Below are 60806 nucleotides of genomic sequence, written 5' to 3'. Positions count from 1 at the left end.
TGTTTGTCACTCTTTGTAGCATTGATCCTAAATATAAACATATATCATTCTTGCTGGCCTTTCTCCTTCCTTTATGTGTAGTAGTGCCAAAGTCATATATTGTATATTCAATTTTAGTTATACAGAGTTTAAAACATTTGGATTGTAGAGTTCCTCGTCGCAACTTCACTTTCCTATTTACTCATGTCTGACTTTCATTAGGTAGCATTACATCGTTTGTAAATAGCATGCATCGAGGAATTCCCTCTTGTCCGTATGTCATGACAACATCCATCACTAAATTAAAAAGGTAATAGCTCAAAACTAAACCTTGATGCAATCATATTCTAGTTGAAAAGTCATTTGTGTCCCCATGACTTATTCAAATACTGGTCAAGATATTGTTATACATGTCCTTATTGAGTCCAATATACTTTATTGGAATTTTATATTTGTCCAAAGACCACCACAAAATATTGATTGATATTTTGTCAAGCCTTCTCCAACTCAAGGAAAACTCTGCGTAATCCTTCTCTTATGCTCCATCACTTGTTTATTAAGAAAATGACTTTAATGTTGACCTTTTGAGTATAAAACTAAATTGGTTCATAAAGATTCTTGTTATTTCTCTCAAACACGTTAAATAACTATCTCCCACATATTTATAATATGTCTTATTAGCTTAATACTTCGATAATTAGGGCCTGTTTGATATGGCTCCAAAGTAAAACTCTAAAAAGGAACTGTCCGAGCATGCGAAACACCCTAACTCCAGAGTTGTAACTCTATGGAGTTTTTGGAGCTGCAGTATAATTTTTTGGAGTATCTCTTTTGCTGCTTCGAAAATTCCAAAAAAATACATAGTCATAGAGTTTGGAGTTATTTACCGGCCACTACCACCAGTTATGAGAAACAATCTAAACTCTAGAGCAGAGCTGCTCTATCCAGAGTTTTAGAGTAGAGCTGCTCTAGAGTGGAGCAGAGCCATGTCAAACGTCCTTATTACAACTTTAGATATTTTTTATTGACATCTCTCATTTTATTTTTATCATTAGTTTTCATCACATTTTCTCATAACCTTGACTTATTTATCTCTTCAAACGCGCACCTCCATGGACGACCACTAAAAACTATGCTAAGAGACAACACATTAAATAGTCCAAACATACTCGTTTATAGTCGAAACTGAAAGGGAAATAGGCTCAAACCTTTTCCTAAATGATTTTGGTGGTTGAATTGCCCAACACAAATAATTGGACTAACTAGTTTGCTCTAGATTATATGCTCTACAGGTGCCAAAGGTTCATCTACAACTATACTAAATCGACTGTCCGGAATACCGTAGATTATTCCGGACAGGAGAAGCTTTTTGGAAAATCAGGCCAAGCGCGGACCGTCCGGGTCTTTGCGGCAGACCGTCCGCGACACCTAAATAAACCTCGGACAGAACCAATGCAAAACATGTGTCTCTACTGCGGACCGTCCGATGGAAGAGCAAGCACCGTCCGAGACCACGCGCGGACCGTCCGGGCCCTTGCGGCGGACCGTCCGCGTCACCGCTTTGACTTCGACCAGGAACTATAAATCAGGGACAGTCCGAATAAACCACGGACCGTCCAGCTACAACGCGCGGACCGTCCGGCTATAATTTGCGGACAGTCCGCAGGTGAAGACCTGGTTCAGCCCGAAGGTGACAAGTTGAGCAAAAGGAATTATATAGCTGGCGCGGACCGTCCGGGACCAAGGGCGGACCGTCCGCGTGGTGTCACCGAGGCAGATAGCCGTTGATCTAACCGTTGATCTGTCAGAAGTATCCGTTGAAGATGTCAGAATCGACCGTTGGAGGGTCACGGACCGTCCGGGCCCTAGCCGCGGACCGTCCGCCAGTGCAATTTCTGGCAGATGCGCCCCAACGGCTATATGGGTGGTTGAGGGCTATAAATACCACCCCAACCGGCCACTTCAAAGTGTGGGAGCCCAAGCAACATTCCAAGTCATCTAGTTGACATACTCAAGCCCTCCCATCCACATATATTCATTGATACATCCTATACACAAGATCTAGTCCGCTACAACCAACACAAGTGCCACAAAAGAGAGAGCAAGCAATTGAGAGCTACTCAATTGAGTTTAGCCCTAGCGCCTTGTGAGATTCATAGAGAGATAGTGTGTGCTACATCTTTGTGTTCATTTGCGCGTGGAGTTTTGACTCCCATTCGATCTTCCTCCAAAGTTTTGGAGGCTTGTAAAAGCTAGCAAGAGACACCAAAGAGTGTGGTGGTCCTTGTGGGATCGAGAGTGATCCTTGAGAAGAAGAAGAGCTCGCCGATCCTTGTGTGATCGGGAGAGAGGGAAAGGGTTGAAAAAGACCCGTCCTTAAGTGGACTCCTCAACGGGGACTAGGCCTTCGAGGGCCGAACCTCGGTAAAACAAATCACCCGTGTTAATTGTGCTTTTGCTTGTGATTTGTTTGCTTTCCCTTACTCTAAGTTCTCTTGCACTATTCTTTGCTCATATCATTTGGTGTTGCTTCAAGTTAAACTCTCATTTAAGTGAAGCAACACTCCGCAAGAAAGAACTTGAGTTAGTGCTCTTTTCATCTAAGCTTTCTTGCTTTATTATCATAGACTTATTAGTTGTATTGGTTTATCACTTCCGCATTATTTGAAAGCTATACTCTTTACTAGCAAGAACTTAGTTTTTATACTCCGATAATTGTTCATCTTGTTCTAACCACTAATCAAAGGATCTAGTTGGGGGATAAAGTTTTAATTTTCAGGTTTCGCCTATCCACCCCCCCCTCTAGGCGACTTTCAATTGGTATCGGAGCTAGGCACTTCATCTTGAGTCTAACAACTCGAAGTGATGGCTCGTAGAAGATCCCAAAAGAACAAGAAGACCCAGGAGAACCCAACTCGGAAGGAGGTAACTCTTGAGATATTATGTGATGATTGTTCTAATTATGATTCATGGTCTACTAGTGTGATAAATGCCTTTAGAACCATACATCCTCAATTAGAACAAATTATTAACAAGAGTATTTTTCCCTCTAGTTTTAATGGAAAAATTAATTCCGAGGAGGATCAAAGATGTTATCGCTTAAACTATCTAGCTTTTGACATCTTAACTAATTCTCTTAGCAAAGAAGATTATCATGCCTTCATATCAAACTATAACGAATCCATTCCCGATGCGCATGATATTTGGACTAGAATTAAAATCAAGTTTGATGAGTCCAAACATAATAGTTCATTTGATGCCTCTACTTCCTTTAGTTTTTGTGATACTAACCCTTGCAAGGAAGAAGGAGAAAATGAACGATGGAGACCAAACGATGAATCCACCTCTCCAAAAGGTTTGTCTTCCCATTTCGATTCCCACATGTGTTGTGTGGCCAATGAAAATGATAGCAGAAGCACAAATGAGGATGAGGAGGAAGAAAGAAGTTTTGTGCATCTCTACGCTCGCCTAAGCCAAGAAGATAAGGCGGTCATGCTCAAACTTCTAGAAAGAGCGAGAGAGCAAAGCGAAGCTCGTCAAAGGCTAGAAGATATTCTCTCCATAAAGATGCAACACTTTGACGAGTTGACTAAAGAACATGAGGAGCTAAAGTGCTCTCATGTTGATTTGGTCCAAAGGTATGAAACTATCTCAATTGAGCAAAATAACGCTTCACATTGTATCGCTCAATTAGTAAATAGGAATACCTTGCTTAAGGACCAAGTGGAAAAGCTAAAAATTGAAAATCTAGCTTTTCAAGAAAAATATGATATGCTCCTATGCTCTCATGAAAATCTTAGAGATGATCATATCATATTAAACATTGCTCATGAGGTTGTGATAGAAAATTTAAAATCCCAACAACCTCACTCATGCACATGTATTCAAATTGATACTATATTACCATGTGCTAATGCTTGTTGTTCGTCGACAAGCAAATCTTCTTTTGAGCTAGAATCTACAGGAACAAATGATGATTCATATCAAAAGCTCAAAGAAGAAAATGAGAGGCTAAAGAAGAGCTTGACACAACTTAAAGGGAAATGCATTGCCCAACCTTCTCAAGATAACTGTGATCACATGGTGAAGAAGCTTGAGACGGGAACAACCGTGGCATGCACTACATCCCTTGAAGAAAATGTCAAGGATTTGAGGATTGCCAAGAGGAATAAACAAAAGAAGAAATTCAACACCTCCTCCAAAAGCCTCAACCACGCCTCCACAAAAGGTAACATCCAAGGTAATGATCAAGCCACACTTCACATTAAGAGGTGTAGTGAATGCTTTAAAGAGGGGCACTTGATTAGGTCATGTCCCTACATTAAAAATGGCTTGATTATTAACAAGGATGATAGACTTTGTTTTAAATGCTCCAAGAAGGGACACTTGCTTAGATCTTGTCCCCATTTAAAACAAAAAGGCATAGGGTTAGAAAAGAAGGTTTTTACTAACCATGTAGCAGGCAACAAACAAGGAAAGAAGAAATCTTCAAAATTTGGAAAACGCCTATGCTACACATGCCGAAAGAAGGGACATCAATGCAAAGATTGTCCCATTGGTAAAAATCTCACTCCTAACTTGTCATTTGATTCATATATAACTAGGCAACCCAAGATTGCAACTTGTGCTAGAAAGGTAACAAGTTTACCAAGCGCTAGCACAAAGGACACTTGGGTTCCTAGATCTTTGTTTACTAACCTTAACGGACCCATCAAGCGATGGGTACCAAAATGTGCTTGACAAGATTTGTAGGAGAAGGAGATGGTATGAACCTTTGGGGTGCTTGAGGGAGTTAATTCAATTCTTATCAACTCAAGCTATCAATCTTCAAATGATCTACATATTCAAGATTGACCCAAGGTTACTTCAGTTTATTGTATTCAAAACTCATATCATCTCGGCAAGATATTAATGTTGTAGGAAATAAAGAATCACCATGTGCGGAATATCAAAGCCTGCAACATGGAGGAAAGTCAAGGGATGGTAACATTTATATTCTTAAGTGCAATTATCTTAATTTGTCATGTGTCTTGTGTAGTCACATAGAAATAGAAAGCATTTAAGGATGTTTTAAAATTATGTCATCATTCTTTGAAGAAATTCCTCTCATATGGTAGATTGTGTATTTATCAAATTCTATATTATGACAATCTACATGTCTTTAAATTGTTGCAAGTTCACATGGCATGTCTTTACATTAACTATTCTATTATTGCCATGTTCTAGATATAGAGAGATATTTCATGTTCTTAAAAGAATAAGGTGTCATGTAAGAAATTCAAATACTTAGGACACTTATAAAAGGAAAAATTCTCTCTATAGCTAGAAAAGTGAGACTAATATTTTTATCTAAGTAATTTAAGTAGTCTCACTTGTAGAGAATAAGTTTCTCTATGGAAATGCGTATCTCGTCATGTCTAGGAAATTCTATCCAATAATTCATGTTGTATCTCTTATTGCTTAATTGGATATGATTCTTTCACATTTATCGCTTTCCAAATCATGATTTAGATTTATTCCTATAATCTCAAAGGATTATTTATGCTTGTTTTATGAGTTAAAATTGAGCATAACATCATCTATGAATAATCTAGTTCATGCTATAGAGTTTCCATGTTTTGTTAATCTAACTTCTCATTCCTTACCAAAATGATTACAAAAAGGGAAACTAGTGCTTGTGTTGCTACTAACATTTCTATTGAGCTTACCTATGAAAATCTACAAGAAAGTAAGTGCAAGTTTAAAGCCACAAGCCTCAAAGGGTTGATCTTCACCCTGAGAAAGAAAGGTAAAAGCGAAGGTATGGGAACTCACCTTATTTATCAGATTTAGTTCCCATCAATAGTTATTCACTCTAAATTATCATATCCTATCTTTGTGAAGAAATAGATTCTTTATTGAATTTAGATTGGCTAAGATTTGCATCCAATCTCATTTTCATTAATACACTTATCCATTAGAATCTATTTCATACCTTTGTTATATATGTTCTCATATTGACTTGCCTTTAAGTAATGATCAATAAATTCAATATGAAGAAGTAAATTCCTATGATTAATCAAATGTTTAAATAGTGCATGTTCCTCCTTTTAAATAATGTGCACTAGTGTTAAGGACTTTACTTCATGTATGTATGATCTATGGATGATGAATTGTCTTTATTTTCTATCTAAAGAAATCATCATTCATCTTTTACTCCCTTATGCTATTAACATCTCTCTTAAGTATTTTCATTAAGTTTGGAAGGAAAAAGAGTCAACTATAAAGGGAGGACACTCACATGAAAGACATTAAGTGAAACAACACCTACTTGGACAATAAGTTTGTCAAGAGCATCAATGGTGTGGTTGTGAGTATTCTAAATCTTTTTCATTGTGAGAACACAAGGCTTAAGTTGTTTATTGCAAATCGTATAAGCCTTGATCAAAGATAAATAGTGCTTCTCCCCATTTGCCCTTAAAAATAAGTGCATCCCAATTCTTTCATTTTTGATGCATATCTCTAGGGGGAGCCTATCTCTATATCTTTGTTATATTGAGACGAGCACGCTACCTTAGTAATCTCATATAGTCTCTTGTATGAGAACAAGTTTCTCATAAGGCATGCTACTACATTTCAATTCATCTTGGTAAAATAATGTCACCTTTATCAAGGATTGTAGCTTTCAATGTCAGAGTAGCATATTTATCGGATTCTCCTATTTATAAGCATGTTTGAAAATCTAATGCATATGTTGTTCTTTTGATCGCACCTGTTGTATGATCATTGAATAACTTCAATTATCACTTATGCTTCTTAGTGCTTCATGCAATTTCAATTTGATTTCAATTAGTAATTTCAATCGACATCTATCTTGATATGCACTAAGTTAAAAGGAGAATTCATGATACATTTATGCAATTTGTGATCTACTTGATATATATAATAACATGACTTAGAAAAGGATCACAAGTCGTAGAACTCTCTCTTGTACAAAATATTTCCATATATTATCTTGAGTACAGGTCTTAAAGCAACTAAGACTAAGGACAGAGCACAATGAAGAGAGCATCACCATGTAAAGGTACAAAAAGGTAAAACCATTCAATACTTAATTATACATGTACCTAAATCTTCCTACATTCCTTGCATATCTTGTATAAAAGGAAGAAAAAGCATGTTCATGCATTAACCCTGCTTCATACCTAGTTTAACTTCTCAAACATTCATTTTTACATCTTTGTTTAAACTGGGTGAAGTAATTTTATTGTCAAGGAGCTTAAAGCTTAACCTTGTAACGAGGATAAGCTACCTTTTGTTTCAAAGGTGGATGGTCCTTAAGTCTCCTTGAAATCCTTAAGGGTAAATGCTTGGGATATTTATAACATGCTTTCATAAGTGCATATAATGTCATGAGCATCTCACTTATACTATGACACAATGCACTTTCCACTCTTTATGATATAGACATGGTCTCATTAACCTAATTATGTGCACTTGGCTTTTTAGAACAAAAATTTGTTTTCCTCTCTATGCACATATTTAGGGGGAGCAATCTATATTGTATAGAATTGATTAAGATTAATTGACATATCTTTTTAAATCATGTCTCTTTCCTTTGGTACATTTGCATATTTCTTATCTTTCATTGTGTGCCAAGGCTAAGACTAATATGTTTTCATGAGCATCTCATGTATTAAGTCTTAGATTGAAAGGGAAATGGAGTATTCGGCAAAGACATCGCTTCCACTCAACTCCATTGGTATTATCCACTCTTTGCCGGTATCCCGCCATCTCTCCGTCTTTGGTATAATCTTCACTCATGTTTTATTTGCCAAAGGGGAGAAAGTAGTTGGTTGAGGGCCTACATTTCACTCTGAGTATCCGTTTTTGGCGATTCATGCCAAAGGGGGAGAAAGTATTAGGCCCAAAGCAAAATGACCGCACCACGCACCACCACCTCCTAATTTCAAATTGCCTAATTTCAAATTGGTAAAACTAATGATTTTCAATTGGTAAATTTCAAATTGGTATCTTATTATGTTCAAAAGGGGGAGAAAGTAGTATTTTCAAAATTGATATCTTAAAACCCTCTTGAACACTAAGAGGAGGATTTCATTGAGGGGGAGTTTTGTTTAGTCAAAGGAAAAGCATTTGAAACAGGGGGAGAAAATTTCAAATCTTGAAAATGCTTCTCAAAATCTTATTTATTTATCCTTTGACTATTTTGCAAAACATTTTGAAAAGAATTTCCAAAAGAGTTTGCAAAAACAAAACAATTGGTGCAAGCATGGTCTAAAACATTAAATGTAAATTGGTCTAATTTCAAAGTAACCTTTGCACTTACCTTATGCAAACTAGTTCAATTCTGCACTTATTTATTTGCTTTGGTTTGTGTTGGCATCAATCACCAAAAAGGGGGAGATTGAAAGGGAAATAGGCTCAAACCTTTTCCTAAATGATTTTGGTGGTTGAATTGCCCAACACAAATAATTGGACTAACTAGTTTGCTCTAGATTATATGCTCTACAGGTGCCAAAGGTTCATCTACAACTATACTAAATCGACTGTCTGGAATACCGTAGATTATTCCGGACAGGAGAAGCTTTTTGGAAAATCAGGCCAAGCGCGGACCGTCCGGGTCTTTGCGGCAGACCGTCCGCGACACCTAAATAAACCTCGGACAGAACCAATGCAAAACATGTGTCTCTACTGCGGACCGTCCGATGGAAGAGCAAGCACCGTCCGAGACCACGCGCGGACCGTCCGGGCCCTTGCGGCGGACCGTCCGCGTCACCGCTTTGACTTCGACCAGGAACTATAAATCAGGGACAGTCCGAATAAACCACGGACCGTCCAGCTACAACGCGCGGACCGTCCGGCTATAATTTGCGGACAGTCCGCAGGTGAAGACCTGGTTCAGCCCGAAGGTGACAAGTTGAGCAAAAGGAATTATATAGCTGGCGCGGACCGTCCGGGACCAAGGGCGGACCGTCCGCGTGGTGTCACCGAGGCAGATAGCCGTTGATCTAACCGTTGATCTGTCAGAAGTATCCGTTGAAGATGTCAGAATCGACCGTTGGAGGGTCGCGGACCGTCCGGGCCCTAGCCGCGGACCGTCCGCCAGTGCAATTTCTGGCAGATGCGCCCCAACGGCTATATGGGTGGTTGAGGGCTATAAATACCACCCCAACCGGCCACTTCAAAGTGTGGGAGCCCAAGCAACATTCCAAGTCATCTAGTTGACATACTCAAGCCCTCCCATCCACATATATTCATTGATACATCCTATACACAAGATCTAGTCCGCTACAACCAACACAAGTGCCACAAAAGAGAGAGCAAGCAATTGAGAGCTACTCAATTGAGTTTAGCCCTAGCGCCTTGTGAGATTCATAGAGAGATAGTGTGTGCTACATCTTTGTGTTCATTTGCGCGTGGAGTTTTGACTCCCATTCGATCTTCCTCCAAAGTTTTGGAGGCTTGTAAAAGCTAGCAAGAGACACCAAAGAGTGTGGTGGTCCTTGTGGGATCGAGAGTGATCCTTGAGAAGAAGAAGAGCTCGCCGATCCTTGTGTGATCGGGAGAGAGGGAAAGGGTTGAAAAAGACCCGTCCTTAAGTGGACTCCTCAACGGGGACTAGGCCTTCGAGGGCCGAACCTCGGTAAAACAAATCACCCGTGTTAATTGTGCTTTTGCTTGTGATTTGTTTGCTTTCCCTTACTCTAAGTTCTCTTGCACTATTCTTTGCTCATATCATTTGGTGTTGCTTCAAGTTAAACTCTCATTTAAGTGAAGCAACACTCCGCAAGAAAGAACTTGAGTTAGTGCTCTTTTCATCTAAGCTTTCTTGCTTTATTATCATAGACTTATTAGTTGTATTGGTTTATCACTTCCGCATTATTTGAAAGCTATACTCTTTACTAGCAAGAACTTAGTTTTTATACTCCGATAATTGTTCATCTTGTTCTAACCACTAATCAAAGGATCTAGTTGGGGGATAAAGTTTTAATTTTCAGGTTTCGCCTATCCACCCCCCCCCCTCTAGGCGACTTTCAGAAACGTATTTTAATTTGAAAGGGAGAGAGTATGTATTTTAATTTGAACTAGTGATGTTCGCACGCTTTGCACGCGTAGTAGACATTTGAGAAATGAATTGCTAAAATGAAAGGGAATTAGGCTTACACCTAGTTCCTAAATAATTTTGGTGGTTGAATTGCCCAACACAAATATTGGACTGACTAGTTTGCTCTAGTGTATAAGTTATACAGGTGCAAAAGGTTCACATCTAGCCAATAAAAAGATCAAGTGTTGGATTCAATAAAGGAGCAAAGGGGCAACCGAGGGCACCCCTGGTCTGGCGCACCGGACTGTCCGGTGTGCCACCGGACAGTGAACAGTACCTGTCCGGTGCACCAGGGGACTCAGACTCAAACTCTTCACCCTCGGGATTTCTCGGAAGCCGGCGCGCTATAATTCACCGGACTGTCCGGTGTGCACCGGACATGTCCGGTGCTCCAAGGAAGATCGGCCTCCGGAACTCGCCAGCCTCGGGTTCGCGCGGCAGCCGCTCCGCTAAAATTCACCGGACTGTCCGGTGAACCACGGAGCAACGGCTACTTCCGCGCCAACGGTCACCTGCAAGCGCATTTAATGCGCGCTCTGCGCGCGCAGTCGGCAGGCGCGCCCATACCGACGCACCGGACAATGAACAGTTCATGTCCGGTGTACACCGGACATCCAGGCGGGGCCACATGTCAGAGCTCCAACGGTCAGAATCCAACGGCAACGATGACGTGGCAGGGGGCACCGGACTGTCCGGTGTGCACCGGACTGTCCGGTGCGCCATCGAACAGAGAGCTCCCAGCAACGGCCACATTTGGTGGTTGGGGCTATAAATACCCCAACCACCCCACATTCATTGCCATCCAAGTTTTCCAACTTCTAACCACTTACAAGAGCTAGGCATTCAATTCTAGACACATACAAAGAGATCAAATCCTCTCCAATTCCACTCAAGCCTTTAGTGACTAGCGAGAGAGATTTGCCGTGTTCTTTTGAGCTCTTGCGCTTGGATCGCATTCTTTCTTTCTCTTTTGCTCTTGTGATCAACACTCAATTGTAACCGAGGCAAGAGGCACCGATTGTGTGGTGGCCCTTGTAGGGAAGTTTTGTTCCCGGTTGATTGAGAAGAAGGAAAGCTCGCTCGGTCCGAGGGACCGTTTGAGAGAGGGAAGGGTTGAAAGAGACCCGGCCTTTGTGGCCTCCTCAACGGGGAGTAGGTTTGCAAGAACCGAACCTCGGTAAAACAAATCCACGTGTCACTCTCTTTATTTGCTTGCGATTTGTTTTGCGCCCTCTCTTGCGGACTCATTTATTATTACTAACGCTAACACCGGCTTGTAGTTGTGATTATTTTTGTAAATTTCAGTTTCGCCCTATTCACCCCCCCCCTCTAGGCGACTATCAATTGGTATCAGAGCCCGGTTCTTCATTAGAGCCTAACCGCTCGAAGTGATGTCGGGAGATCACGCCAAGAAGGAGATGGAGACCGGCGAAAAGCCCACTACAAGCTACGGGAGCACTTCATCGGAAGAGTCCCGCACCAAAAGGAGGGAGAAGAAGAAGAGCTCCTCCAACAAAGGGAAGGAGAAGAAATCTTCTTCTCACCACAAAGAGAAGAAGGAAAAATCTTCTTCCCACAAGCCGCATCGGAAAGGCGATAAGCACAAGAGGATGAGGAAGGTGGTCTACTACGAGACCGACACTTCATCAACTTCTACCTCCGACTCCGATGCGCCCTCCGTCACTTCTAAGCGCCAAGAGCGCAAGAAGTATAGTAAGATCCCCCTACGCTACCCTCGCATTCCTAAACATACACCTTTACTTTCCGTCCCATTAGGCAAACCACCAACTTTTAATGGTGAAGATTATGCTATGTGGAGTAATTTGATGCGATTTCATCTAACCTCTCTCCACAAAAGAATATGGGATGTTGTTGAGTATGGTGTACAGGTACCATCAATAGGGGATGAGGACTATGACACGGACGAAGTGGCCCAAATCGAGCACTTCAACTCCCAAGCCGCAACTATCCTCCTTGCCTCCCTAAGCAAGGAGGAATACAACAAAGTACAAGGATTGAAGAACGCCAAGGAGATTTGGGACCTACTCAAGACGGCGCACGAGGGTGATGAACTCACCAAGATCACCAAGCGGGAAACGATCGAGGGGGAGCTCGGTCGCTTCCGTCTTCGCCAAGGGGAGGAGCCACAAGACATGTACAACCGGCTCAAGACCTTGGTGAACCAAGTGCGCAACCTCGGGAGCACAAAATGGGATGACCACGAAGTGGTTAAGGTTATTCTAAGAGCTCTTATTTTCCTTAACCCCACTCAAGTACAATTAATTCGTGGGAATCCTAGATATCCACTAATGACCCCCGAGGAAGTTATCGGGAATTTTGTGAGTTTTGAATGCATGATTAAGGGCTCCAAGAAGATCAACGAGCTTGACGAGCCTTCCACCTCCGAGGCACAACCGGTGGCCTTCAAGGCAACGGAGGAGAAGAAGGAGGAGTCTACAAGTAGACAACCAATTGACGCCTCCAAGCTCGACAACGAGGAGATGGCCCTAATCATCAAAAGCTTTCGGCAAATTCTCAAGCAACGGAAGGGGAAGGACTACAAACCCCGTTCCAAGAAGGTTTGCTACAAGTGTGGTAAGCCCGGTCACTTCATTGCAAAATGTCCTATGTCTAGTGACAGTGACAGGGGCGACGACAAGAAGGGAAGAAGAAAGGAGAAGAAGAAATACTACAAGAAGAAGGGCGGCGATGCCCATGTTTGTCGGGAGTGGGACTCCGACGAAAGCTCAAGCGACTCCTCCGACGACGAGGACGCCGCCAACATCGCCGTCACCAAGGGCCTTCTCTTCCCCAACGTCGGCCACAAGTGTCTCATGGCCAAGGACGGCAAAAAGAAGGTAAAATCAAGGTCCTCCACCAAATATGAAACATCTAGTGATGAGGATGATGATAAAAATGAGGAGGATAACTTGCGCATTCTTTTTGCTAACCTTAACATGGAACAAAAGGAAAAATTAAATGAACTAATTAGTGCCATCCATGAAAAGGATGATCTCTTGGACTCCCAAGAGGACTTCCTAATCAAGGAGAATAAGAAACATGTTAAGGTTAAAAATGCTTACGCTCTACAAGTTGAAAAATGTGAAAAACTGTCTAGTGAGCTAAGCACTTGCCGTGAGATGATTGACAACCTTAGAAATGAAAATGCTACTTTAAATGCTAAGGTTGATTCACATGTTTGTAATGTTTCAATTACCAATCTTAGAGATGATAACGTTGACTTGCTTGCTAAGATTGATGAATTGAATGCATCTCTTGCTAGCCTTAGATTAGAGAATGAAAATTTAATTGCTAAGGCTAAAGATTTTAATGTTTGCAATGCTATTATTTCCGACCTTAGAACTAAGAATGAAATGTTGCATGCTAAGGTTGTAGAACTTAAATCTTGCAAACCCTCTACATCTAATGTTGAGCATGTTTCTATTTGCACTAGATGTAGAGATATTAATGTTGATGCTATCCATGATCACCTAGCCTTAATTAAAAAACAAAATGATCATATAGCTAAACTAGATGCTAAAATTGCCGAGCACAACTTAGAAAATGAGAAATTTAAATTTGCTCGTAGCATGCTTTATAATGGGAGACGCCCTGGCATCAAGGATGGCATTGGCTTCCAAAGGGGAGACAATGTCAAACTTAATGCCCCTCCTAAGAACTTGTCTAACTTTGTTAAGGGCAAAGCTCCCATGCCTCAGGATAACGAGGGTTACATTTTATACCCTGCAGGCTATCCTGAGAGCAAAATTAGGAAGATTCATTCTAGGAAGTCTCACTCTGGCCCTAACCATGCTTTTATGTATAAGGGTGAGACATCTAGCTCTAGGCAACCAACCCGTGCCAAGTTGCCTAGAAAGAAAACTCCTAATGCATCAAATGATCATGCCATTTCATTTAAAACTTTTGATGCATCTTATGTGCTTACTAGCAAATCCGGCAAGGTAGTTGCCAAATTTGTTGGGGGCAAGCACAAGGGTTCCAAGACTTGTGTTTGGGTACCCAAAGTTCTTGTATCTAATGCCAAAGGACCCAAAACAGTTTGGGTACCTAAAGTCAAGAACTAAATTTGTTTTGTAGGTTTATGCATCCGGAGGCTCAAGTTGGATACTCGACAGCGGGTGCACAAACCACATGACCGGGGAGAAAAGGATGTTCTCCTCATATGAGAAAAACAAAGATCCCCAACGAGCTATCACATTTGGGGATGGAAATCAAGGGTTGGTCAAAGGTTTGGGTAAAATTGCTATTTCACCTGACCATTCCATTTCCAATGTTTTTCTTGTTGATTCATTAGATTACAACTTGCTTTCTGTTTCCCAATTATGTCAAATGGGCTACAACTATCTTTTTACTGATATAGGTGTCACTGTCTTTAGAAGAAGTGATGATTCAATAGCATTTAAGGGTGTGTTAGAGGGTCAGCTATACTTAGTAGATTTTGATAGAGCTGAGCTCGACACATGTTTAATTGCTAAGACTAACATGGGTTGGCTCTGGCATCGCCGACTAGCCCATGTTGGGATGAAGAATCTTCATAAGCTTCTAAAGGGAGAGCACATTTTAGGACTAACCAATGTTCATTTTGAGAAAGACAGGATTTGTAGCGCATGCCAAGCAGGGAAGCAAGTTGGCACTCATCATCCACACAAGAACATAATGACGACTGACAGGCCACTGGAGCTCCTACACATGGATCTATTCGGCCCGATCGCTTACATAAGCATCGGCGGGAGTAAGTACTGTCTAGTTATTGTGGATGATTATTCTCGCTTCACTTGGGTATTCTTTTTACAGGAAAAATCTCAAACCCAAGAGACCTTAAAGGGATTCTTGAGACGAGCTCAAAATGAGTTCGGCTTAAGGATCAAGAAAATAAGAAGCGACAATGGGACGGAGTTCAAGAACTCTCAAATTGAAAGCTTCCTTGAGGAGGAGGGCATCAAGCATGAGTTCTCTTCTCCCTACACGCCACAACAAAACGGTGTAGTGGAGAGGAAGAATCGAACTCTATTGGACATGGCAAGAACCATGCTTGATGAGTACAAGACACCGGACCGGTTTTGGGCCGAAGCGGTCAATACCGCCTGCTACGCCATCAACCGGTTATATCTTCACCGAATCCTCAAGAAGACATCATATGAACTCCTAACCGGTAAAAAGCCCAATATTTCATATTTTAGAGTTTTTGGTAGCAAATGCTTCATTCTTATTAAAAGAGGTAGAAAATCTAAATTTGCTCCTAAAACTGTAGAAGGCTTTTTACTTGGTTATGACTCAAACACAAGGGCATATAGGGTCTTTAACAAGTCCACTGGACTAGTTGAAGTCTCTTGTGACGTTGTGTTTGATGAAACTAACGGCTCTCAAGTAGAGCAAGTTGATCTTGATGAGATAGGTGAAGAACAGGCTCCATGCATCGCGCTAAGGAACATGTCCATCGGGGATGTGTGTCCTAAGGAATCCGAAGAGCCTCCAAGTACACAAGATCAACCATCCTCCTCCATGCAAGCATCTCCACCAACTCAAAATGAGGATGAGGCTCAAAATGATGAAGAGCAAAATCAAGAAGACGAGCCACCTCAAGATGATAGCAATGATCAAGGGGGAGATACAAATGATCAAGAAAAGGAGGATGAGGAAGAACCAAGACCGCCACACCCAAGAGTCCACCAAGCAATCCAACGAGATCACCCCGTCGACACCATCCTCGGCGACATTCATAAGGGGGTAACTACTCGATCTCGGGTTGCTCATTTCTGTGAACATTACTCTTTTGTTTCCTCTATTGAGCCTCACAGAGTAGAGGAAGCTCTCCAAGATTCGGATTGGGTGGTGGCAATGCAAGAGGAGCTCAACAATTTCACGAGGAACGAGGTATGGCATTTAGTTCCACGTCCTAACCAAAATGTTGTAGGAACCAAATGGGTCTTCCGCAACAAGCAAGATGAGCATGGTGTGGTGACAAGGAACAAAGCTCGACTCGTGGCCAAAGGGTATTCACAAGTCGAAGGTTTGGATTTTGGTGAAACCTATGCACCCGTAGCTAGGCTTGAGTCAATTCGCATATTATTGGCCTATGCTACTTACCATGGCTTTAAGCTCTATCAAATGGACGTGAAAAGTGCCTTCCTCAATGGACCAATCAAGGAAGAGGTCTATGTTGAGCAACCTCCCGGCTTTGAAGACAGTGAGTATTCTAATCATGTCTATAGGCTCTCTAAGGCGCTTTATGGGCTCAAGCAAGCCCCAAGAGCATGGTATGAATGCCTTAGAGATTTCCTTATTGCTAATGGCTTCAAAGTTGGCAAGGCCGATCCTACACTCTTTACTAAAACTCTTGAAAATGACTTGTTTGTATGCCAAATTTATGTTGATGATATTATATTTGGGTCTACTAACGAGTCTACATGTGAAGAGTTTAGTAGGATCATGACACAGAAATTCGAGATGTCGATGATGGGGGAGTTGAAGTATTTTCTAGGATTCCAAGTCAAGCAACTCCAAGAGGGCACCTTCATTAGCCAAACGAAGTACACTCAAGACATTCTTGCTAAGTTTGGGATGAAGGATGCCAAACCCATCAAGACACCCATGGGAACTAATGGGCATCTCGACCTCGACACGGGAGGTAAGTCCGTGGATCAAAAGGTATACCGGTCGATGATTGGTTCATTGCTTTATTTATGTGCATCTCGACCGGACATTATGCTTTCCGTTTGCATGTGTGCAAGATTCCAATCCGACCCTAAGGAATCACACCTTACGGCCGTAAAACGAATCTTGAGATATTTGGCTTATACCCCTAAGTTTGGGCTTTGGTACCCTCGGGGATCCACATTTGATTTACTTGGTTATTCGGATGCCGATTGGGCGGGGTGCAAAATCAATAGGAAGAGCACATCGGGGACTTGCCAGTTCTTGGGAAGATCCTTGGTGTCTTGGGCTTCAAAGAAGCAAAATTCGGTCGCTCTTTCCACCGCCGAAGCCGAGTACATTGCCGCAGGACATTGTTGCGCGCAATTGCTTTGGATGAGGCAAACCCTGCGGGACTACGGTTACAAATTAACCAAAGTCCCTTTGCTATGTGATAATGAGAGTGCAATCAAAATGGCCGACAATCCCGTAGAGCATAGCCGCACTAAGCACATAGCCATTCGGTATCATTTTCTTAGGGATCACCAACAAAAGGGGGATATCGAGATTTCTTACATTAATACTAAAGATCAATTAGCCGATATCTTTACCAAGCCACTTGATGAACAATCTTTTACCAGACTTAGGCATGAGCTCAATATTCTTGATTCTAGAAATTTCTTTTGCTAAGCTTGCACACATAGCTCTTTTGAATACCTTTGATCATATCTCTTTTATATGCTATGACTAATGTGTTTTCAAGTTTATTTCAAACCAAGTCATAGGTATATTGAAAGGGAATTGGAGTCTTCGGCGAAAACAAAGGCTTCCACTCCGTAACTCATACTTCGCCACCACTCCGAGCAACTCTCTCTTCTTCAGGGGAGAAATGAGCATCAAGGAAAAGGACTTCATCCTTGGGGGAAAGAGTAAAAGCTCAAACGCAAAAGGACTTCGTCTTTGGTATAATCTTAACTCACTTATTTATGTCCAAAGGGGAAGATTGCACTTTGAGGGCTCTAATGATTCCGTTTTTGGCGATTCATGCCAAAAAGGGGGAGAAATGAGCCCAAAGCAAAAGGACCGCACCACCACCACCAAATTCAAAAACTTTATCATTTGGTATCCTATTGTGTTCAAAAGGGGGAGAAAGTAGTATTTCAAAAATGGTATATCAAAACCCTCTTGAACACTAAGAGGTGGATCTCTTTTAGGGGGAGTTTTGTTTAGTCAAAGGAAAAGCATTTAAAATAGGGGGAGACAATTTCAAATCTTGAAAATGCTTTGCAAACTCTTATTCATGTACCTTTGACTATTTGCAAAAGATCTTTGAAATGGATTTACAAAAAGAATTTGCAAAAACAAAACATGTGGTGCAAACGTGGTCCAAAATGTTATATAAGAAAGAAACATTCCTTGCATATCTTGTAAGTAGTTATATTGGCTCAATTCCAAGTAACCTTTTCACTTACATTATGCAAACTAGTTCAATTATGCACTTCTACATTTGCTTTGGTTTGTGTTGGCATCAATCACCAAAAAGGGGGAGATTGAAAGGGAATTAGGCTTACACCTAGTTCCTAAATAATTTTGGTGGTTGAATTGCCCAACACAAATATTGGACTGACTAGTTTGCTCTAGTGTATAAGTTATACAGGTGCAAAAGGTTCACATCTAGCCAATAAAAAGATCAAGTGTTGGATTCAATAAAGGAGCAAAGGGGCAACCGAGGGCACCCCTGGTCTGGCGCACCGGACTGTCCGGTGTGCCACCGGACAGTGAACAGTACCTGTCCGGTGCACCAGGGGACTCAGACTCAAACTCTTCACCCTCGGGATTTCTCGGAAGCCGGCGCGCTATAATTCACCGGACTGTCCGGTGTGCACCGGACATGTCCGGTGCTCCAAGGAAGATCGGCCTCCGGAACTCGCCAGCCTCGGGTTCGCGCGGCAGCCGCTCCGCTAAAATTCACCGGACTGTCCGGTGTGCACCGGACTGTCCGGTGAACCACGGAGCAACGGCTACTTCCGCGCCAACGGTCACCTGCAAGCGCATTTAATGCGCGCTCTGCGCGCGCAGTCGGCAGGCGCGCCCATACCGACGCACCGGACAATGAACAGTTCATGTCCGGTGTACACCGGACATCCAGGCGGGGCCACATGTCAGAGCTCCAACGGTCAGAATCCAACGGCAACGATGACGTGGCAGGGGGCACCGGACTGTCCGGTGTGCACCGGACTGTCCGGTGCGCCATCGAACAGAGAGCTCCCAGCAACGGCCACATTTGGTGGTTGGGGCTATAAATACCCCAACCACCCCACATTCATTGCCATCCAAGTTTTCCAACTTCTAACCACTTACAAGAGCTAGGCATTCAATTCTAGACACATACAAAGAGATCAAATCCTCTCCAATTCCACTCAAGCCTTTAGTGACTAGCGAGAGAGATTTGCCGTGTTCTTTTGAGCTCTTGCGCTTGGATCGCATTCTTTCTTTCTCTTTTGCTCTTGTGATCAACACTCAATTGTAACCGAGGCAAGAGGCACCGATTGTGTGGTGGCCCTTGTAGGGAAGTTTTGTTCCCGGTTGATTGAGAAGAAGGAAAGCTCGCTCGGTCCGAGGGACCGTTTGAGAGAGGGAAGGGTTGAAAGAGACCCGGCCTTTGTGGCCTCCTCAACGGGGAGTAGGTTTGCAAGAACCGAACCTCGGTAAAACAAATCCACGTGTCACTCTCTTTATTTGCTTGCGATTTGTTTTGCGCCCTCTCTTGCGGACTCATTTATTATTACTAACGCTAACACCGGCTTGTAGTTGTGATTATTTTTGTAAATTTCAGTTTCGCCCTATTCACCCCCCCCCTCTAGGCGACTATCATAAAAATATTACAGTACATATTTGTGAGTAAGTAAATTTTATATAATTGGCAAAAAAATCTTATTGACATATTCATTGTATATTTACTCCCTGTTCCAATTTGATGAGAGATAACTCGTATACCCTCTTGCTCAGGAAAAAAATGTTTGCAGACCGGCTGCTGTTCGGATATCACCAAAAACATAATTTTTAAGGAGTCTAAAATGATTTCGTCCAAGAAATTAATTTCTGCATTTCATCACATGGTATTTTTTTAACAGAGATAAAGCCAGATTTAATAAAATATATACAATAATTAGAGCACTAAGCAGTCATTAGGTTCTGAGTATTAATTATACAAGCTAATAATATTTAGTCTTAATGGCTCCTTTAGAAAGACAATCTACCCTACAGAGAAACGAGCCAGGCCATACGAACTGATTGTATTGTTGTTAGTACTACAATTTCAGGGTTATAAAAGAGGTTGCACAGAATGTAGACATTAGCTATTCTTTGAACTAATTCTATACGCTTGCACATATCATTCTTGGCGGTGCTCTGGTTCCGTGGAATCCTTGATTGTTAGTGGTTCTTGTTTGTGCCTGTGGAATGAAATTTAGAGCATTATTAAATTTACTGATTATTACGAAATATAAGGCATAAATCTATGTTTTGCGCTAAAAGTATATGAAGAACAATTGATATTCTTGACTTGTATTAGATAAGTGTATAGAAGTTTACCTTTTTGGAGGAGACCGAAGATTAGGTTCGATCTCTTTGTCCTTGTCAGCAGGAACTTCCTGCAATAGTTTAAATAGAATATGTCAATTGTATGTAAATGTAGTTAGTATTTTACTGAAACAAGATATGTGAAAGCATTTGCTGATTTTTGATTCATTTTTAGTGTAAGCATATAGAAAAGCGTACGAATTGGGGCATTAAAACAAAGATGATAAAGAATCAATAGTCCCACTCTATGCCTCTATGGAGACTAAGGAAATGAAGAGAGTTTAGATAACCTGGTTGACCGAAAGAAAGTGTTATCTAATGATGTCAACGAGATCTGTTAGATCTTTAGAATGTCTTGTGGTATGAAAAAATATTAATACGTGTATACAACAGTAGGGAGACATTGTGATATACCACTCTTGGGGGACAAAGACAGATCAGCCACTCTTATATGATGTAGATAGAATTGATACAATATTGAATCTATGGTAGTATTGTTGGTAGTGTATTCTTGTTAGTATAAAAATGGTATGCAAAATAAAAGAAGGGGATAATGAATTGTAGGAAGGAAAACTTTAAGTAGTTCATATTACTATTTTTCATATCGGAATGTAATTATAAATCAGTTTAGGAGGAAAATGGTAATCATAGTTGTAGGTTCAGTTTAGATAAAGATTTCCATAGTTTTTTCCAGGATACTATTTTCTTAATGGAAAAGGGGATTCTAACCTTGTCTGCATTGGTTTCTTGTGGTGCATCCAAGATTTGAGACCTGCAGATAGGATAAGTTATTTTTTTGTGTAGATACACTAAGAAAGCTTTGTGTATCTAAATGTAAATATAGGAATGAGTACTTTGTGATGTCTTCAGCCTGTGTTGAATATGTGAGTTTTCTGCCAACCTAAAATATAAGAGAAACACAATTTACCTTTGAGTGCCTGTATGTATTCCTTAGTAAAATGACCACAGTGTAAACTTTCTGTTGTTTGATTTGGTATGCCTATTTTCAGAGAAAACAAGCACTATTTGTTAGCTTAATTATGTGTGGTGTCAGATATGCATGCATATACACAGATATATCGATGCATACGAATAACGTACAAATAAACATATATGCTTCTGTATATATACATGTAATTATCTATAACTTACCTTTTTTAGCCATACGCTTCTGGTTTAAATAGCGTCTGCGATTTTGCCTTGCTTCTGTAGCATTGATAATTGATGGTGAATACAATCCAGACGAACCTTTTTTTATAAAAAAATGAATTGTATTATTTTTTTTCTTACTGGTAATAATAAGTTTTATTCAGTCGAGAAAGATATGTGTAGGAAAGTGGACTTACTATTTTTCCTTTTTCTTGTATTTCCATTGTGTTCATCGCAATCCATGGTCAGACTGTTTTGTAGGTCTCTATTTATCTATGACACCTTTTGTTTATCGATCTGATGATGGAGATTTGATCGTGCGGTTTTGTATTAGTACACTATTTCCTAGCACAAGAAAAATATGTGTTTATTTATTTATCGTCTTTAAAATAGAAGTTTGTTAAGTTACGTATATATATTTTTATAAATGTAAATGAATGATTTTTTTAGTAAAGGTAGAACTAAGCTTTTGGAAAGCAACTATGTTGCGATATATGAGAATTAACAGGTAAGATATACCTTATTAGAAATGATGCATATGTATTTATGCATGAATACATATGTACTTATACCGTTACTACAGCATTGCTTTCACGTTCAATAAAATATAAGAATAGGTAATGAATATTCGCAGATGGACAATTAATATGAATAATGTATGTGTCTATATATATAAATATTAACAACGAATATGTGTAATACAAAGTGAACAGAAAAATGCTAATGATATTGCTGGAGGTATTATGTGATGAAAGGATTTATAGGAAAAAATACCTTTTCTTGTCGTCAGTCTTTGTTGCAAATTATATTTTTCTTTCCTGCTTGAGTCTTTTTTTTCAAAGAGCTACCGAGGTTGTTTAGATGTTTTTGACCTGCAATAGGATTAAAAAAATTATTACGGAAGTTAGTAAAAAATCAATATCTTTTAACATTTTTATATTGGTACAACAACTTGAGGGCTTGGGGTAGGGCGAGGCGGCGAGTATGGATGGCTTGGCGCATCTGCGATGGCATTGGGGAATCGGTAGCGGGTGGAAGATGCATTGCACTAAAATGTGTCTGCACCGTGGCTCGACCGCTCAGGATGAGTTCGACGGGGGGAAGCGGAGGGGAGAGGCGAACACGACTGAGGGGATGGAACATAACAGAAACAGATGGAAGCACTAAAGCAGCAGCAAGCAAGATCACATCCACCACCACCACGCATGTCGCCAACCAACCACAGCAAACAAGGAGAGGAGGGGAGGGTCACAACACAACTCACAAGACGACCACAGGAAAGAACCAAATCTGCATTCAAGTGGCAGCACACAGACACGCGGTGGACGCATGCTGGTCGAGGAGACACACCAGTTCAGGCTCACAGTGTCGCGCTGGCCCAACGTGCTGGCCGGCAGTGCCCCCACACGCGTCACGCGTGCCGTGCCTGGCTACGTACGTACGAGCACCTTCTGCAGCTACGCACGCACTCATCCCCCTCCCACCAGACACGACCGGCAAACCGCAACGGATAGGGGCCTAAAAGGTTGCTGATTCAGCGAAACAAAAATAATCAAATCATAGTAGCTTCGTAAACCCTCGACGCCGTCGCCGATGATTTTGGAGGAGCACCCCTCGTCTGCGTCTTCGAACAGCACCACCATCGGCTCCGACGAACATCTTGATCCCCCGCCATCACCTTCGACGTCCTGCGACTCTCCTTCTGAATCCGACGACTCCGCTGCCTCCTCGCTGCTCTCGGACAGCTCTTCAGAGTCCGAGCCCATCAATTTCAAGAAACCCCGCCCACCCGTGCGCAAGCATCCATGCTGAGAAGAAGGTAGGGCGAGGCGGCGGGCATGGATGTCTTGGCGCATCTGCGATGGCATTGGGGAATTTGGGAATCGACAGCGGGTGGAAGAATGGGGAGCGCCGCTCAAATGTGTCTGCGCCGTGGCTCGACCGCTCGGGATGAGTTCGACGCGGGAAAGCGGAGGGGAGAGGCGACCACGACTGAAGGGCTGGAATACTGGAGCAGTCAACTGAACTCTAGAATGTTCGTGAGCTCCCGAGTCGTCGCTGGATGGGGGATCCGAGGGGTGGGGTGGAGGGGGCTGAGGGAAGAGGATGCTACCGTGGTGGCGCTGTGGATGTGCTGCTGCGCGGCCGGCGGCGATCGGAGAATGCGGGCAGCAGCGACCAGAGGATGCGGGAGGCCGTGGCTTCCGCGCTCGAGGCGGTGGGGAAGCTGCTGGTGGTGATGCAGGGGGACTGCGCCTCGACAACTTCGCGGATGGCCGGAGAGCTGCTGCGAGCGGTGCGGATGGAGTGTCTCCCTGCAGTTTCACTCATCTGGACCCGAGGGGTGGGGGTGGAGGGGATCAAGGGAAGAGGGTCCGGCGGGGAGGGATTCGTACCTTCACCTTGGAGATCACCTTGAGGGCATCGCCTTCGCTGTTACAGACGTTTCCTTCCAGCAGAAGATACACTGGGTTTAGTATTTTTCTTTTTGTTTGTACGCAGCGAGCTCTGGTTTTGTCTGTACGCACCGAGCTCTGGATCCTTCCAGCACAATCAACACACCGTGAACGGACGCTTCGCATACATCCTTGATCTGACATCGGACGGCTCGCACATTTCAGCAATACGTGGAAGAACGGCGTTCCAGCATTGCTCCCACGGTTAATAATAAGAAAGGGAGAGAGTAATTACAACGTATGTGATTTGTTATTAATATAAAACATTATCACTCAAACATATTATTATATTTAAGAAATCATTATATATACATTAAATAAATACAATTGTATACCAAGTAATCTTTTGAAAATGTAATTATTTATTTTTATCATTATCTATTACACACTAAAACATCATTAAGTACAAGTTTAATGGGTGCCGTGAGAAACGGGGAATACTTCTCCGTTCTCATCCCTATGGAGAAGGAACTTTTCCTATTTATATTCCCGTATGGAAAGAAACTTTCCCATCCTCTCGATTAGAGCTAGTTTGGAAATCTCTATTTTCTTAAGAAAAACTAATTTATTTTTCCTTGGAAAAATAAAAACCCCTAGAAATTGAAGTTCCCAAACTAGTCCTTAATGGAGGAATTTTCCAGCGGGGAATAAAGGATCAAGGCCATTGCCATCTCTAATCAGAAACAACAGGATCAAACATGTTCCGCACAACAGAAGGCCGAACTCCCAAGCCAAACAAGAATATTAGTTTTTTTGGTCTATTATTCTGCAGGTTGCCTAGACACAATACATTTCCATCAATGTTTCCACTGTTTAAGTACTTCCATCAACCAAACAGGGTCTACATCAGCAGCGTCAAGAATCCACGATTAGCCACACAAAGGGATCAAACTACATTTCACCACACTCACTTATAACGCAGGCAAGCTTTGGTTTGTTATTCGCTCCAGTTGCAACATTTTCAATCTTCCTCACGACGAGCAAACCGTCTCCAAGCACTCTCTGAATTGGATAAACATGACAATGCTGGGCATTAAACTCAAAAGGAAAAGAAAAACACAAAGGCAGTTTACAATTCTATATCACGAACCTTCAAATGCTAACATTTGATTTATCTTGCTCAAAACTTGTTATCAACAAACCAAACGAATTATAGTGTCTCAATTTAACCTTTGAACCCTAATACTGTAGGTATGCTAACATTTGATTTATCTTGCTCAAAACTTATTATCAACAAACCAAACGAATTATAGTGTGTCAATTTAACCTTTGAACCCTAATACTGTAGGTATGCATATACATACTTGCAATAAAACCAATTATCCTAAGGAGTGTTCACAAAAAAGGAAGCATTTGAATCAAGTAAGCTTACCCCAAATACCACATGTTTGTTGTCAAGCCAGTCACACTTTGCACATGTTATAAAGAACTGCAAGCACAAGAGTGTAAGCTTTTCATCATGTACTCTAAAACAGGGTGTACAAGAAAGATATCTAGTCATTTTTTGTTCTTAAACATGACTGGCTTGAAGGAATAGGCATTGCCAAGGCAACTGAGTGTGACTGAGTCAGGCATTAAGGCTACATGCAATTTTAGAGAAGGCGAACGTACCTGAGATCCATTAGAGTTAATTCCACTGTTTGCCTGGAAAAAAAGGGGGACAGGTATCAAATGTTGATATCAATAAGACAGAAGCTAACGTGTTGCTGGAACATCAAACATGCTTTGAAGAAGAAACACAGTGATATTTAACAAGTTAAATGCTTAAACGAATAATTTAAAATTAAAAAGGGCAGTTGGTGAACTTCAATACAGCACATCATTGGTGAAAATGAGCCCCGGGACAGACAGAGGTAATCTACCCTGAACCGTTGCAAATGATGTAGAGCAATAATGTGAAAAATGTAGACCATGAGGGAAGAACGATAGATAGAACAAGAAATATGATTTTTTTCGAAAAGAGCAGGAGAACTGTGCTCCATAATATATTATAAGAGAGGACAAGGGTCTGAAGAAGGCCCAGCTACAAAAACCTCCTTACGGAGGCCACACACAGACATACACAAAAGGATCCATAAACACACTCAATACTACAACAGCCTATATGCCGGCAGCCAAAAAGGATAGACCTTTGGCTCCCGCAAACTCCCATCTTTTTCTTTCCTCTTTGTCTGCTCAAGGAGAAGAGAAAGGTTTGGAGCTTCACCATCAAACACCGCTCTATTTCGGTGTTTCCAGATCGACAGATTACAGAACAAAGGCAGCATATAGCGCATTTGTGCAAGATCCTATAAATTAAGCACATACATGGTAAAGGGGCAGGGGGGCTAATATTTTTTTATGCTCATGTGATGATTCACATTCCATAAAAGTGTGCAAAAAGTTCTATGGGTAACTATAGAATGCCAGAAATACAACTAAAAAACTATAAAAGGATCTTCTGAGAACATTTCAACTGGAAAAACATCAAGGTGGTAAAAAAGAGTACCATCGAGAGCAGTCCAGGCCCTGTATGCTTTGCTATAAAATTTTCATCATCAAATTTGGTACCGTAGATTGATGTGCATCCAGTACCATCATTCTGCAGGACACAAAACAGGAGGCTTTAGTTTATATACTGAATATAATATGAACCCATGAAGTCATGATGTCATTCCAATTTCTGCATGGAGATTACAAAAGGTAGTTAATCACTACAAAAACAAAATCTCCAGGAGGGTCCAAAGAGTAAAACAATATATCAGATTCCCCCTCGGTTTTGTTGCCTATTATAAATAAGCATGAATACATATATACACAAATTTAATTCTAGGATAACACTGGGTTAAAATCTATGCTAAATAATAAAATGGTTGAAGCTACTAGTCTGTGGCATACAAACCTTCAAGAAGTCACCACCCTGAATCATGAAATCTTTGATCACTCTATGGAATTGGCAGCCCTTATAACCTTGTGGCAAAGCATTTTTTCTGCAATCAACATAAAAACTGACCATTAGAAATCATATAACAGATTGCTGACTGCAAAGTGCAAAGTAATTTCATAATTGCTGGAGCAACTTATCCTTGAATCCTCATCAAGTCACTAATCAAATAACAACCAGCAGCGGCTAATAAAAGCAGAACGAACCCAACTTTCTCCTAGACCAATTCACACTCTTGTGTCACGGTCATTCACATGACCCATTGCCCAGCTAAAGCTTCGAAAATGCAATACATTGTACCCATAGGGAAAATACCCTTCCAAGTCTCAAAGACCACTATGTCGCCATGCCACACTTATGTACACTATCCTAAAGACCCAAATTTATATCTTTGTATAGTCCAAACATCAGTTTAAGTAAAAGTAAACATGAAGGTGAAGAAAGGAGGAACTTATTATTATGCCCCCTCCATTTTTTACATGTCACATTAGCTTTGTCCTAAGTCAAACGTTACTATTTTTGACCATTCATTTCAAATAAAAAATAGTTTCAAAAGATATGAATTATAGATTATAAAAAGTATTTCTTATAGTACGAAAAACATAAATATTATTTCATGGACATATATTTTTTTGAAATCCATGGTCAAAGATATAAATGTTTTACTTAGGACAAAGCTAATACAGCATGCAAATAAAAATGGAGGGAGTACTAAACAACACAATGATATCCTTTAAATCAGCTTGTAGGTCTATAAGTTCCAGAAACATCCCCTATAAGCTCAACTTCTCAGAATCATAACAATCAACATAAGTACATACACAAATTGCTCTATATTGATTCATTCTATCTTTCCTTTTTTAAGACAAAGATAAACTCTGCTTTTAAGAAAGCATATAGTTTTATACTGTTGTTTGCTGGCTCCCAGGCAAATGACCATGTCAACCATTATAGGTATCAGTAGAAGTGCAAAACAGCAACCCTAAAAACAAATTTATTGACAAAAGATAGATAACCAATCTGTGGAAGTTTCTTACCTATGCTCCCCAGTGCAGAACTGCCTGAAACAAACAAAGCAACACGATTAGAGATCTATCCAAGTGTCAAATACATCAGCGGCAGAAGAAAGAATAATACCAATGAAACCTAGGGTTTATGGTTAGTTGAAGGTTTAGGCCATCACCGGAAGTTCTCCGCGGTCTTGGGGGCGATGTCGGCGAAGAGCTCCATCTTGATGCGGCCGGCGGCGATGGACCCGATGGTCACGTCGAAGAACACCACGGGGTTCTTCGGGTTCGGCGGCCGCTGGTGCCACTCAACCGACGACGCCGTCGCCGACGGCGGTGTAGGCCCCGCCGAGATGGCCGCTCCGCCGGACGCCATTGTGGTGCTCGATGGGCTGCCGCCGGAAGCTTGACGCAGGTCTGAGGCCCAGCCGGCGGCTAAGCAGCTTGGGGAGGGAGGTTGTCGGGATTCGAAGCCGAGAGCGGCTCGAGGCGGTTCAGGACTCAGGTCGCCTTATTGCGCCAAAACGAAGCTTCGAGACTCGACGCCGACATATGGGCCCCGCTTGAGAAGTAAGGGCCACATGTCGGTGGGAACTCTCCCGGAGTCGGCAACTAATCGACCCCGTGCGCCGGCTCCACCCGAAGCGCAAGAGGAAGAGGTGGCCATACGCAACAAGCAAAGCATACCCCCAAATCCCCAATCCCCAATCCCCAATCCCCAAACCCTAGGTTATCTCGGCGCGGCAGCGATGGCGGCGGCGGGCCTGAGGAAGGGGAATGCGCGCCTCCCGCCGGAGGTGAACCGGGTGCTCTACGTGCGGAACCTGCCGTTCAACATCTCGAGCGAGGAGATGTACGACATCTTCGGCAAGTACGGCGCGATCCGGCAGATCCGTCTGGGCAACGCCAAGGACACGCGCGGGACCGCTTACGTTGTCTACGAGGACATCTACGACGCCAAGAACGCCGTCGACCACCTCTCCGGCTTCAACGTCGCCAACCGCTACCTTATCGTGCTCTACTACCAGCCCGCCAAGATGTCCAAGAAGTCGGATATCAAGAAGAAGGAGGACGAGATCACCAGGCTCCAGGAGAAGTACGGAATCGGGTCCAAGACGCCCGGCCCGGGCTCCAGCGACTGAGCGGCCAGGGTATTGCCTCTGCAGCCTCTTGTATGATGAAGAGCAATCAAAAGGAACAAATTGGTTGCGCTGTGCTGTGTTACATCCAGCGTCGCTAATTACTCTGTTGTTATTCAGGCTCCATAACAATTGAATAGATATGTGCTTGTCTAATCGCCAGCGATAATGTTTAGTTTCTACCAAAAACAAGAGGAATGAGTAGTGTACACCTCACACCTGTGGCTATGCTTGAATTGTTGATCTATATTCTGTTGTGAGACTGAGAGTAGCATGGTTAGGCTGTTAAATTTGTGCTTCTATTATTGGTTAGTATGTATCTTTGTTTTGGTAGCTGGTATGTGTTATCGTAAGCTAAAAGTTCAAGCAGAATGAAGTGGGTGTGCTTCTTGCCAAATTAAATGGATTTTCAGAGGCTCCTACCCAGGTTCTACTTTGTGATGTTATCTTGAACTCCTTTGTGACGTTGAGCAATTGTGCATATTAGTTTGGGATTGGACTGGTATTCCTTTGTTACTTAAATTATATTTCTGTTCAATTGAATACTTGTGTGTGCCTTATTGAATGTTGACAGATATGTTTTCATATCAAAACTATGTTCTTAAGCATACATTTCAGGATGAGTGATTGGAAAATCCCCATATGCCTTTGCAAGGTCAAAGGGTGTTTCTGTGCACTTAATCAACTTGTTGATTTCATCATTCCAGTGCAAAAATAATGATTTCATCATTCATAGCATCGGGCTTTAGTCAGCGAAGTAGATTGTAGGGTGTGCATTATAATTGATGTATTGATCACCATTCGATCCTGCTGGCATCAAGTGGTGATTTCCTAACACTTATTGATTTCCTAACAGCTAGTGAGTTTACATTCACTGTTATATATGTGTAATTTTGTAATACTGTATGATTGTGCTGTGGCAACCGATTATATATCTGTGATTTTGTATGTACTACTGTAAGATTGTGCTATGGCAATCGATGTGAGAGTTTGCAATCATTAGGTATGATCACGGTTTACAAAATTGTTTTGTCTGTGAAAACCGCTAACCAGCGGTAACGGATTACCGACGATAAACCGGTGGAAACCGGTAAAAATCGGCCGGTTTGATCAATTCAAATTAATTTGAATTCAAACCGGTTTACCGGTGGAAAACCGGCGGTTAACCGCGAAACAAACCGGTTTTTGCTGTTTTTACAAAAAATTGACAAGATTTATTTGTAGTTTGCTCAATTCACATTGCACAGTAAATATTAATTGATCCACACGACATGTGTTCACCAAAATAACATACAACATACATATGTAACCACAAACTCTAGTCCTCATGCAACAAACAACCAGCGAACTTCGCAATACTCAAATACAAGTTTTTTTATAACTCTCCAACAAGGCAACGGAACATAAGTCGACTTATTTTACAATACTCACATGTTCATCTCGAGTCGTAGTGATAGTACTCAGGTATGTTAGAAGTATCGTAATATTGTTTCAATCTTTCATAGTGATAGTGATAGGTCTATACAAAGGATATGAGATACATTAACAAGAAAACAAGAACGGCAAATAAATACTTATCCATAAAGCAAAAAACATATTGATATGTTTGTTTGGTGTTTGTGTATTGCATGTGTACCTCACCAAGTGTTGAACTTTTTTCATGATCAACAAATCTTAGGAACACATACAGAAGAACTGGAACTAAGGGTTCTAGATTGGGTCTTGTTCAGTTGGGTAGTTATTAGAAGAGCTGAAGCTACTTGATATATGGAGTCCATCTTGGACAGAAAATGAAACCGAAATTAACCACTAAATGCCTAAACTGGACTTGAGCTACGGGTTTCATCTTCACATATAGCATATAACAGTAAACAAGACTAATATGCCAAAATTGACCACTAAATACTCAATCTTGGCATTAAATCCAATTTCCGTAAAAAATGGCGGTTTACCGGTCTAAAATAACGATTTACCGTCCAAAAACGGTTTACCAACTATTTTCGGTTTGTATGATTTGTTTCATTTTTTTGGGATTTGGAACGATTTTTTGAAAAAAACAAATCTGTGTTTAACCGAATCTGCATCCGGCGGTTTCGGTAAACCGACCGGTTTACTGCCACCGGTTTTGTAAACCATGGGTATCATATACCACAACAAAAAGTTTACAATTTTTTACATCTTAGGCCACTAGTATCATTCTGAATTCTAAGGGGGTGCATGAAGATTGATGGGTATATATATGTCATCAATCATCTTCAATCCACATGCATCCAAAAAACCTCTTCTTTTTAGCTACAATGCTACACCATTTTTAATTCTTTAGTTAGTTGCATATAGTAGAAATAAACGAGGGTTCCAGCAATTTCACAAACGCTAACCCTGCCGTGTGGGTCTTGCAATATCTCTTCCTTGAAAAATGCACATGTCACGCAGACGCAGCAGATTTCGGTGCCACCCAATAAGATAAATGGGCCACGCAGCAAGATGTAAAAAACAGAGTTAAGCACAACAGCTTTGTGCAAGTGCTATTACATTTAAACAATCAAGAATCGAACATTTTAAGAGAAAGTAACAATATCTGCTCATATTATTCCACTGCAAATACATGATGGTGCAGTTTCCAGTTTTTGCTACATGCTTCTCTTGATATCATCGTACCAACTGGCCCTATTCAACATCTGCTTAAAAATGTCAGCGTATGGTAGAAGGCCTGATATATTATTTTTCTCCATTCTTGAACAGGGCAGCTAAACCCAGCCGCCAATTGAACTTCATAGACATCTCTTGCCTCGCCACCTTCGAAGTCCTGAAAAACGCAGATCAAAGCAGCTAATGTCAAACTTGGCAATATGGTATTGTCCAGAAGAACTTGACCAAGAACCCGACATCAAATCATACAGACTGGCACATTAGTTCCTTCAAACAGAAACATGCCCCAAAGCCCCCAATCCAAATACACCATGCTATCATGTCATCTTGACAAAGAATCAGTACTAGGTTCTAAGTACTCTTTCTGAAAATGGGGACCGTCATATAGCAAGCTAGAATAGTAAGGCACTTACGACAGGCACATAGAGATCCTGGTAACTCCAAAGAGCAAGCATAACATGTACTTATCCAAAAAGATAGGTCTATATTCAAGTAATCCAGTTTACAATGCGAAATTACAAGTCGTGCAAAATGCAGAGAAACAAACAAATAAAAAATGATGCCCCACCGCATAACTGTAGCCCGGTGAAATCAGCAAGGAGGCAGATGAGATCTAAGATTTTTTACCAAAAATTCAAAATCGTGCTGAAACAGCTGACGAAAAGTTAAGAGATTCAACAAGTCAAGGAAGCCTGTATCGGTGTCCATAGCCTTTGCCAGTGGTGGTAGTAAGTTGACTTCTCATAGGACCCCACAAGTAAACTGCTAGTCAGGCTCCTTTTACTTGATGTCTTTGAAAATGTGATTAAGACTTAATAATGCAGTTCAAATGACAAATAGCAAATTGCAATATACATATTCACTTCAAAAAACAAATGTTTTAAGCTTGGTCACCTTGATATCTAGCGTAGCTACTGGGAGAAAATTGATTATTTAGGACTCCTTTCCATACAGCTTCGACGAAACGGGCTCCCATTCCTTGCTTCCGCATAAATGACCTAGATTTGATTCCATCCTTGATTTCTTAGGATAGATAGAAGATTTCAAGCTTTTTTAATTAATTTAATCATTTTTTACCTCTCCAAGATATTACAAAGGACCAAACTATCCTTAGCAACTCTAGGTTTTTTTCTGTCCGTTGCTGCTTGATCCCAGACGCCTCTCCTTTCTGTTGCAGACTTGCCGCCAGATCTTGGTTGCCTCCCTCTCCCTCGCCTCCTTCTCCGTCGCGCGTGGGCGATCACCGCACTCCACGACCTCCTCGGCCACCACCACCCTAAACGCATACTTCTTCCTTCGGTTCTCCGACGTGCGCACCATCTGCCGTGCTGTTGCTGAGATCTCTCGCTTCCTCCTCCGCTGCTGCAGGAGTGCGTCCTGTTGGTTGCTGCTGCATCCCTCTCGAGCCTTCCACGCTCCATGGCCATGAAACCGGTCGACGACGCACCGTCGAACGACCCCACAACAGTCGTCGATGTAAGTGCCCTCCGCGCCAACCGTGCTGTTGGGCAGACCCAAATTGCGCCTTCCGACGACCATGCGCGAACACCTTGTACAAGGTAACGCCTCTCTCTATATATATCTCAAAATTTTAGCGAATTCAAGGAGTAGCAGTACATCAATCCCTAAAATTATGTTTCAGTCATGTCGAAGGGTTAATACCGAACCTAGTGGATGTATCAGAAGATGTTCCTTTGGTTGATTGGTCTACTCTACATATTGTGGAATCTTATGATGAAGAAGGTCGACTAGCAGTTATGGCTGATGAGCAAATGTATGCTTCTTTGGGGTTGATGATTGATGATGAAATAGGTGCTAACCAGGGGGGTGTCATCCAAGAAATTGATGCCCATGGATGTAGTGCTCATGATGTTGGTGGTTATATTCATGAAACAGAATATCCCAATCAAGCTGAAGATTTGACACCATCAAACTCATTGTTCATATATGATAAGGATAACCCGAAGATTGAGCTTGGCACCATGTTTCCAGATATGAAGGCGTTTAGGTTGGCTCTAAGGCAATATGCTATTAATAAGGAGTTCGAGCTAGCCACGGAGAAATCTTGTAAAACAAAATTTAGAGGTCATTGTAAGCAAAAGACAAATGATTGCCCTTGGCAAATAGTTGGTGCAAAGATGAAAATTTTGCCAACTATAAAGGTAATATAATGTTCTCATTATTTTTAATGGTTGGACATGTTATTTAAATGATGTAATCATTCAACTGACCATATATCCAACATTTTGTTGACAGGTTACTCTTTTAGTTGATGAGCACAAGTGCACTTCCAGTAGTAGAATTTTGACTACGATGCCTTCTCAAGCATGGGTGGCTGATAAGGCATTACCTCTCCTTGGGAAGAACCCCAACATGGGTGCTAAAGCTTTGCAAATATATTTGCAGGATGAGTATAATGTTACTGTTGGATATGACACAGTGTGGAGGGGAAGAGAACGAGCTTTGCATGAATTGTATGGTGGGTGGAATGAAAGTTTCTCTTTGTTGTTGAACTGGAAGGCAGACGTTGAAAAGTGATCACCAGGAAGTGTTGTTGAGATTGACACTAAAATTGTGGATGAAAAGGTATACTTCCACAGGTTCTTTTGTGCATTGAAGCCTTGCATTGATGGATTTTTAGCTGGATGTCGACCATACATTAGTATAGATGCAACTGCACTCAATGGTAGGTGGAATGGGAAATTAGCTGCAGCGATAGGTGTAGATGGTCACAATTGGATGTATCCACTTGCAATTGGATTAATTGATTGTGAAGATGAGGACAATTGGATTTGGTTTATGGCTCAGCTGCAAAAGGCCATAGGAAGTCCTCCACACCTTGCTGTTTGCACAGATGCTTGCAAAGGATTGCTAAATGCAGTTAAAATTGTGTTTCCTCATGCCGGTCAAAGAGAATGCTTTTGGCATCTAATGCAGAATTTCAAGAAACATTAACATGGTGATGTTGATGGTCTAATGTGGCCTGCAGCAAGAGCATATAGGTCTGAGGTGTTCGACAAGCATATGTCTACAATTATTTGTAGTTGTCCTGGTATATATGACTATCTAAAAGAGAATCACAACTTGCATTGGATGAGATGTGCCTTCACTCCAGCAATAAAGTGTGACTTTATCACCAATAATCTATCAGAATTAGTCAATAATTGGATCAGGGACATCAAGGATTTGCCTGTGGTAGACCTGGTTGACAAGCTGAGGGAGATGATAATGACATTATGGCATAGGAGAAGAAGGATTTCAGAGAGGTTGCAAGGAAGGATACTACCAGCAATCAAATTGCAGTTGCATGCAAGAACTAGAGGATTAGGCCACCTAAAGGTTGTCAAATCAAATGACTGGAGTGCAGAGGTTAAAGACTATAATAGCAATGAGAGACATGTTGTTAAGACTGCAACACATGAGTGCACTTGTTTTGAATGGCAACACACAGGTAAGCCATGTGACCATTGTCTGTGTCTTATAACAACAAAGAGAAACCTACAGATTGAAGACTTTGTTGACGATTACTACTCGTTGGATAAGTTTAAGGCTGCTTACAGAGGTCTCATACAACCCATGCCAGATAAGTCACAATGGCCTAAGATTGACCTTGGTTTTATCTTAGGAGCTCCACTTGGGAAGAGGTCGGTTGGAAGGCAAAGAAAATTAAGGATTAAAAGTTGTCTGGAAGGTAGTGGTAGTGGAAAGAAAAAGAAACCAATGATAAGAGGGCCTGTGACTTGCCAAAGATGTGGTGAAAAGGGACATAGACAGGCTAGCTACAAATGCCCACTAAATGGAACAAAAAAAGGTATTCTAACACTTGTTGTTCATACGCTATGCTATTCATGTTTTTCTTTAGTTCTCATCAATGATCATATTTATGGCAGACCACCACGAAAGCCAAGGAAGAACAGTACCAAAGCATGCCAAACTGAACCTTCAACGCCACAGCGGTGTATCACTTCAGATAATATTATATATGATAGTCCTGGAATGCTCACAAGAAGGTGAAATACAAGTGCCTCATCTTGTTATTTGATTTCCTTTTCTTTCTTACCATCTTACTTTATGATTAACTGAAAAATGTAAATGTAGGCGACTTGCAATGTTACGTGGAGAGGGAACTTCTAGTCAAAATGATGATGTTGGATCCGCAACTCCTTCTCGTGGCACTATCATCAGTTCATCTCCAATTACAAAGACAACAACAAAAAAGATGACACCAAAGAGAAAGAGAAGCTAGCTTTTATATACAGATAGTTACCATAGACTAGTTATTTCTTCATTTTCCAAAATTTTAATCCATGAGGGATTGTGATGCTGTTTGCAGAATGTTGTTCCAACTGGAAACAATGCAATGCTTTGTTTTCTGGTCAAATAAACAGTTCATTACTGAAACCTGATATTGATGTTTTCTTCATCTTTTGTCTATATACTAGGTTTGTCAGGTCTACTTATGCGAAACCTGTTCCTTTGTCATGTTATTTGACATCCCACAAATACTAGAGTTCGTTCTTATTTTGTTTACAGTACATTGGTTGGTTTTTCTTGTTTATACAAGATCAAATGATTAATATTGAATTGTTTCTCCCCGTTGGTGAAAAGGTGGCAACAGACCTTGAGGCTAAGCAGCTTTTACTTCTGGACAACCAAGCTAATCTATGAACCAGCGCAGCTAGTTTCAGGTCCCAAAAAATGTGATGAGTGACAAGCTAGTGTACACTTCAAGGCGGAGGGTAGAAACGAATGTGGTGTGGCGGACAAGGATCAGACTCACACGATTAATGACACAGGGACATGATGGTCATCTTAGATGGCAAGCATTTTTGAAAACGGATTAGAAAACAAGAAATAAACTATGATACTGTATTAATCAAGATGTCAATGATATAAGTACTAATTTTGCAAAGCCAACATTTGAAGTCATAAATATGAGAAACCTAATATTATCGGTCCTAAAAAATCAATTTTCTCCATGCCCGGATTGTCCTTATTCATTGTATTTTCCCCTATTGTTAGCGAGTAAGCAGTTCCGGAGTCACTTATGCGCTACCGATTACTGGCCGAATTAGGGTTCTGATAGTGCTGAATGGTCAGATTTGCGCTGGATCTTTACTCCTAGCTACGCATACATGCCAGTAGCTGAGAACGCTGCGGGCATGAGAGTGGAGGGTCATCTTACTCTGCGAACGCTGCGGCGGAGGCGGAACCGCTAGCGGGCGGCGGCGGAGGCAGGTGAACGCACGAGACGGCGGCTGCTTCGGCGATGGTGGAGAAGCCCTGGCGCTGCTTGTGCTTGGCATTGGCCGTGCATTGGACGAAGACGATTCCCCGGCGCTTCACCACCTTGCAGAACCGGCACAGGCGCTTCACCGCCGCACGGACCTTCATCTTCTTCTTTGATCCCCCGCTCGCCTCGGGGCCTTCTCGTCTTCCTTCCGTCCGAATCGTCTAGCGCCGGGTCGGATTCTTGGTTAGGGTTCCGTGGTGGTGAGTGTGGAAGTGGAACGCATGGGCCAGGCGATCATGGTCAGACGGAAGCCCGGCCCATCAAAACTGGCCGCCGATTAGGCAATAGGCATGGGTTTGGTTCGAGGAAGTCGATGGGACAATAATACTTGACTAATTAAATTTGCATTATTTAAAAATTCAAAAAAATATTCACTATCAATGCACTAGCACTATCTGGTCAGACAATACACCGGATGCCAGAAAATGGAAAATTCCTTATAGCCATGACTTGATAATACAATTGTATGACTTTGTAATAAAATGTAGTAAAAAAAAATCGTAATGAGCATATGTTACAAAAAATCGTAATGAGCATATGCTCCCAGAAGGTCACTTCAATAGATATTACTACATTGGCATGCAGTAGCATTCGAGGAGGAATTTCTCTAAAAATCAAGGTATGGCAAGCGTCGTACATTGCTACAAGAATCCTTCGCCCTTGTTGGCATGCCAGATCTGTTACATGATTACAATACAGAAAGCTCTGCTATTGTACAAAGCCATGACAGAATATGGGCAGATTACAAAAGGAAGGGGTGCAGCAACATTTAAGTGACTATAAAAGGGAGAGGTGAAGCAACATTTAAATGAGTTCAGTTTGTGGGGTTGCATTCGAACTTCATCTCCGATCTAAGAAAAATCAATTCAATCTAGCCAAAAATGCAGCATCTAGCGATGGTTTAGCTTACCATAGTGTCTCAACATTTAGAGGGTCTTCGGGATCATTGTGTTCGAGCTTATAATTTTATATGTCATCTACATATCTCTACTACTCCTTAAGAACAGAGTGTAAACATCTACAATTTAGTGGTGCACGGTTCTGCCTCGGCCGCCGATGGAAGGTGCCGCGGATCCCCACCCTCCTCCCCACACCACCTCTCCCTCCGCCTGTGCTCCACCTCTCCGTGTCCGCGCATGGAACCCACCCGCGGATCTCGCCCACGATGCACGCCTCCACCGCGCATGGATCCCGCCCGCGCATCGACTCCGTCGCGCGATACCCGCCCCCAGACCCCGTCACGCGATACCCGCCCCCAGCCCACGCCCCCACCGGGCTCCCTAGACGCACACACGCAGGCGGCGGTGGTGCCCATGGCTTCGTGGTTGTTGCTCCCCTTCTCCTCCTTCTCGTGGCCTGCCCCGCCCCCACCTGGCTCCTCCTCTTGTCGCGGCAGCGATGGTGGCGGAGACAGCGGCTATTGGAGGTCGACCGTCGTCGCAGCCTTCGCGGGTGCGCAAGTCGGCTGTGCTCTCCGTCGCCGCTTCGTCGGCCTCCTCCGCTCACCAGTACCGTGCCTCGCCTCGCCTTCCATTTGGTTGTAACTTGGGATGCATACCATGATAATGTTTGCTTAGTCTGTTCCTAACCAAACAGGCTTCAGTCTGTTGTTGACTAAGCTCTCACACTCATTGTTGATTGGATGGAGATTTTTGTGTGTGTGCTCGATCAAATACTTAATGTCAAGTGAACCTTGCTACTCTAGGAGGTGCGACATCTTGATGCCTTGACGAAAATGGGTAGCTTTTGGTTTGAAGGATTAGAATCTGTGCGGGCCGTGCCAGGGGTCTGACGGGCCGGAATTTGAAGCCCGGCCCAAGCCCGTTTTCGGACCGCGCTAGTTCGGTCTATATTATTTCGTGTCGAACCGTGTTTTAACTCCTATTTTCGGGTCGTGCTCATGGTGGCCCGAAAAGCCCGATCTATATTTCCAGCACTACCTATATGCATGCTCCATTCAATATCAATCAATGTTAATCGAGTATAATAGCTCAATGTCTAAATTTTCACCCTAACCTGCATCACAACTCTCCTTCGGTGGTTCCTGCACTTGAGTAGTCGAATATCGAATACGCATACATACACATGCGGTGGAGGTGAGACGCGTTGGGTTGACGCGACCCGCAGCAAAAGGAAGCTTGGCTCGGTTCCCCTCCTGCGGCCTATTGGCTTCTGGCCTCGTATAAAAAAGGCGAGGACGCGCTCCACCGCCAGAATCATCGTCACCCCGGAGCCTCTCCTTCCCGGTCTCCTCCGCCCGTTGCCTTCGTCCCCTCCATCTCCGGCTGCGTCGCCGGCGAGCCCGACACCGCGAATCGGATCCGCCGACAAGGTGAGAACCAGCGCCCTCCCGCCTACCCCGCTCCCCTCCCCTCCCTTCCCCCACGGAGGATCGCTCCCCCCGCGCACGGGATCTATCCTAGGTAGAACGCTCTCGCCGACCGTTCGCGCGCTCTGGGCTGCGTGCCGGTCGATCCGCTCGCCATTTCCTGCGGATCTCGTACCGCCCGGCCTTCGGTTCGGTCCCTAGGTGGATCTGGGCGCTGCGACGCGTAGATCTAGCGGCCTGTGGCCGTGTGAGGGACATGCGTGGGATGGATCGGCGTCCTGATGACCTGGGTTTCGTGTCTGCTGCAGGTGAGAGGGAAGAGATGGGGCTCACGTTCACCAAGCTGTTCAGCCGGCTGTTCGCCAAGAAGGAGATGCGGATCCTGATGGTGGGACTCGACGCCGCCGGAAAGACCACCATCCTCTACAAGCTGAAGCTCGGCGAGATCGTCACCACCATCCCCACCATCGGTAAGCGCGCCAGCATACATAAGCACCACGTTGTGAATTAAGTTATGCTCGTGGTATCATGATTTTGGACAGGGCTGCCAAATAGTTGTTGGATAATTCCACGGCCACCTAGTTTAGTTGAAAATTCAGGCTGCATGGCTACGCGAATATCAATAACGGAACTCACCACTTTGATCATTTTTTATCTAAAAAAATCTAGGCGCAACAAGACTGGTGAACTAGCTTAATGCATTTCTGTTAATTTTTCATAGGACGTGCATCCTCTTCCACTGAGTTTTTTTAGCGCACCAGCTGTTGGCCTCTGTGATCACTCAATTAATTGAACAGCTAATGAACAGATTAAAGCCTCTTTAGCAAGCAGATAGAGCAGCAAATTTACTTGAATACAATAAATTGATGAATGGCAGCGACCGCTAAATGAATACTTGCTTGACAGAGCACCATGGGATTTTTTAAAGCAACTTGAACACCAAATTCCATTTGAAATTGTTCACTTAAAATCAAACATGCCTCTTGCCTTTACCCGTGAGCTGCGATATTACGTGTTCTGTTTCTCAGCGTTGTCTTACCTTCAAATACAGGATTCAATGTTGAAACTGTGGAGTACAAGAACATCAGCTTCACTGTCTGGGATGTCGGGGGCCAGGACAAGGTATGAAGATTGATGACTGAATTTTGTGTCAACATTTTAGTAATATGGCATTGCTTCTTCTATCTCATGTTACTCGTTTCCTGTAAGGGCTTGTTCGGTTATTCCCAATACACATGGATTTGATGGGATTGGAAAAAATCGAGAAGAAGTTTGACTTGTTTATGGATTCAAACCCATCCAATCCCACTCAATCCACATGGATTGAGAGCTAACCGAACAAGCCCTAATAGATGATTTTAGATTGCTTAGCGCCTCGCTTGTTCACTTTGAAAAGTATTATTCTACATCCTGCTGTTCAATTTCTGAATTTGCTTGTCGTCTTCATTTCAAACGGTGTCGTGATTTCTCCCCCATTGTCTGAAAAAAACAGATCAGGCCACTGTGGAGGCATTACTTCCAGAACACGCAGGGTCTCATCTTTGTTGTGGACAGCAATGATAGGGACCGTGTTGTTGAAGCAAGGGATGAGCTCCACCGAATGCTGAATGAGGTAAATTCTCGTGCCCTTGAGAATCCTTTCCCTGGTATGGAACTTTGTGTGCTGTGCTCACAGCTATGGAAATGTTACCTGTTGCAGGATGAGTTACGTGATGCTGTGTTGCTTGTTTTTGCTAACAAGCAAGATCTTCCAAATGCTATGAATGCCGCTGAGATCACTGATAAGCTTGGACTGCATTCACTTCGCCAACGTCATTGGTATCATACACTATCAACAGATTTCTTCTTTCCTCATTATATTGCTCTATGTAGTCATAGTGTCGTAGTTCTGCTCTTCTGCTTGGTAATGTAGTATATTATTTAGCTAGCAGTCAGCTGGTGCTTGATTTATTGGATTTTGGCGGCAGGTACATTCAAAGCACTTGTGCTACAACGGGTGAGGGATTGTATGAAGGCCTGGACTGGCTGTCCAGCAACATTGCAACCAAGGTAAGCTCCCCAATTATGTCACCTACTATTTCGAAAAAGATGATGACTGCAAACGTTTACTTGACTGTGACCTCATATTAACAGAAATTGTTGGTTGCTTTGCTCACCCTTGTCTGTTTGATGACTCTTGCAGTCCTAAATTGTCAAGCGAGGTTTGGATCATCTAGGAGCTTTTGGATGATGATGATGATGATGGTGCTGGATATTTAGGGTTGGGTTGGTATTTCCGTATGTAAGATGTATGCCCCTGAGCTCGGCAGTTTTTGAGCTCTGCTTAAGATTCTCACAGTTAAATTGTTTTATGTAATTTGGGCCTTGAGATGTTTCTGAACCAAACAGCTAAAAGAGTTCAGTTGAGTTAACTGGTTGCCATTATTACATTATGAGATTCTTTGATGCTCCATATGTTCAACACCACATCAGAAAGATGCCTGTTTTTGTGCCAGGAATTGACTTGGGTCTTTACCTTTCTGTTTGGGATTACCGAAAACCTCCGCAGTAAAACAGTCCCATGAAAAATCTTTGATCACCACTTCTTTTACAGAGCCGAGTTTCCACAATACAGTCATATAAAAGCATCCCTTAGATGCACTCCATTTTCCTACTTTTTTTCCCTTACGGGCGTTTAGATACTAAAGTTTAGAGAAATTGGAATTCACTATTGACATTCTATCACTTTTTAAAGTTCAGGTAAGACTATCTTAAATTTATATGAGGAGGATGGAAAATGATTCTATATATCAGTAAAATTTATTTCTACTTTGTAATTTATATGATACTCTCTGTCTCACTCATGTATAGTAGTAAAAATATATACAAATATATTTGTATAAAACCGAATTTGTTTAATTGAAGATGTTAGAGAATTTATTATTATTTTCTTCTCTAAGGTTGCGTATATTTGTATAAAACCGAATTTGTTTAATTGAAGATGTTAGAGAATTTATTATTATTTTCTTCTCTAAGGTTGCGAAGGGATTGAGGGAGACCCGAGGGATTAAATCCTTCCTCATTCAAAATTTTGAGATTTAAATTCAGACTTGCTCTCACTTCTTTTTCCCCTAGAGAATACATAGAGCGGCGTAAAACGGAGATCGAAACATGGAACAGCGCAAATCCCAAACAAGCCTAACCGGCAATCAGGAGACCAGTGGTTTCTGATTAGAGTGAGTGTTTAGTTACAGTGAATATGCTCAAAACTAAAAGCAGACAAGCCATCCAAAATTATCACCCAACAATTTGAAAGCCATAGTGGCATTTTACATTCACCACTCTAGACACCAAAAAATACATGTCAAGCCTCCTAATTACGCTGAGTTCAGCGGGTACAACAACCTGACTACTCCTGACGCTTACTAGCCACAGGAAAGCAGACAAATTTCATGCTGCAGCGTACGCCAGGGATTAAATTCAGACTAAACTACTTGCATCTTGGGTGCAAGACTAATCTTCAGTTACTTCTGCTGCCGCTGCGGATATCAGTGATGCTGACTGGATCTTTCCGGCATGCTCCAGCCTCATCAGAATCACTCCCCTAGTTGCCCAACAGAGGTAGATCATGGTTGAAAAAGTCGGAAGGGAACCAGCTACACGCTTTTATTAGAGCATTGAAGCCTAGCTTACCTCGAGCGTCGAGACTGGATGGATATATCTTTAACTTTGATTCTGTTTACAGTGCCACTCTGGCTAACCAAAACAACCTGCTCGTCACTTTCACCGTCTTCTGCATTGAGTTCACAGGCAACAACATAAAATATGTTGGAATGCAACAGATTAAAAATTAGAAAGAAGAAACAAGTTCACAAACGGTACCAGTGAGCGAAAGACCAGCAACAAATACAGCGGCCAAACGACAATCTGCTGGAAGCTGCATAACAATATAGAATATACCAAATCGAACAGGTTAAAAATGAACCCAAAGTTTTAAAGTACATGTTCCTAAACTCTGTTGTAAATGCATCATTATAATAACAGTTCTAAAGCCAAAAGCACTGAATTTCAGAATAGTTCTGAAGAATATATAAATGCCTGGTAGCAGAAACTGATGACCAAATGCTGAGCATACCTTGTAGCCTTGCAAGCCTACAGCATTGAAATTTGATTGCCGGAAAGCATTTAAGGGCACCCGTTTCCCAATACCGCTTTCAGCTATGAAAAGCAACCATGGAGGACTCGAATCTCTGAGCCTGGAACAGTCGTCCATAACATAAAGGCAAATTAGTTAGCACTGGAGCACAGGGGCTACCAAACTAAAGATACATTAACGAATATGGCTTGGAAACAGGATGGTGCGAATGAAGTTTAATGGACACTAAACCAACTCTGAGTGAAGCAAAAGGTTGGTTTCAGTATTGTAGTATATGAAAACTATGGCCATGTTATCAAATAATCTAATCAACCATAGTTGCTATGGAATCGCCCAGCCGATGGCCCTGTTTAGGACAACTTATCTCAACCACGCTTAGTATCAAAAGTTGGCTTTCTCCCACCACTAGCATCCATGAGAATCTGGATCCATGAATCATTGTGTTTGGGACTCACGCGGACGCTTCTTCGTCTTCTCTTCTGAGCACGATACGTTCCTCAAGCTTGAGGTTACATCGAGTCCTGACTCCTGAGTCACCAGGATCCTCGTCGCGCAGGGATGGGACAGGTAGAGAGCGCGGAGAGGGACAGCCGCTGGTGTGAGAAGTTCAACAGCAACACAGAGGAGCTCGGGGAGGAATATCCCAGCAGCGACGTGGAGGTAGAGCACGAGGAAAACAGCCGGTTCGAGGAGGAGCTCAGTAGCAGCGCATAGGAGCATAAGAGAATAAGCATCAGGGACTCAGGGTCCAGCTTCGGCAGCTGACTGAGCGGCCAGAGATCAGGATTGGTCATGCTGCTGCAGCTCGGAGCGGATGCGAGACCTACGGACCGATGGGGAACAGAACCTCCAATGCCAGAGATCCAGTGATTGCCCACTGCTGGTGGCAATGCTCGTGCGATCAGAAGACACGAGCAGAAGACACAAGAGCGAAGGGATTATTCTCACAGTGCCTCCCAGACTGATTCCATGGCACCAGTTAAACAAGGCTTTGTGCGGCGGACGAAAAACGGTCCGTTTGGGGCACTCGGCTCGCATTTTTTCCATCTTAAGTGGTTGAGAAGCTGTTCCAAACAGGCTGATTAGTCATATGATTAGTCACCAACCAGGTCGATTAGTCGACCCTAGTCAATCCTGTATATATCAGGATTTTTATATTATATATACTACATTACTATGTAGTATAGAGTATATATACACAGTAAAGCAAGCATTAGGACAAGCTGGAATAGTTGACTGTTATGATGCACCACTGAATTTGGGAGGTACATAGTTTTATCATTAGATTTGCTTTCATCTTCCCATACCAAGAAGATGGAGGAGCAAACAGCAAAGACAAGCTGCTACTACAAACAGGGCAATAATATGGAGCTCATCTTTGCAATCTTTGCTGGAGGCTGCAGCAGAGACTATAGCTGTAGTATTTTTCCAATGCTCCTAAAATACCCCATATCCAAACAGGGCCTTTTTTTCTACAAACCCATACTACACATTGCCAATTACTAAGCTTCCGAAAGTATAGTTGAAATTACCTGCTGTTGCATCTTTCGGGCATTTTGTGCACCGTTGCTGGAATTATGTCCATGGCTGCCATCATATCGCCCTCTTTTAACTTCATGGCACAGACACCCCTGGTATTCCTTCCAAGGGCACGAAGCTGGATGAAAGACGAATATAAGAATAAGGAAACTTATGTTAGTACTGTGCAACCCAAAATGGCAAGCACTTCACCACATATAGTCAGCCAAACAAAACTTGCAGTAGCAACAACAACAAAGGCTTTTATCCTAAACAAGTTGGGTTAAAAACCCAACAGAACCCACAAGTCAAGATTCGCGTACATGGATAGCTATTTTTCATGCAATCCTATTCAAGGCTAAATCTTTGGATATATCTCATCCTTTCAAGTCTTCTTTAATTGTCTCTTATATGTCAACTTCGGTCTTCCACTTCTCATTGCTATCGTGCCTTAAGATCCCACTACACACTAGTGCCTCTAGAGGTCTCCATTGGACATGTCTATCTCAACCGGTGTTGGCCAAGCTTTTCTTCATTCGGTGCCACCCCTAGCTTATCATGTACATAATCATTCCGGACTCGATCCCTTCTTATATGACCACAAATCCAACACATCACATGTATTTCTGGAACACTTGTCTACTAAACATGTCGTCTTTTTGTAGGCCAACATTCTACACCATACAACATAGCAGGTCTAGTTGTCGCCCTATAAAAATTGTCTTTTAGCTTTTGTGGTACCCTCTTGTCATATAGGACGCCAAATATTTGACACCATTTCATAAACCCTACTTTGATTCTATGGCTAACATATTATCAATATCCATGTTTCTCTGTAGCAATGATCCTAAATACCTAATGTTGCTCGTCCTAGCCTCTACCCGACCTTCCAAACTAACATCTCCTTGCTCATGTATAGTACCAAAATACCATCTCATATATTCTGTTTTAGTTCTATTGAGTCTAAAAACTTTGGATTCTAGAGTCTCCAGCCACAACTCTAATTTCCTATTTACTCATGTCCGACTTTCATCAATTAGCACTATATCGTCCGAAAAAAGCATACACCAAGAGATATCCCCTTGTATGTCTCTTAAGACCATATCCATCACCAAGGCAAAAAGGTAAGGGTTCAAAGTTGATCTTTGATGTAATCCTATTCTAATCAGGAGGTCATCTGTGTCCCCATCACTTGTTCGAACACGAGTCACAACATTGTTGTGCATGTCCTTTATGAGTCCTTAATGAGCCGAACAAAACTAGAATGGTATAAAAAACTGAACTTACTGAAATTCCAAAAAAAGGGAACATAGTTAAAATATTTATATCAAAACCATTTGTAAAGTAAAGGCAAAATTGTACTTCTGTGATAATGATTGTATTCCCATTGAGTAGAGTACACTACCAATCAATATATCAAGTTATCAACACCAAGATGTGTGTTTGTAGCATACCTTATCACATGAGTTGACTATTACCCTTCCTTTCTGTGAAGCCAATGCAACCAGGTCATCATTGCCACAATGACGGACCCACTTAAGCTCATCACCAGGAACCTAACATTTAGTAATTATTAACATTTTAATGATGATATGGTATGGTATGTAAGAAACGTAGGCATATGAGATGGTATACCAGTTGAATTGATATGATACCAGTAGATCTGATTGATGAAAAGGCATTAAGGGGTACTTTCTTGATATAGCCATTAACGGTGAGCATCACTAGATATTGGTTCTCACCAAATTCACTCACAGGAATGATGGAGGTTATCCGCTCTCCATCAGATAAAGGTAGCAACTAAAATAAGAACGTAGTAGCAAATGTTAGCATATCATCTGCTACACTTCATTAATCTGCTACACTTCATTAGTCCTAGTTAACATTTGTCACTGCACCTGTACCAACGGAGTCCCAGTAGCAGTTCTAGTACATTCTGGTATCTTATAAGCACGTGCTGAGTATACAATTCCCTTGTCACTGAAAGTATACACCATTACATTACATTATATGAGGATATAACAGTGAATACATGACCACTGTAGGTACAAGAAGTCCAAGTGGGCAGCTTCAAATGCAACACGTAAATTTCAAGAGTATTTGTATAGGCTCAAACATGCTTTCTACTTCCTTCGACAGTAATAAGTCCATCTAGGTCAGTACTAAGTCACTATGACCATTAGCATATTCAAAAATTTATATATATTGCCAACATAACATTGAAATTATTATTTCCTTCTGAATAATACTTTCATAATATAATCTTTTAAATTTAAGATGACACACTTTTATAAATATTGCTAGTCAAATTTTAATTTAGGATAAACTTACATGGACATATCTGTGATAGGAGGAAGTTGACAGATTGATGTAGCTTAAGTAGTCCTTAAATAAAAGCAAAGAACTACCAAAGATGCTAAAGGATTTACTTATTCCTGGTTCACATACCTGAAATAAAGAACATGGTCATGCGTCTGGCAAACAATGAAATCTGACGTGCTGTCATTCATTCGCATCTTTCCAACAGACTTTCCTATGGTTCCCCGATGTTGTAAACTGAATGTGTCGGGGTTCATTCGCTTAGCATAGCCTTTCTCACTAAGAATCTTCTAGATGTTTAGACATGTAAAGAGAGGCAGAAAAAATGAGGTAACTGAGTGAGGATAAAACCATATTGGATATAGTAGGAATAGATAATTGCCCGCACCAAAAGCATTTCCTCGTTAGGGATAATATCGATGTCATCAACTTCACTGCTTATTGAATCATCTATCACAGAACGCCTCGGTGTAGAAAACTTGCTTTTCAAATCGGCGGCTTCTTGTTGTATAAGCTAAAAAGTCAGAAGGAATAATTAGTAACTGGCAGCACAATAAGATAAGAAATGCAAAGGAAACTAACAAGGATATATCACAAGTGTGAGATTTCAAGCACTTAAACATTAAAACTAGGAAAGTATTGTTGACATCAAGATCGTCAGATATGCTCCAACTATATTTAATAAGAAAAAAAACTAAACAATCCAGACATAGCAGCAAAAGCATTGGTTCATCACCCATTATTCTCTATAAAAGCGCTGCAGTGATATCTGAGTGAGGAAGAAACATATTACCATAAAATGGATTGCAAACGAAATAAGCACTAATAACATTGATTGCATTATCTCATACAAAAAATGAACAGTTGGAAGTAACACAGTTTCATGAAACCTACTGTGCAATTATTTAATTTATTTAATTACTATTTCCCAAATGTGTAGCAATGATGCCGCATGCTCCTTGTGCAGAGTTGGAATTCTAATAGGAGAAAGCTAAAAGTTTGGACAAAATTTGATGGGACAAGTATGATTTGCCCATGTATCCAGAGCCTGGCGGTTACAGTCTACAGTCGGAGGTAGTGGGAAAAGAACCAATTTTAACCATGTCCTGTCAAGTTATAGCAATTTTTTACCAACATTGCACAAATTATAGACCCATGTTAAATCATTAGCAATCCTCCAATTTTTAGGAAAGGAGTTCATAAGAACATAACATGGACTAGTGTCACATGAATTATGAACATAATATCAAGAAATGTCTAACCTGGAAGATAAGTTTCTTGCTTGACAGAAGCTCATTTAACTTAGAAATTTCCTCTGACATGGTTTTAGCTTCATCCACAAATTTCTTCCGCTGCAAAAAGCAGAGGTCCGTTCAGCTCCTTCAGGTAGGAGATAGGAATCGAGTTTAATCAAATAGCTGTCAACACAAGAATTCAAATGTTGAAACCTCAAGGGAAGTAAGCTTCTTTAGTGTGATATCCAACAGCGCTTCAGCTTGTTTCTCAGATAGATCAAATTCTGCACATGAACAGGTTAAACATTTGGAACAAATCTGTTTTACAATAATCTTTTTATAATCTCCCTTCCATCAAATTTGTGTTTTTGTTTAGGAAATCAAGATCTAATGTCCAAGGCACATTGTATGGCAAACCACACAGCTTTAGATTGTCCATAGTTACAGGAAATCATTGCATGAGTCCATCATGGAATATCGAGGATCTAGAAATCTTTAAACAATTTGCTTCATTGGAGCAAAGTCATAAGTACCATAGCACTCAGTCGCTCAAATGCCAAGTCAATGTGTTTTGGGAGGAGATGAACCAGAAGTGCAGGACTAGGGTAAGAAGCATAGGAAATTAGGCCTCCTTTGGATTAAAGGATATTTTCCTGAATCCTGTGTTTTTCCTGTATTTTTAAACTCATTCTTGTGAAATTCCTGTGTTCCAAAGGAGCCCTTAAGGTGGTACAAATTACATCATAAAGTGTCTACACTTGTTTCATGTAATGAATCAGCATACTCCCTCTGTTCCTAAATCTCCATCGGTCGCTCGGTGCAGTGACCAAGGAACAACAAAGAGCGCCAATTTGCTTTTAATTACCACAGTATTAACCCACTCACAACCGCACGTCGGCCGCGCTCACGTACACATGCCTTTTCATGGTTCGTGATCCATGGCAAGTAGCAAAGCGACTACATGGATGAGCGGCATGGTACTCCAATCAGAACTTGAAATAAATCAGTACGAGAGCAGACGATTAATAACGGGAGGATGGCATGGTAAAAACATGGCAGCAGAAACGAGGTGTTGCATGCTCGCCAAACTAAAAAAGACGGAAGGACCACCTAATACGATGGAGATTTTTTAATAAATTCAATTTGCTTATACACTGGAGATTTAGGAACGGAGGGAGTATTAGCTAAATCAGAAAAAAAAACATGTCATAATAGAACTGCAAAATGTTACCATTGACAAGAGCTCTTGTTGCCGCAGTGTGATTTGATGTTTCTCGTATTATTTGAATCACAGCATCCAAATTGTCGAGGCCAATAACAATTCCCTGCAAGAAGTAAATTAATTGGCGGCCTTTCAACATCCAAAGAAGCTGACCAACCTAAATCAATTTACCTCCACAATATGTTTCCTTTCTAGAGCTTGTGAAAGCTTATATCTTGCACGCCTTTCGATAACAGAGCATCGGAAGTCAAGAAATGCCTGAAGCAGAATCAGTTTAAAATGGGAAATTGAATATCATGTTCATAAAGAGCTCAACATCATTATGCAAGTAATCATAGACATTGTATACAGGAAATGCAACTTAAGGATACAAAATATTAAATGTGTACATAAGTGATAAGTGCTATGACATTAGTGTGCGGATGTCAACCTAAATTATACAACAAAGTACACTCTTGTTAGCAACATGAAATTATATATAGATATAGGCTCAGCTTGCTGGGGAAAACTGTTGTGCAATCAAACTACCAATAATCATAAAAATTTATAGATGTACTTCCTTATTTACTCTGCGAATATATCAAACTTCAAGTTCTAATTCATCTTATGTTAAAAGATATAAAGAGGGGAAAATTATATCCAACATGTTAAAAATTGATAGAATTTTCTCTTTTTTATATCTCTTAACATAGGCTGAATTAGAACTTGAAATGTGATATATTGGTACAGTAAACAATGAAGTATATCCATAAATTATTTGAGAAATTTTTATCGCTTTTGGAAGTTTGATTGCACGGGAAGCTAGATTGCACAACAATGCCTAGCTTGATTCCATCAGTACTGTGGCCCTTGCTATTAAGTATACTGGTGACATATAAACATCCCTTGCAGTTAATACTCAGCTGAAAGCCTGGTACCTAAGAATGAATGCAGTTAATAATGAAAAATGGCTACTTGAGCCCTATTGCATAAACACTTACTATTGCTAGACATTTTAGTAGCGAGATGGTAGCTCCTCGACAGACTGGTGACAGCTAGCAACATCTTTTTTTTCTTTATAAAAGAAGAATCCTGAACATCTAATTTGAGCCCTTGACAGACCATGTATATAAGGATGCCCAATGCTAGCTAGTTTTAAATTATCTTATATTTTATGTCATTTAGTTAGTTAAAAACAAGCATCCTATCAGATATAGGATATTAGCATGCAGCCAGCATTTTGCTTGTGCAAAACATAATAAGAATAAACAAATAATGCAACATCACCTGAAGAATTTCTTTCAGTCCCATCAATTTTGGCTGCCCATCAAGTATACTGAACAGATCAAGAATAAAAGACATGAGAATGAGATTCGAAACGCAAATATTTTTCTTGTCCTGTATTGCGATGCTAACAATATACTCCCTCCGTCCACAAAAACGGAAGCCTTGCTAAATATATAAGCTTTCATACAATATAGGCATATACAGTTATATTAAGTTATTAACCCTAACGTTATAAGTTTTCATACAACAGATGGCACCTAACTCTGTTATATTAATGTACTCACAACTCTGGTTAGGGTTTCTCCCATTCTAACAAGCATCACCATCCAAACACAACCTAAATTTAGTTGTTCCATCGTCCGTATTATTTCAAGCATTTTACATTAGGGCAGTGATCTTACTTTCGAATTCAGAAAAAAAAATGAAGAAATAGAGAAAAGATTTATAGTTTCATACTGTGATTCAAGAACTATAGATTTAACTAGCATGCACGATAATATTAATCTCATAGAAAAGAGGATAACAAAATCAAAGACCACGCCTGAATGAAATGAGAAGAGACTTCTCTTTTCACCGTCATGTCCTTTTGGGAGAAAAAGAGCAACATCAAGAATCAAGAAAATGAATAACTTGTTTTCCTATTTGCTGTAAGACACAAAACTAAATGTAATGAAATTACTAAACTGTAGAAATGGCTAAACGAGACTAGCCTGACTTGCTTAGGGCCTTCATTGTTTTCTTTGATTGTAAAGGTTTTGTTGTTATTGTTGTGCACAAATGGTTTAAGACTTTAAGCGTACTTACGCCACCATGTTGCAGCTAAAGCTAGACTGCAGAGCTGTATGACGATACAAGTTGTTCAGGACAACAGCAGGATCTGCACTTCTTTTCAGCTGGAACAGCGTACAAGGAAAATAAGTACACATAAAAAACAAGAGTCAAAATCCCTAGACTACAGATAGAAATAAAAGATGGTGGTGTGAACCTCAATTACTACACGCATTCCAGTGCGGTCACTTTCATCCCTAATATCACTTATACCTTCCAATACCTGCAAATAAAAACACAACAATTGTCGGAATTCTTAATGTTTCCATCATGCCGCTAGCAAAATATCAAACTTATCACAGAATAGACTCAGGTTAAGACCAACCACACAATTAAGTCTGCTCCAAATAAACTTACCTTATCTTCAACAAGCTCAGCTATCTTTTGTACAAGAGTAGCTTTGTTAGTTTGGTATGGAATCTGCGCAGAAATGTATAAATTAGTAAGTTCGTGCCCTCCTGCTTCTAAGTAGGTATAGAGAATTGCCAGAACAAACAGTAGTAGAGATGTCAGACACTACTCCAAAACAAAATCTTTAACTCATACCTCTTTAATAATAATAGCTGTGCGCTTGCTTTTCTCGTCAATTGTTTCGATGTCAGTCTTTCCCCTCACAACAATGCGGCCACGTCCAGATTTATATGCTTCCAAAATACTAATTAAGAGGAGGGATGGGTACACAAGTTAGCGCAAAGTCAAAAAGAAAGACAAGACCAAAGAAAAAAGAGAATAAATACCCTTGATTTCCCAGGATTGTCCCTCCTGTAGGGAAGTCAGGACCAGGCATGCGTTCCAGTAGTTCTTGGAGCTTTCATATGCAAGAAAAAGAACACAGGAGTGAAGTTAAGATTAAGATTATGAGAAATCTACAGACTGAGAAGAAAAAAGAACTTAACAGTGACAATGTCTAATTGACTAATTCGTTTATTTTAAGTAACACAACTGGACGAGCTCAGCTCAAGCATTAATCATATTCCATTTGGACTTGTTGTCTTGACAGGTGACACTCATCTAGGGAGCTAACAAACCACACAATGAGAATATGAGATTATTGTTTTGCTATCTTTAACGGTTAACAAAATAATTCCGGTGATTCTGCAATGGTGCATCAGATTCCTAATGATCATTTGCACATGCTAAGCAGTTGTTATTCCTAGCTTCATATATGATTTGTAGTTTATCTGAAGGAAAAATTATCAGCTGAGCACTTGGACATTTTGACACACATACAACACATGCAAACAAAAAGGGGTAGGTAATATAAGATAATTATATATGTAGTATAATGACATCAAAAGATAGAGAACTGAATGGCGGGAGTGGTATATTACTCACTGTAGCTTCACGGTTTTCAATAATTACAGAAAGCACATCAACAAGCTCTCCCAGATTATGAGGAGGAATATTTGTTGCCATTCCAACCTGAAAATTTTAAACATTAGAAAGAAACTGATCGTTGTACATAAGTAAATACCAGATTAGTGGCCCTGTTCACTTAGCTTACAAGCCACTGTCACTACAGCTTTTGCTGCTTTTAAAACCTGCCAAGGACTGTTCATTGTGTTGTCGCAGCCACAGCGGCTGCCAGCTCTCCCAAACAGCCCCAGTATCACTTCGTAATAAACTAATTAAATAAATAAGAGCTCATACCGCAATCCCAGAAGAACCATTCAACAACAAAGATGGGACACGGGATGGCAGTAGAGATGGCTCCTTCTGTGAGTTATCAAAGTTTGGCACAAAGTCAACCTGTCAATAACAAGCAGCAGCACAAAAAGGATGAGAAAAAGGAACAGCCTCGCACTCGTGAGTAAAGAAAATGACATCAGAGAAGTGAGTAAAAAGATGTACTGTGTTCAGCTCCAGATCAGTCAAGAACATGGCTTCTGCTAACGACTGCAACACAAGAAAAATGTCATTCAACAGTAAAGCATAAGTAGTTGACAGATAAGAAGTGTAAATAACATTTTGATATGTTGAGATTCATTTATTTGAAGTGGTTAAAAGGCTAGTCCCAACACCAAATGACACTTAGAAGTAGTCCGTCCTTAACCTTGTCATCCATCTTTTAAAAACAACACAAATTCCAACGGTAAGGGCATGAAAACCATTAATTGCCCAAACAATCATCATTATTGTGACCTAACTCATAATGCCCCTATAGAACACACTTCAGTCACAACAAATCGTGTAGTCATTAATCACCAAAACCCAACTAGAGGCCTAGATGTTTTCAATCGCCATCAACAAGAGGCCCTCTATTTTTCACACCACTACCTCTTCATGCTTCATGGCTAAGGGCCCTAAGGTACAATCCATGACCATGAGAGCATTAGTGAGAATGATAGTGAGAATGAGGAGCCCTCCAAAGAGGATCCTCATTGAGCTATTACAAGAGGCTCATTCCCTCATGAACAAGAAAAGGGGAGAATTCAACAATTTGTGCAAGAGACACAAAGCTCTTGAGCAAGCCTTTGAAGAACAATTAGCTACTCATGAGTCTCTAATACAAATTCATAAGAAGTTAAAGAACGACCATTCCACTCCACTTGCTCAAAAGGAGTCTATTGAAATAGCAAGAATAGGGGTAACTTGTGATATTTTTTATGAATCATTATATACCCCTATTGTTGTTACTCCCATTAACCCTTCTTGTAGCAAAGAAACAACTCATATGAGTGATGGATTCACATGTGATTCCACCCTCGTTGTTGAGAATGAAACTCTCAAGAAGGTAAATGAGCTCAGCTATGCGCTTGGAAAGGCGTATGGTGGAGATGCCCGCTTGCTCAAGTGCCTAAGCATCCAACGATTTTCTCTTAACAAAGAGGAAGAGCCTATACTATGGGGGTGTTTGAATGCACTAGAGCTAATAGTTGGTGCCTAAAATAAGCTGGAGAGTGGAGACATTCAAACACCCTAGCTAATAGTTGAACTATTAGCTATTTTTAGTAAATTAGTTATTTGTTAGCTAGCTAATTCCACTAGCAATTTTTCGCCAACTAACTATTAGCTCTAAAGCATTCAAACATCCCCTATGTTACAAAGAGTGGCAAGAAGGCATTTGCTTCTCACAAGACTTAGGGCCTGTTTGGTTTGTGGCTAAATGTGTCACACTTTGCCTAAGGTTAGTCGTTCGAATTGAATAACTAACCTTAGGCAGAAAAGTTAGGCAAAGTGTGGCAACTGAGGTAGTGAACCAAACATGCCTTTAATTTGTGAGGAGCAATGGGACCTATTGCAACAAGTGCAAGCAAGCAGGGCATGTGGAGAGAAATTGCAAGAACAAGTGCTTAGTAAGTACAATAAGTAGTGTTTATTCCCATAAAAATGTGTAGTGCTTAGCAAGACTTCCAAAAAATTTTGCTCAGTAGGGATGAATGTACATAATGAACAAACTTAGTAGTTACCTAACTAAGGTGTAACAAAATATTCCAGACATTTTTGTGCAAATAAAATATTTCATATGTATTTGAGTTAATAAAATTTGATTGAACCAAACCTACATCCAAGCGGCACTCCGTGTATCGCATAGCAGCAGGAGGGTCTGCATCTACAGAGCCAAAGTTTCCATGTCCTTGAACAAGCGGGTACCTCATGGAAAAATCCTGAAAGAACATAACAAAAAAAGAAACTTGTAGTTTACAGGAGAAGTGCAAAACAGACATAACTTTAACTGCAGAACGGATATGTGAAAACCCAAGTACGGGCATTTTACAATAATTGAGCACAACAAACAGTAGGGTAGCTCCAACAAGTCCACATCAGCTAGCTCATAGAAATCGACCTCAGCATTTTGCTTACTTGGAAGAGAGAGAAGAGAGAGAAAGAGGAGCTAGCTCTTGATTCCACGCCTAGCTCAAACGAGTTACAAGATGCTTGTGTGAGCCCACCTTGTTTAAGTGTATAAGTGGATTGTCTACCTTCTCCTAATAGCTTAAGCTTTTGGTTTGAACTGGTTAGTTTGTCCACCCTAATATGGTGTCAGAGCCAGAGGTCTCGAATTCGAATCCTGGCAGTGGCAGGGGCTTAATTTGTGCATCTGCCTTTATTTCCACGTTTGTGCCTTTCTCTCTGGCTGCACGTGAGTGGGGGTGTTGAAGCGTACAAGTGGATTGTCTATCTTCTCCTAACAACTTAAACTTTTGGGTTGAACTGGTTAGTCCTTCCACTCTAGTACACCCATCTTTGTTCCTCACTTTTTCTCTTCACGTACACATGGCTCATGGGCCATGCTCTTATTTCTTTGTTGAATATGGAAGATGCATAGAGAGTAGTCGATGAGAATGGCAGTGGCCTCGCCCGGCGGCGGAGCTCTAGTGTGGCGGTGGCCCAGTGCGAGCATGCGCTCCAGTACACAGAGCTCCGTCACGAAGGACGCGGAGTGGCGACCCAAGCATGCGCGCGGTGGAGGCAGTCTGGGCACGAAGAACGCACGGTGATGCTCTGGCGCATACAAAACCTGGCAGCAGCCTAGCGTGATCACGCGGGGCAGCAGAAGCAGCATAAATGGCTGAAGAAGATAACAAAGGTGGGTGGGGAAGAAAGGTGGGACCCACCCACAATAATGAGTTAAGAGTTATACGATTGGACTGCTTATCTCTTGTATTAACTTAAAATGATGTGGCAAAATATAAGCTAACGTAAGGGAAAGCTAGGATGCAAATGTAGTAAACAATGTTTTGCCCCAATAATAATGGTTGGCAAAAATATAAATGTTAAATTTTAGTACAACTGTCACATGTAAATCTCTGTCAAGCACGGAGTAAACAGTTAATGTTATTTTCAAAATAACTGATATGGTGACAACAAGCATACTGAGAGCTTTGATGATGCAAAGAGCTGACTGCCATGTACAATTTTTATTCAGTTCAGGCCTTGCTAGATGTCTCTCTTGCAACCAGATAACAATGTACTGAATCATTAATCAAATAGCATCCATATTATTTTTACCTGAGCCATTCTAACCAAGCTTTCATATACAGCAGTATCTCCATGTGGATGAAACTTACCTAGTACCTGAAAAATTAGGGGGAAATTAACAATGAAATACCAAATAGAAAGAATGGTATCACCCAAAGCTGCAGTATCATTGAACAAAATTATAGCCAACTAATACAAAATCCAGCTTGCATACCTCACCAACAACTCTGGCACATTTTCTGAATGGCCTACGAGACGCAAGGCCCATCTCATGCATGGCATAGCTGCAGACAGAGTTTAGAAATCACCCAAATGCGATGGGGCAAGGTCATCAAAAGGAATATAAGGAAAGTATGGATAGAGTTGTATATGCCCCAATAAAACTTTGAAATCCGAGGTTTCTTGACAGTAAGTCCTTTAGATAACAATGATGAGTAATAGGTGAAGACAAGCAGATGGTAAATTAAACATGAGGATATTTCAGATAAGATTACATCCAGAAACAAATGCAGGTCTCTGCCTCATTGAGAAGGGCAGTGTAAGACCAGGTAGGACTTTCCAGACAAACTTCATATCAGATAGTTGTTTGCCAAGCTGAAAACAGGTCATTGCAAATAGGCATTTTGGAAATGAGGATTTTTACAGGAAAAAATATTGTTCCCATGGAATTGCCACATTCCGAATGAGGCATACACAAGTTTACAACACTACATCGCAAAAAGGGCAGTATCCATGTATATATGATAAATAGTAGATGCCTTGAAAAACTAAGATGTTCCATAACCGACTATAGCACGGGCTGTAACTGTAATGTGTTTTCCTCAGAGCACTTTGTGCACACCCCATGGCATGCTATTCCAGATCCATCCATGCCACCATATGTATTGTTGAACTTTTCCCATTTTTCAAGCAAACACAATGTAGAATATATTATCTATGCAGTCTATACAAGTCGATAGCTTATCTGCCATATGCACTTCCTACTCCCTACATGCTAGCTTAAACAAACAAACAGATGGAACGAACTTCAGTAGCTGGGGCGAACGAACGCGGAGAGGGGAAGGCGAGAGAGCTCACAGTATCCTGCGGTGGACGGGCTTGAGACCGTCACGGACGTCGGGGAGCGCACGGCCGAGCAGCACGGACATGGCGTACGACATGTAGGCCTCCGTGGCCTCCTTGTGCAGCTCGACGGGCAGAATCCGCTCCTTGACCACCAGTCCAGCTCCGCCGCCCTCCCCACCGCCGGCCCCGCCGGCCGCCGCCGCCCTCCCATCGTCGCCGCGGTTGCGGCGGCGCGAGCGGAGGGGACGCGTGGGCCGCGAAGAGAAGGACGCGGGACTGGGAGACGAGGCCGAGAGGAGGCGGAGGGCGGCCGCGTTGGCGGCGGCGGCGGCAGCGCGGCGGCGGGAGGCGGCGCCGAAGATGACGGCGGAGGGACCGAGAAGGCGAGGGAGCGGGAGCGGGAGGCGAAGCGCAGCGGAGAGGGCCATCGCTTCGCGGGTGCTGCGGGGAGGCTACTGCCGCATTGGGGGGAAAGAATGGCGGAAGTGGAAGCAAGGGTTTTGCGAGGATTTTGGACGGGGATGCCAGGGAGGGAAGTGCTGGGGCCTCTATAGCGCGAGGGGCACGGCGACGGCGTAGTTGTTTTTTCGGGAAAGGGACACGGAGGCGCAGAGCACGGGATAAATGAACGCGGCGGCTGGTACTTGACAAGCGTGGATGTGTGATCCGACGGCTCAAGGTGTTGCTCGGCTCTGTGGCCGTGCCCGTCGAGACTCGTGCGGTCGGCTCGCGCATGGCTCACCAAAGTCAGCTCTCGAGGATTTCCAAACCCTTAGCTCTGTGAAAATAGATCCGGTAAAAATCATCAAAAATTATTATAAACATGTAATCGGTCGAGTTGTTGTAATAGTAGGAATCTATCACTTTTTATATTCTAGACTCTATGGACACATTTATTTTTCTCTACACATAATTTCACAATTCTCATATTTTTTTCACAGCCAAATTCTCTTCACGGTCAGGTTCTCAGAAAAAACTAGTTAAAAAGCTAAACCAAGCAGGGCATCAAATCTCCTACTCCAGATTTTTTAAAATTTACATGATACATGGTACAAGATGTCAAGCTCTTGTATGTAGAATCTACAGTTAACAATTGTTTCAACCAAATAAATTTTAGTTTTTTCTAAACATCAACTCGCAACAACTTTTTTATATCTCACATCTAGATTCATATGGGAATTTATATGGCATCTCCCCATTTTCATCATCTTGATCATTGTCCTCCTCCTTTATTATTGTCCTCCTTGATCATCTTGACCATTTTCATCATCTTGATCAACTCGCAACAGCTTTTTTATATGGCATCTCCCCCTTGATCATTGTCCTCCTTTAGAGGTGGCTCTTCTTGATTTTCATTTTCATCATCTTGAGCTTGAACCTCATCTTGAGTTGGTGGAGATGCTTGTATGGAAGAAGACGGTTGATCTTGTGTTTGTGGAAGCTCTTCGGATTCCTTAGGACACACATCCCCAATGGACATGTTCCTTAGTGCGACGCATGGAGCCTCTTCATCATCTAGCTCATCAAGATCAACTTGCTCGGTTAGGAGTTCATATGATGTCTTCTTGAGGATTCGATGAAGGTAAAGTCGGTTGATGGCGTAGCAAGCGGTGTTGATTGCTTCCGCCCAAAACCGATCTGAAATCTTGAGTCGGTTGTACTTGGCTTGTGGCTCTTCCCCTTGGTTGAGCATGAATCGACCGAGCTCCCCCTCGATCATTTCCCACTTGGTGATTTTGGTCACCTCATCTCCTTCATGTGCGGTCTTTAGCACGTCCCAAATCTCTTTGGCACTCTTCAACCCTTGCACCTTATTATACTCCTCTCGACTTAGAGAGGCGAGGAGTATAGTAGTGGCTTGGGAGTTGAAGTGCCGGATTTGGGCTACCTCGTCTGAGTCATAGCCTTCATCCCTGATAGTCGCCTAGAGGGGGGGTGAATAGGGCGAAACTGAAATTTACAAATATAAACACAACTACAAGCCGGGTTAGCGTTAGAAATATAAACGAGTCCGCGAGAGATGGCGCAAAACAAATCGCAAGCGAATAATGAAGTGTGTGACACGTGGATTTGTTTTACCGAGGTTCGGTTCTTTCAAACCTACTCCCCGTTGAGGAGGCCACAAAGGCCGGGTCTCTTTCAACCCTTCCCTCTCTCAAACGGTCCCTCGGACCGTGTGAGCTTCTCTTCTCAAATCAAAGCCGGGAACAAAACTTCCCCGCAAGGGCCACCACACAATTGGTGCCTCTTGCCTTGATTACAATGGAACTTTGATCACAAGAAAGAATGCGAAAGAAAAGAAGCGATCCAAGCGCAAGAGCTCAAATGAACACTACAAATCACTCTCTCTAGTCACTAGGGTTTTGAATGAGATTGGGAGAGGATTTGATCTCTTGTTGGTGTGCTTTGCAATGAATGCTAGCTCTTGTATAGTGGTTGGAAGCTGGAAAACTTGGATGCAATGAATGGTGGGGTGGTTGGGGTATTTATAGCCCCAACCACCAAATGTGGCCGTTGGGAGACTGTCTGTTCGATGGCGCACCGGACAGTCCGGTGCACACCGGACAGTCCGGTGCCCCCTGCCACGTCATCACTGCCGTTGGATTCTGACCGTTGGAGCTTCTGACATGTGGGCCCGCCTGGGTGTCCGGTGCACACCGGACAGGTACTGTTCCTTGTCCGGTGTGCCAGTATGGGCACGCCTGCCATCTGTGCGCACAGAGCGCGCATTTATTGCGCGGCAGAGAGCCGTTGGCGCGGAGATAGCCGTTGCACCGGAGTCGCACCGGACAGTCCGGTGCACACCGGACAGTCCGGTGAATTATAGCGGACGAGTCGTTGGCTTTTCCCGAAGCTGGCGAGTTCCTGAGGCTGACCTCCCTTGGCGCACCGGACACTGTCCGGTGTACACCGGACAGTCCGGTGAATTATAGCCGAGTCTCCTCTGGACATTCCCGAAGGTGGCGAGTTTGAGTCTGAGTCCCCCTGGTGCACCGGACATGTCCGGTGGCACACCGGACAGTCCGGTGC

General features: G+C 41.9%; 7 protein-coding genes across 9 annotated transcripts; 3 read left to right on the top strand and 4 right to left on the bottom strand.

Moving 5' to 3' along the window:
• Nucleotides 1-19885: 19885 nt before the first annotated feature.
• LOC103625780 (uncharacterized) lies at nt 19886-24494 on the bottom strand. 2 transcript variants are annotated; one of them, XM_020537827.1, is made up of 8 exons: nt 23866-24494; nt 22244-22341; nt 21667-21766; nt 21473-21568; nt 21249-21320; nt 21050-21092; nt 20333-20391; nt 19886-20193 (listed from the first exon to the last, which is right to left on the bottom strand). In XM_020537827.1, the coding sequence occupies exons 3-8, from the start codon at nt 21710-21712 to the stop codon at nt 20174-20176; spliced, it is 336 nt and encodes a 111-aa protein (XP_020393416.1). In that variant the 5' UTR covers nt 21713-21766; nt 22244-22341; nt 23866-24494; the 3' UTR covers nt 19886-20173. The 2 variants fall into 2 exon arrangements, with proteins under 2 accessions (XP_020393416.1, XP_023155868.1); XM_023300100.1 differs by lacking the exons at nt 22244-22341; nt 23866-24494 and having other exon boundaries at nt 21667-21941.
• Nucleotides 24495-24646: 152 nt separating this feature from the next.
• LOC100282830 (peptidyl-prolyl cis-trans isomerase H) lies at nt 24647-28405 on the bottom strand. The gene is made up of 7 exons (NM_001155736.2): nt 28032-28405; nt 27886-27909; nt 26807-26894; nt 26414-26506; nt 25537-25569; nt 25298-25354; nt 24647-24927 (listed from the first exon to the last, which is right to left on the bottom strand). Exons 1-7 carry the CDS (start codon nt 28229-28231, stop codon nt 24817-24819), a joined length of 606 nt encoding a protein of 201 aa, NP_001149208.1. The 5' UTR covers nt 28232-28405; the 3' UTR covers nt 24647-24816.
• On the top strand, nt 28397-29499 carry LOC100382393 (uncharacterized). The gene has a single exon (NM_001175138.2). The coding sequence runs from the start codon at nt 28437-28439 to the stop codon at nt 28995-28997; it is 561 nt and encodes a 186-aa protein (NP_001168609.2). The 5' UTR covers nt 28397-28436; the 3' UTR covers nt 28998-29499.
• Nucleotides 29500-31527: 2028 nt separating this feature from the next.
• Nucleotides 31528-37118, bottom strand: LOC100282718 (ribosomal L36 superfamily protein). The gene is made up of 2 exons (NM_001155625.1): nt 36829-37118; nt 31528-31800 (listed from the first exon to the last, which is right to left on the bottom strand). Exons 1-2 carry the CDS (start codon nt 37035-37037, stop codon nt 31713-31715), a joined length of 297 nt encoding a protein of 98 aa, NP_001149097.1. The 5' UTR covers nt 37038-37118; the 3' UTR covers nt 31528-31712.
• LOC103625779 (uncharacterized) lies at nt 34620-36099 on the top strand. The gene is made up of 2 exons (XM_008646176.4): nt 34620-35653; nt 35742-36099. Exons 1-2 carry the CDS (start codon nt 34620-34622, stop codon nt 35887-35889), a joined length of 1182 nt encoding a protein of 393 aa, XP_008644398.1. The 3' UTR covers nt 35890-36099.
• A 1939-nt stretch (nt 37119-39057) lies between the features above and the next one.
• On the top strand, nt 39058-41676 carry LOC732812 (ADP-ribosylation factor homolog 1). The gene is made up of 7 exons (NM_001112427.2): nt 39058-39268; nt 39574-39735; nt 40317-40387; nt 40758-40877; nt 40965-41083; nt 41233-41314; nt 41448-41676. Exons 2-7 carry the CDS (start codon nt 39588-39590, stop codon nt 41451-41453), a joined length of 546 nt encoding a protein of 181 aa, NP_001105897.2. The 5' UTR covers nt 39058-39268; nt 39574-39587; the 3' UTR covers nt 41454-41676.
• A 759-nt stretch (nt 41677-42435) lies between these two features.
• Nucleotides 42436-58299, bottom strand: LOC103625778 (probable DNA gyrase subunit A, chloroplastic/mitochondrial). 2 transcript variants are annotated; one of them, XM_008646175.2, is made up of 27 exons: nt 57789-58299; nt 56926-56995; nt 56742-56807; nt 55295-55396; nt 53640-53684; nt 53439-53537; nt 53124-53210; nt 52526-52596; nt 52335-52443; nt 52146-52208; nt 51946-52011; nt 51765-51853; nt 50961-51009; nt 49866-49952; nt 49704-49797; nt 48686-48756; nt 48500-48589; nt 47626-47751; nt 47367-47524; nt 46817-46898; nt 46554-46718; nt 46373-46474; nt 44933-45057; nt 43380-43500; nt 43127-43181; nt 42938-43037; nt 42436-42848 (listed from the first exon to the last, which is right to left on the bottom strand). In XM_008646175.2, the coding sequence occupies exons 1-27, from the start codon at nt 58202-58204 to the stop codon at nt 42758-42760; spliced, it is 2799 nt and encodes a 932-aa protein (XP_008644397.1). In that variant the 5' UTR covers nt 58205-58299; the 3' UTR covers nt 42436-42757. The 2 variants fall into 2 exon arrangements, with proteins under 2 accessions (XP_008644397.1, NP_001340146.1); NM_001353217.1 differs by having other exon boundaries at nt 42456-42848; nt 47367-47527.
• Nucleotides 58300-60806: the final 2507 nt, after the last annotated feature.

Source organism: Zea mays, chromosome 5 (assembly GCF_902167145.1).
Source record: "Zea mays cultivar B73 chromosome 5, Zm-B73-REFERENCE-NAM-5.0, whole genome shotgun sequence".
In the NCBI taxonomy this organism is placed as follows: domain Eukaryota; kingdom Viridiplantae; phylum Streptophyta; class Magnoliopsida; order Poales; family Poaceae; genus Zea; species Zea mays.
Note: the sequence above shows the minus strand (reverse complement) of the source record. Positions and strands in the feature narration are given on the sequence as shown.

Excerpts from the sequence above, each read along its gene's own strand:
- LOC103625780 (XM_020537827.1), bottom strand. The coding sequence starts at position 21,712 with ATGGATTGCGATGAACACAATGGAAATACAAGAAAAAGGAAAAATA. Across the intron at positions 21,093-21,248 it reads ATACATACAGGCACTCAAAG|GTCTCAAATCTTGGATGCAC; the intron begins GTAAATTGTGTT and ends TCCTATCTGCAG. Across the intron at positions 20,194-20,332 it reads CTTCGGTCTCCTCCAAAAAG|GCACAAACAAGAACCACTAA; the intron begins GTAAACTTCTAT and ends TTCATTCCACAG.
- LOC100282830 (NM_001155736.2), bottom strand. The coding sequence starts at position 28,231 with ATGGCGTCCGGCGGAGCGGCCATCTCGGCGGGGCCTACACCGCCGTCG. Across the intron at positions 27,910-28,031 it reads AAGACCGCGGAGAACTTCCG|GCAGTTCTGCACTGGGGAGC; the intron begins GTGATGGCCTAA and ends TGTTTGTTTCAG. Across the intron at positions 25,570-26,413 it reads GGCCTGGACTGCTCTCGATG|GCAAACAGTGGAATTAACTC; the intron begins GTACTCTTTTTT and ends CTTTTTTTCCAG.
- LOC100382393 (NM_001175138.2), top strand. The coding sequence starts at position 28,437 with ATGTCGGTGGGAACTCTCCCGGAGTCGGCAACTAATCGACCCCGTGCG.
- LOC103625779 (XM_008646176.4), top strand. The coding sequence starts at position 34,620 with ATGTGGCCTGCAGCAAGAGCATATAGGTCTGAGGTGTTCGACAAGCAT. Across the intron at positions 35,654-35,741 it reads CCTGGAATGCTCACAAGAAG|GCGACTTGCAATGTTACGTG; the intron begins GTGAAATACAAG and ends ATGTAAATGTAG.
- LOC100282718 (NM_001155625.1), bottom strand. The coding sequence starts at position 37,037 with ATGAAGGTCCGTGCGGCGGTGAAGCGCCTGTGCCGGTTCTGCAAGGTG. Across the intron at positions 31,801-36,828 it reads TCCGCCGCAGCGTTCGCAGA|GACTTCGAAGGTGGCGAGGC; the intron begins GTAAGATGACCC and ends TGCGTTTTTCAG.
- LOC732812 (NM_001112427.2), top strand. The coding sequence starts at position 39,588 with ATGGGGCTCACGTTCACCAAGCTGTTCAGCCGGCTGTTCGCCAAGAAG. Across the intron at positions 39,736-40,316 it reads CACCACCATCCCCACCATCG|GATTCAATGTTGAAACTGTG; the intron begins GTAAGCGCGCCA and ends CTTCAAATACAG. Across the intron at positions 40,388-40,757 it reads ATGTCGGGGGCCAGGACAAG|ATCAGGCCACTGTGGAGGCA; the intron begins GTATGAAGATTG and ends TGAAAAAAACAG.
- LOC103625778 (NM_001353217.1), bottom strand. The coding sequence starts at position 58,204 with ATGGCCCTCTCCGCTGCGCTTCGCCTCCCGCTCCCGCTCCCTCGCCTT. Across the intron at positions 52,444-52,525 it reads ACAATCCTGGGAAATCAAGG|TATTTTGGAAGCATATAAAT; the intron begins GTATTTATTCTC and ends CCTCTTAATTAG. Across the intron at positions 48,590-48,685 it reads AGAAGCTTACTTCCCTTGAG|CGGAAGAAATTTGTGGATGA; the intron begins GTTTCAACATTT and ends TGCTTTTTGCAG.